Raw genomic sequence first — 72,089 nt, 5'->3', positions numbered from 1 at the left:
TTCATATCGTCGTTTTTTAAACGGAAGAGAGATTCTGCGTTGTTGTTTTTAATCGCATGAAAGATTCAGTACCGTCGTTTCTTAAACGTAAGAGAGATTCGGTATCGTCGTTTTCTAAACAAAAATAGAGTCAGTGTCATCGGTTCAAAGCAAATCATTGCTTTCATTGTTTTCTGACTTAAGAAATCATCCGTTTCGTCACTATATAACTTAAGAAATAGGCGTTACTGTCCGAAATAAATCATCATGGTTTTTCCGTGGAGAAAATGAAAATTTTTTTGCTTAACTTTGAGTGAAAAGACGTTTTTGTGTCAAAGAATATGATGTAAACAAATATTCTTTCTATTTTATTTAGAGCCCAAATCTCAAATCACAATAGCCGACAATATAAAAAATTATATATATATATATATATATATATATATATATATATAAATATACACAAATATATATATATATATATATATATATATATATATATATATATATATATATTTATATATATATGTGTGTGTGTGTGTGTATTGATATATCTCTGTGTGTGTATTTTTTCTATATATCAACATGTTTTAAAAACCCTCATGTTTACATTTTAGAGAGGAGAAAAGTGTACCCAGCAACCTAGAACCTACATATCCAGGCGTTGCTTAAATCGGAAAAACTTTCGAATCATGCGCAAATCTACGAGAGATATAGATAGAGAGAGAGTTATATATATTTCAAATTTAGCTATCAGTTTCGATTAGTCTACTTTTTCTTTTATTTTTCTATAAAGTATTGAAGCAGTGCTACATACAAAACAAAACAACTCAATCATTTTTAATGCTACCTAATGCAATCCTACTGTGCTATTGCTGTAGTCTATGTTGACATACTGAATCAACCAATCAGACTATGCCAGCTGGCAAAAAGTATAAAACACCACTATAAAAATCAGTGAATTTGTAGTAGAAGCACTTTTTTCAACTCTGAGAGGATTCAATCCACTGGCTGGCAATTCAAGCCCAGCAGCACAGCAGCAGAGGAATAGCCGCAAACAACAACAAGCTCAGCTGAGCGCGGCGGCTAAATGCTTAGCGATATAGCTCGAGCATTAAGAGCTAATGCTTAGATTATTGCCTCACATTTGTAGTACATAAAATTATTCGCTATATTAGATAGTGATGACTGTATCTAAGTACGTATTTCCAATTCAACATCTCATTATCAACGCATATTTCTTACTCTAATATCTGGAGTGCCAAGCAGCAAAAAATTCACACCTTAAGAATGTGAGACTTTCTTCCTTTCGTTAACTGTTATCACTGTTTTCTTTTTCTTTTTGTCCCCGGAGGGATGAATTTCTTGCTTTGTTTTTGTTGTTATCAATTGTTATTATTCTGATTTCGGACTGCGATGTTCAATTTATTTGTCAGTTACATTCGTTTATCATTGAAAACGCCAAAAAGAGCGTTGCCTTTATTTGTTTGCCTAAATTGGCTCTTTGGTGAGGCAGATTTTGCCCACACATTGGTACCCGAAGATTATTGAATTATTGCTGTAGCAGATGTGTCAACAAAACACAATAACTGGATGCAACGAAGCAATACAAGAAGAGAAAGTAATTCGGATCAACCAGAGAAGAAGTCATATTCACAAAGTGAAAAAACTTTTTCAATTTTCTTAACTGGGGTGAGATTTAGCAGTTCTACATACAAAACAAAACAACTCAATCATTTTTAGTGCTATCTGATGCTATCCTACTGTGCTATTGCTGTAGTCTATGTCGACATACTGAATCAACCAATCAGGCTATGCCAGCTGGCAAAAAGTATAAACCACCACTATAAAAAGCAGTGAATTTGTAGTAGAAGCACTTTTTCCAACTCTGCGAGGATTCAATCCACTGGCTGGCAATTCAAGCCCAGCAGCAGAGGAATAGCCGCAAACAACAACAAGCTCAGCTGAGCGCGGCGGCTAAATGCTTAGCGATATAGCTCGAGCATTAAGAGCTAATGCTTAGCTTATTCCCTCACATTTGTAGTATATACAATTATGCGCTATATTAGATAGTGATGACTGTATCTAAGTACGTTTTTACAATTCAACATCTCATTATCAACGCATATTTCTTACTCTAAAAGTATGCGGGATCTGGCGATCAGTTTTTAAACTCGCAACAAGGAATTGTTATTTTTTCTGAACCTGAACAAAAATTCAGTTATTGAGAAAAATTTATAAATTGCTGTATTCATTTACTTTTAAACCAATAGCAGTTATTATAAATTCAAAAATTGAAGATAACACGTACACAGGGAAGAAATTCTAGCAACAAAGAAAATTAGGGAATTACAAAGTCACAAAATCTGTATTTATTCGTTTGTAAATGTTTAATATCTTTTGAGCAGCGAGCAGAACAGATTACAGGGCCAATCCAAAAACAGCTTATTTTTGTTAAGTATCAGCGAAAATAATTGATTTTCAATAAGGAGCCAACTATCGAAAACATATTTTAAAATACCAAATTTTAAATTTCTTAGCATTACAGCATTATAATCTTTTGGAACCTTTGAGAGAAATAGCTAAAGATATGTCAGCCATTGGAAGATGAATCGCATCGTCATTACAATTATGAATCGTATCTTGATAAATTATGCTCACCATTGATGTTCTAATTATTTTTTTAAAGTTTTTAGATGAGATTAAAACTTCGTTCCATTCGTCAGATTTTTAGATATTTGAAGACAGTTGAGCAACAAGCAATTTGGTGAGCGATGGTACTAATTGTCAATTTGCTTACATTCCTCCAGTCTTTTGATTGACCAAAATAGGTCTAGTTAACCCTAATTAAAAATCCCAGCTTTGCCTTGCATTTGCGGATATTTATTTAACTTCGATTCACGCAATTATTTATTAAAAAATAATATTAAATTAGTAACCATTGAGCGCCACTGGCTCTCCTATGACAGTCTTTTGTAGTTTCGAAATGAGCAATGCAAAGAAAACTAGTGAAAACAAAAACAGCAATTAGTCAGAAGCAAATCAAACAAAAACAAAAGACATTTAAAAAAGCAGAATCGTGACATAATAAATAAGAGTAATGCTCCAAATTGCTAATGAAGGCTTCGCTCTATTTTGTTTTGAAGCCCTTAAAAGTGCCTTGAGAAAATTTTGTCTTTTTGTCAATCTGAAATATTCACTAAACAGAGTTGAAAATTCACTCTTGAAAAATGACAAACATCATGACAATCTCTGACAAAAATAGTAAACTTCTGCAAACAATTTCTTATTTTTTTAAATGAAACTACTAGATAATCTTAGTTTCTCTGAAGACTTTAAAAAACTTTTTGGGTGCCTATTTTGTGATTACTTTTATCCTACCAGTAACTTTGTGAAAAATGTGTTGATAAGTCAATTCGTTGTATCTTTTGATCCCCCAATTAGGTCCGTTTTTTCTAGCACTAGCTCTAAAACCAGAATTAATCAACTCCAATGAATTGGTCATAAACTCAGAGCAACAAAATGAAGAAATTCAAAAATTTTCTAAATTTTCATATGATATTCGAGAAATTTTCTCTGCATGCTTTTCTTCAAATATTAGCTATCCAATCGGTTCCGTATTGTTTGCTTGGGTGAATTTATCGTTAAATTGGTTTCAAAATTTTTTATCAACGTAAAGGGGAGGGCAGAAAAACAATTTCACAGATGATTTTTTTTTCTAAAGTCATTGTCTGTGTCCATTTTTCAAAACATCTAACAAACTAGAAACGCGTTAAAAGTAAATATAATGGAATAAAAATAACACTTGTAATTTTAACAGTTTTTTTTCGGGTGCCTAATTTCTGACTTCTTTTCGTTTTCCTTCGTATGATCTTTTGTTCCCTGTCTCAATTTAAAATTTTTACAACGCAAAAAAATTAAATTACAGTAATCTATAAAGACTCCGCAGTTTTAAATTCCCCTTAGCCCTCTCCCTCCGCCTATCTCAAAGAGATTTTATTTTTCCGTTCCAGGTTTTGCTTCTATGTTCCAATAAAACAAAAATTTTTAAAAAATTGAAATCAAAATTAAAATTAGACTCCAGAAGCTACAAAATGATGCTATTAATTTTCTCTACGACATGACACAAACGAAAAGTAAAAATTTGACTGAAGACAAAGAAACCGGCCTCGTGCATATATTCCTTCACTTTGAAAATTGAAACAATTAGGTGTCTTTCTTGGGGCGCATTTTTTGAAACGCATTTTTTTCAACTTTTTTCATCGTTTTTAATTGTGGATAAGAATGAATTAGGACACCACAATGCTCAATTTTAAGTCCACTTGAAGTTTTTTATCTTAATTTAACAACTTCTGATTTCACCACCATTGGTTCTGACCGTTTTTTTTTCAATTATGACAAATAAATTTTTTGACAAGTATGATACGAAAGAACCAAAACTGTTTAAAAATGACTTTTCTTAAATTTTTGTTCAGCTCGAAAAGATCTTTCTCTTTTCTGTTGTACTGTAAAAGCAACTTCGCCTTTTCAGGAGACGTGGAACCTCTGATCGAGAACGCAACAGTGAATGAAACTTCTGAAAATGTGTTTGCTTTCTCGTGGCAAACTGATACTCCTGGTTCCGACACGAAGCTATCTCTCGTCCCAAATGACGTCACTGCACGAGATCACTCGTATTCTCGTCTGTTTACTGACGAATTGAAAATCACAGACGGGCTTTTATTTGGTACAAAATATTTGGCGCGAATTACTGCAGTTAGAGACGGGGTTTATGGCAAGTCTGTTTTTCTCAGCTTCACTACTCGACCTGGAGGACTGGGTTTGCTAAATGCGACCCCAGAGGTCACATCATTATCTGGACCGATAAGTTTCAACGGAAATTTTGAGAACATTTCAGTTCAAATTACCCCTGGTGGTGAAATTCATTGGATTTATCCGGGCGACATTTTGTCGTGGACTTTTTCTGGGTTAAATCCTGGGACCGCTTACATGATAGCAGCTACCATAAATGTGGACATCTATTCCCGACAAACAACTGAACAATTTGCCACAAAATGCGCTGAAGTCGAGATTGTTACTCAAACAAGTAACGGCGATGATTCGACAACAATTGTGTTCTCAGTTCCTGGATCTGGTAATACCATTTGGTACAGAGTTCTCGACCACTCGAATACCCAAGCTGAGACCGGAAATTGGGCATTTAAAAATGATTTTGATGTTACCTTCCCAGATTCTCAATTGACCTTCTTGCTCGAGGTTCAAGTTCAAGGTGCCGTTAATGGGGAAGTAACTCTTACTGGTATAGGTGGCGGCACCTTGATCAACGTCGGAATGTCGCAAGCGCAATCGGGGGATCCTATAGTTATCACATACGAAGTTATACCTCCGGTGGACGGATTTGTTTTTGACCCGATAAGTCCAGGAAATTTTGATCATTTGCCACCAACTGGGATCCCGATAACGCCGGATAACACTTATGAGTTGATAGGCGCTGCAGATGGCTCTACAATCTCAATGACCATCAAGACTTTCGTAGGAATGGAACTGTCAGATCGGCCAATCACGAAACAATTCGTCACTCTTCCCAGAGCCAGGTTTGAAGAGGTCGAGGAACTGATTGAGTTTGAAGTGACAAAGTCTAAGAGCAAGTTCGTGGTGACGCTTCCCTTTTATGGAAACTTGGAGAAGTTTCATATAAAATTTGAGCAGGGCAGTGGTATGGATCTGCAACAAAGTAAGTGCAACTAAAAAAAAGATATGGAAATAAGCTATCACACGAGACGGATGAGCAAAAATGGTTCAGAAATCAAGAAAATTAGTGGAATTTGTTTAGTAGCAACCGTCAGCCTCTCAAAGGCTATTATTTTACAATCCAAAAAATTGGATTGCACTGGTGCTCTCTTTTACACATTTTTTACACAAGATGCTTTTACACATTTTTTCATGACTTTGAGTTTTCAAAACTGTATGAATTGGTAAAGACCAAGTGGGTTTTAAGTTTCATTATAGGCCTGGAGATGTCTTTAGTAGTCTTTCAAATGCTTAGTGAGCCAAAGTTGCCGGAAAGGCCTAAATTCAAATTTCAAGAAGAATTTCAAAATTTCATTTCAAAAAAATTTGAATAAAATAAAATGTTTTTTAAGTGGCTTTCTTGAGCTCCAAGTAAAGGAAATGCCAAAAATTCCAACTTAAAAGCAAAAAATTGCAAAGAACTTTGCATTCATTTCATGTTTTTCAAAAATTTAGTCATTTCTCATTTTTTCAATTGCCGGCGTCCAATGAAGTTTTGTCAAAAATTAAAAATAGTGTCAATTTTATCCGCAATTTTTTGTTTTTTGAGAATATTGATTTTGGGAATTTTTCATTAAACTTGGCTTGTTTTTTCAATTTTTTAAAATTTTGTCATTTTTCCATTCTTGGTCTCTTATTTGTAGAACCAGATTATGGCCCCGATAATTTTTCTTTAAATTCGCAATAAAACATTTTGGGGTGACGTCATCATAACTATGAGGAAATTGTTAGAACTTAAATTAATTCTTTAAATTTTGTTTAAGCATTCTAAATTTTTTCATTTTTTGTTTTTTAAGTGCTTCAGTTCTCTGTAAAACCTTTTCTGTGTACTTGCTGCTGCTTTTTTTGCTTAGATTTATTTGAAGCAGTTTCTTTGTTTGATTTTGGAGACAATGATGGCGCTATTTGCCATTTTTTGCAGCTATAAATTAGGTGGGGTGAAAAATGCGGTTTGATGGTTTTTGGTACGGAAACTTTTTGGGCTTCTTTTTATTTTTTTTAGTATGCCTCTTTCTGGGTGGTATCAAATAAAAATAATTTTTTTCATGGCGCCTATTTGCAGTTGTTTGAATTATTTAAGGGCAGCTAACGCACTTCATGACTCCGTCACTATTTGCTGTCATAAAATCTTTTTGAGTTTCTGATTTAGCCTGTTATATATAGTATTTCTGTTGTCTTATCACTTAAAGTCTTCAAGACAAGTCTAATTTACTGCCATTGAGGCTTTATTGACTTTATACCCATACGTGAATAAAATTATTGTTTTGGTTTCACAGCTAAGTATTTCTATGACTGTAGCATTTTTGTTTTAAAAAGGTACTCGAGAACTTTATGCATTTTTACTATATGCATTGCCCATTATCGCCTCTTCACATACTCTCGTTAAATCCAAGTTTTTTCTATTGCAGTAAGAAGTAAAAAAGTTGAAATAATACTTTGAATAATATCTGTTTTTCAAAATTATTAGTTAAACTTTGATTTTTCGATTGTCTGTTGTAGTTTTTTGTCCTATCATCTAATTTTTCTCTAAAAAATCTCAAAAATTTCTGATGAGAATTAGAATAAGCAAGGTGTTTCATTTCAACGCTCTTGTTTTTGTGACTACGAGGCCAATCGTGTATTGTCGAACATTTCAAAGTTTTCTGAACTTTTCCAATTTGCGACTTTTTGTTGTTCTTTTTGTCTTTCTATCTCTTAGTCTCATTCATTACAGGTGATGTCGTTAAATGAAGTGTTTTTTTTAATCGGATAAATAGCTTCAGTCCTTAGCTACTGCAATTTGTTATTTATATGCTCATAGTCTTAGTAAAATATTTGCATTTTTTTAAAATTCGCTGGTGTTTGTTGCACTTAAGGCATTATTCACTTAAACAAATTTCTGACTGTTTCTATCAAAGATTTACTGATGGAAACAAATCTTTCAGTGAATTTCTAGTGCTCTCTAACTTTTCAGCGACTTGTTTCAAAACAAATTGAGATTTTTTTTCAAAAAAGGGATGCAAGGTTTATTGTCTTATCTCCTGATGTCATTAATGACAGTTTAATTATGTTGTCATTGAGACCTAATTGAATCTAATTCGTTCCATGAATTCACATCAATCGTTTTGTTTAAAAGTGTTACAGAAAGTTTTCGAAAAATAATTGTTGATTTATGAAATTTCCATGCCTTTGTTGCTTTGATGCTTCTATTGCGCTCTTATCGCTTAGTTTGAAAAAAATGCTCCAAATCACCCTCTAGTGCAACATTGTTGATTTCAATCATTGACTTCAATTCAAGTTAACTTTTTAACGAGTGAGTTATTGTTTGCTTTCAAAAAATTATTTGAACTTGTTCACCTTGCCTCCATTTTGTAGTTCTTTTTATGATTTTTAAGACATTGCTTTAAAATTTTTTATTAGCAGTCCAGACTTGAGTTCTGACTTAAATTCTGACTCACTCTCTGTTTAATCTGAATGCCAAATTACGCAATTAGCTTTTTAGTCAAAAACAGATATCGCAAGATAGGGAATGATCCAATAAAGTGTTGGCACTAAGGTTTCATGTTTTATTTCGCGTTAAATTTTTACTGTACCTTGAGGTGTACTACTACTAATTGGTATTAGTATTGCGCTCAATTTAGAGGCTGAATTAGTCATAATTATTGTACCTATTGAAGCTGCAGATCAATGTAGAACAGTTTTTGAAACATAGAAGAATTGGCTGTCCTCAATTTTTCTCATTATTTTTTTCTCTTATTGTTTCAATCCCAATTTCCCGACAATTTGCGGGCGGTTTTTTATTCATTTCAACTCCAACTCAGGTCGTTCCACTGCTAAGAGTCTAAATAAGAGCAATTCTTTGAAGTTCTGTTTTTCGCATCTGCTAAGGATGGACAATTCAGTTTTCTTCTGTGATCATGATCTAACCTATTGAACGAAATTGGCGAGAATTGAACTCAGTTCAAACAAGATTGGTTTGCTCAAATCCTCGATTATTTTTTTGTCGACACTCTTCATTGGGGAAATTTATTATATCTAAAGATAAGTTCTGTTCATGTTAAAATCGGTAATAAATATTTGAATTTTAGCGGGTTACAACAACCTTTGTCAGGTTCCAAACAACAACGACTTTGTGAACCGCTACTGCAAATTTGAGTTCTCAACCCCCATCCCAGACCTTCAAAGACACTACATCACCCAAATCGACGCCACGGGTGCTGGAGGCAATGTAATAAGCCACATCTTCCCTGGAAATGGGTTACTGGTCGTGTACCCCTGGCATGTGCCTGCGTCACAATGCAATGTGGATTCAGTCCCCGGAGGGGGATTGCCTGGGCCATATGTTTACGCGTGCCCCTTCCATATTTCCAGCTTTGACCCATTGACTTTCGTTAAAGTGCAGCTGTTGGAAAATGGCGTGGAGCATTCCGTCAAGACAAGTAAATTTATTTTTCAAGTACATCTTGGACATTTGCATGAAAATCGCACTTCTGACGCAAGTTCTTGATTAAACGCTCTCTTTTTTCCAATAAAGAAGCTGCCTGCTGTTTTCATCATTTTTAACCAGTTTTTGAAGCAGGTACAGATATCTAACAGAAATGAAGTCTGTTCATAATAATATTTGTTCCGATTTGATGTAGCCTGTGGAGCTTTTAATTGTTTTGTTAGAATTTTTTTTAAAATCAGTAGAAGAAATTTCTAAAAAACAATTTTCGAAACCTTCAATTTTCCAAATCTATCATAAATATCAAAGTAGCGCCGTTAAACAGAATAATTTCAGGGAATTCAAGCACTCACCAAAAAACATTTGCTAGTTGACATGTATCAATCATTCTGATCAGACTATCGTGCGTTCTAAACCGCCTCTGATCAGACTAAAATGAGCTCGAAGCTACCTCAGCATACCATACCAGACCCAATTGACCTTTGATAAGACAGGTTTTTGTGCACAAAGATTTTTTAGACCAAGTAATTCGTAGTGAAACCTGCATTATTTTGTGTTAGTGGAAAGTTAGAATGATCACTGTGCAAGGAAAGTCGTGTGATTATCCCTTACGGTCAAAAAAATCAGGACTAATCCTGACACAAATCAAAGTTTTTTAATTGAATAAACAAACAAACTAGACATAGAATGGACTGTGAATGGATTAGGAAAACCATTTAGAAAAAAAACACCAAATCCAAAAAATATTGAAAAACAGTAAAAAAGAAATCAAGGTCAAAATGCCGCATGTGAACAAAAAACCACTAAAGACAAAGCAAACTAATGCACAAACACCATTTTCTGACTCTAATTAAAATTAGAGCAAAAAGGTTTTACGCCGCAAAACCACTTACTTCTTCGTTCCACTTCGGTTTTGGCTTGACCAAAATCAAGAGTTCAATTTGACTTCAAAAATCATTGAGAAAAGAGATCTTGAAAAGAAACAAAGCCGAAAACATTCCGCAAACGACTCGAAGAAAACAAAACGAAACAATCCATTCAAAAAACTAGTACGTACCTTAACTATCCATGCGAATTAAGAAATTATTTGAGCTAAATCAAAATAAAATTTTCTTAAAAAGAAAATGAACTAAAAAACTGGATAAATTTAAGCAATTTTTGAAATTACAAGGGCACATAAGGTCGAACAAAAGAATTATTTGGTCAAATGGGAGTATGAAAAGCAGCCAAAACAATAGGGAAATCATAATAGGCTAACAGACGTGTCTAAGATTTTGAAAAACACGAAAAACTGCAAAAAGTTAAGAAAAATAGTTCAAAAGTTCCGAATTTTTTGTCATATTTCTCAACGAGGGTCATATTGTTTTACAACAATACTCTACTCATTTCGTATCAAAAACTGCGCATATGATTGACCTCGTTTAGGATTCTACTTGAAACAGTAAAACAATCAACGAAAAATGACGAAAATTTCACCTAAAATTTAGCAAAATAGCTTGAAAACCTGCAAATTGGCATAAAAATTATATTAATTACCAGAAACCTCCAAACCACTATAGAACAACCCTAAAAGTATTAGAATATCATAATCAAACTTCTAAACAAAAAATGTTTTAAAAAGCCGCACGTGAACAACAATTTTCGCTCGATAACAGAATTTCTTCACACCTCAATTTCTCGCTCTCTCGAAAACAGTGGTATGAACAAAGAATCACTCTCTTTTTGCTTCACTCTCCAATTTTGTTTAGCACCCAAAGCACTCCAAATTTTATAGCGCGTATCAATACCTGTTTTAAAATTCACTCTAGCTAAAAATGATTTAGAAAAAGGACTTCTGCAATACTCCTCTTCGATTCGTAAAAATGGCAGCGCCCCCAAAACAATTCAAATTCTTTTAAAAATATGTTTTGTTTGATTTTTCCTTCTAATGACGATGTTGTATTCAATTTTATTTCAACTCTAAGTGGAACCCATTGCTTGCAACCCATTTGTATAGTAAAGGCTTTTTTTGGGCCATGTGCCTTGATTGAGTCAAATTTTGTAGTCATGAATCTTAACGATTAAATGTATTCTCATTTTTGCATTACTGCATTAGAACTGCTTCCGGTCAATAAACAATTTTGTCTAATGTTGTTTTTCAAAAAAATTTGTGATATTTAGTTGACATTGAGGCCGGCAAATCAACTTACCAAGTCAGGTTTGAACAAGTACAAGTAACTGTCGAGAACGTCAAAGTCTACATATGGCGCGAAGGCGTGGTCGATTTCGAATCTGAAATGGAGAATTCGAAAACCAATTTTACTTTCCTGAAGAGAGCAGCAACATTTTGCAGTCTTGATTCCACAATTCTAAGTGGGATAGGAAGTGAAAGAACTGTGAACGACTTGACATACAAGATATACGGTTTGCACAGCGCCAAAAGTTTTACTATAAATGAAGTTTACGACGAAACGAAAGGATTCACAATGTGGAAACTTAACCAACAGTATACTGGGGTGCGAATTAATGCAGACAGCATAGTTGAAGTGTTTCGGGTCTTGGATGATGGTTCTGTAAGTGATCGAATTATTTATTGCGTTATTCCTCATTTCAGTATTTTGCCAATAAGAGTTATGGAAATAAATATAGGCATATTTAAACCACGGTCGAGAAGTTACATCTGGGTATATGAAGACTCTAAAAATGAGGCGAGGGAGGTAAACAATAACTCAATTTGCAGGGTCACTTAACTGGTAAAAAATTGGGATCTTTTCCGTTTGTGCCCCACCCAGTACGTTCTGTTACGTTGATGGCTACGCTCCTAATGAGATAAGATCGCAAAAATAATTTTTGTCCCAGCGAAATGAAATTTGGAGTAACTTGAGAGGATCTTGAAAGTATTCTTGGTCGGATAAAAAATTTCAAAAATGTCAAAGACTCCCAGGTTGAGGTGTCAGAGTGGATATAAGCAGATAACTCTGTAAAAATGGACTAAATGGGTCGAAACTGTATGAACTGTGTTTAATGTCATTAATGTTTAGTTGTATGTTCTTAAAGAGCTAAGAATTACTTCCAACCATTGAAGCAACTTTAAAAATCAATGAATTTACCAAAATCAGCACGCCTCATATATAAAATCACCACTAAAGAAAAAGTAAAATCAACGCGTTCAACACTTTTATGACATAAAAACAGCGCAATTCATCCAAAAATTTATCACTGTCCAAACACGATCCTCACATAAATTTGACAATTAACTAAATCAACGCATTCAACCAGTTTTTACTGAATTCTTGCACAACTTATATCAAAACATACCTTCAAATTTTTTTTAAATACCTTGAACAATTTCAACCCTTCGAATATTTGCTAAAAATCTCTGCATTCAACAATTTCTCGCCTCAATTCAGCACAATTTTAACGAAACGCTAGCACTGGCTCAACACAACCTTCAGAAATTTATTGTACTTTACGAAATTAGCACAATTAGCGCACTTTTTAAATGTTGTTCAAGCAAATTTTCCAAACGTTCTCTACACAGTCATGGAAATTCCAGTCACTTTTAAACTGGAAGCTGAAAATAGAAAACTGCTTTCCATCGCAAAGTATGACTAATGGACGTGCCATCCTCGAAAATTTGCGTGATTACATTTCACATAACTTAGGACTACTTTTCGCGCTTTCATGAACTGGAAGCAGAAATCACTTTTATAAATGTCAGCCACTTTTTTTCGGTACCAGTAGACGCTTGTAATGATTTACACACGCTTTATACACGCTTGATAAAAAAACTTATCTAAAGATTTACAAAAATTTAGCTGTGTCAGCTAAATTTACAAAAATTTAGCTGCGACAACAAACCCTACATAAATTCCACCGCATAAGATACGAGCAGTTTGAGCACATAATTTGAGCACTTTACAAACAGACGAATTGCATCAATTTCAGCACACTAATTTCCTGGCACGAATCTTTTGAAATACTGAAAATATGAAATTTGTACTCGAAAAGCAAGTAAAAATCAAAACGAAGGCTGATTTTGTCAAAAATTTGAAAAAAATCAAAATGGTCGAATTTTTCTCAGAAAAGTACTAAAAACATTGTGCAATTAGCCAATTGTGCATTTTTCTACAGATTATGGAATTTGTGCCTAATTGGTGGACATGTGGCGCAATGAAGAAACTTGAAGGAATTGTTCTTGAAATCGAGGTTCGAGGTTGAACTGTTGTAAAGAATGTTATGTTAGAAATGTGCTGGAGATTTAAAACAAAAAAGAAGCTGTGACAATAGCAAGTTTTAGAGCAAAAGTTTTGTCAGAATTTCGACTGAAATTGCTAAAAATTATAAGAAGGGCACTGAATATCCCAGCGCCAAAATCTTGCATAATAATACACTTTCTTTTTTATAAAGGCAGATTTTTTTTAAAAAGAATGCTTTGACAGTTTAGCACATAGAGGGAGACAAAACATCAATCCGGGTACCAAAAGGTTTGCATTGACTCTAGTTTTTTTCATTGGTAGTATCAATTTCTGGCATCTTCAAAGGCATTTGAAGATCTGCCATTGAAATTTCTTGAAGGTTTTGCATGTCTTGGCAATATACATCGATTTTGGTTCAATCGGCTGCCGGAAACTTTTCTAGAAGTTCGTCAAAACCCACGAAATCAGACCCACTTTAGTGGGGGGAGGAACTCTATACTCAAATGGGTTTTTTAATCAGTCAATTTCAGGGAAATGAAAAGATTTTTTTGGTTTTTTTATTGTACAGGGAGTTATCGAGTTTTGAAGTTTTGTGAATAATGGACGGATTTCCGTTGTTTTCATCTACATTTTCTGGACTTTTTTTATATTTTGTCAGTTTAGCTAAAATACGCTAAAAATGTTTTAAAAATGTTTGGTTTGTTTGCTAAAAATTTTATTGTTGGTTTGTTTTCTAAGGATAGAAGGTTGTTGATGAAATTTTTTGGCTCAAATTGTTGCTACATTTTTCAAAAGTCAGCTTTTTTTTCAAAAATTTCAAATAAAAAACTTCTTTAGTCGACTTTGCTTTCTGATTTTTTCTATTTTTGTCTACATTTGACGTTTTTTTTAAACGAAGGACATATTGTGATCAAAAGAGGTCTCCGTGGTTCCGTTTAAAGGAATAAAGAAGCCTGTTTTTAGTGCAAATTTTTGCTTAAGGTTTCTCATGACCTTTAAATTAATTGTTGTCGAAAAACACGAACTTTCTTTTTAACTTTTGTTTTTTTCTTCTCTACTTGTTACCTAGTCTAATTAATGAGTGGATGAGTGGTCACTAAAAACAGGCTTTAAACCTGGTTTCTTTCTGTATGTTAAACTGTTGTATTTGTTTCTATTGTCAAAAGAAAGATAAACTTTCTCCGGTAAATGTCTCTGGTTCAGTTCTTTTATAGTAAATTTAAAATAGGTTGCTTTGTACCCGGGATGACCACAATAAACATTCATTGGCGACCACATCCAATCCATATATGGAGTCTCTGGTAACTTGTCACCAGACCTCAAAAAATCAACTTGCTCAAAAGACTGTCGAAACGCTCAGTGCATTCTCGGTGGAGAAACAAAGCTCGAAACAATAAACAAAAGATTCGTATATCTCATACTCTATCCAAGACTATAGATATTTATGGCGCCTTGTAAAACCATGAAATTAAAACTTCCAAAGAATAGAAGAAAAACACAAATGCAAGCCTAATTAATGAGTGGATGAGTGGTCACTAAAAACAGGCTTTCTCGTTTGCTAGATATTTAAGCTTAAAAAGGGGATGAGCGGGGTCGGAACTTTATGTGCGAACGCACTTTACCGAACCTCCTTGTCTATATTATAATTTCAAATGTTCCCGAAGTTCTTGTTAATTAATTTGCAGCCATCTCTCTTCCTTGAAAAACAGATTTTTTTCTCAGACCATGATGAACATCATGAAAGGTCACGATGAACAATGATAGTTCAGATTTATAGTACACATGACGAACTGGCATTATTTTGGGATTAAATTGCCTGGTTTGTTCGATGTTACAGGAATTTGTGTTGAAACTGACAAGCACACCTGGTCTGCTGTTGCTGGTGATCTACGGAGGGACAGTGAGGTGGTTTCCTCTTCAGTGTGACAGGACGTCAGGAACTGATCTCGGAGGTTTAGTAGGTAACTGAGCACGCATCAAATCCTGCTCGTTTGGAACTCACCGGACCTGAGTTACAGTGGAACTGTTCTAATAGCATAAAAACAAGCCCATTTGGTTTAAACTTGGTTTCTATCTGTATGTTAAACCGTTGTATTTGTTTCTATTGTCAAAAGAAAGATAAACTTTCTCCGGTAAATGTCTCTGGTTCAGTTCTTTTATAGTAAATTTAAAATAGGTTGCTTTGTACCCGGGATGACCACAATAAACATTCATTGGCGACCACATCCAATCCATATATGGAGTCTCTTATAGCTTGTCACCAGACCTCAAAAAATCAACTTGCTCAAAAGACTGTCGAAACGCTCAGTGCATTCTCGCTGGAGAAACAAACCTCGAAACAATAAACAAAAGATTCATATATCTCATACTCTATCCAAGACTAAAGATATTTATGGCGCCTTGTAAGACCATGAAATTAAAACTTCCAAAGAATAGAAGAAAAACACAAATAGCAAGATCTCCCCAAGATAACTGAGAATTCATTCTGAAATCATCCCGAGAGGTAGGAATCAGAGACAATAATTTACTTTTCAGTGGTTTCGGAAAAAAACCATGGAAAAACCATACTTAATTTTAGATAGGAAATAAACCCCACGGAAATAAACCCACGATTGACTAAAGAGCTGCATATATAGCGCATTTGAGGCCATGGCGTATTCGCGGCTCGTATAGGATGTGATATTAAACTATCACAGTGTTAAAATGTGTATCACAACTGAGGAAGTTATCACGACCAAAATTCAAAATTTAAAATCGGGTTTATTTCCTTTGGGGGTGTGTTTCCTGTCTAAAATTAAGTGGTTTTATTTTACGTGGGGGATTTATTTCCTAGACCCGCTTCTCAGTGTTCTTGTTGCTGTGATATTAGTTGTGTAGAGACATATTTCAACCTTTTGTTTTTTAAGGTTCTGAAGCGCATACTTCTGTTTGTTCATACTCAAATGGAGATCTAGTTCTGACAGGACCCGAACACAAAGGAAGCTTCCAAACTGCTGAGTCATTCACTCCAGTCACCTCGCCAAGCGCGTGTGCAGCTAAGGTTTTGGAATATGACCCACAAGCTGAAGGGTATTTCATTGACACAAATGACAACTGTATGATCTATTCTGGACACAGGTCAACTCATGGCAAACGAATAGACTGTTCTGACGGACTGGATTGCAGTGGAACAGTTTCTCAACCTCTGTCTTGCATGTTTGGTAAGGTCTTCTTTTAAAAACACGAATGTCAAAATGTTGATCTTTCACATCAAAATTTTATCAATAAAAAACCCATAACCATTCTCACATCATTTAAACCCCCATACTTAACACCTAACCCGTTCTGCTTAACACCGAGTACTGCCGCTTTTCTTTGGAGAGTTTTTCTGAAATGAGTGTTGCAATGTTGGCTTCAAAAATACGGGGGGGGGGGTGTGGGTATTTTCAAAATATTGAATAAAAGTTGAAAAAAAAAGGAGAGAATCGGTTCTGCAGTTAGCGGTTTTGCAATGCAGTTTGATTACCAATTGAAAACCCTTTAATTGTCTCATTAGATCAACTGGGCTGTAACTGTTTCAGACACACCCTGTATCTATGGCTATTTCGAAGACGTCTCTTTTGTCAGTGACATTTTCGATAACAAAGTCAAACTCACAGGATCATATCCCCACATGGTCAAATGTGCCAGAGATGTTTTTGACAAGCATCCTACAGGCCTTTGTTTCCTTCTCAGTGTTAATACCTCTTCTCGAACAAATGTGGGGCTTTTTCTAATGAAAAAATTCAACTCATAACCTGTGTTGGGGTGTCAGTGGGCGTAAGCCGACAATTTTGTAAGAAATCCATTGAATGTTTCGAATTATGAAACAAGTGTTCTAAATGTATTGATAGTTTAGTTTCAGGTATATAAATTTTAAATCAATTTTTTTGCACTTGTCAATGCATTTCGTACAAAAACTCGTACGCACATTTTTCTGCGCACCTTTTACATAATTCTAGCAAAATTACTCAATTCAACCCGCTGAGCACATAATTTAAGCACATTTCTCACAAAAATGAAGCACATTTTGATGCTCTCTTTTACATAAATTCAACACTCCAAACATTCATCAAATTTCTTAAATAACTTCAGCACTTCAGAAAAAAAACAGAACTTTTACAAAAATGTGCTAAAGTTGTCGAAATTTTGTAAGAAATGCGATAAAAAAATTATAGAAAAAAGTCATGAATGTCTTTACACTACGACCGCATTTTAAACGGTGAATTATCCAAGGACAGGTGGAGCAATAGAAAAAGCGGAACCTCTCAATCTAGAGGTTGGCAAGCAAGACTGATCTGGACCATTCAGCGCCACAGATCTGTCTCGCTCGCCAACCTCTAGATTGAGAGTTTCTTGCTCCACTCAAGGTGCAGAACGGGTCGAAAAAATACCAAATAATGTTGACAAAGATGTAAGACTCTGAGAGACTCTCCAAAATCTATTTTCAACTGTTAGGTCTTACTACGTAATTATCCACTTTACTATTTGAAATTTTATCACAATTACAAAAAAAAAAACAAATAAAAGCAAGAAAAACAGATAAAATAGTTGTAGACAAATGAAAATACGCAAAAGTTTTGGAGGACTATAACAATAACTCCACTGTGCATTTCTGAACATTACAGAATTTACTGTGCAAAGTATAATTCATTTGTCTCATAAATGAACAGAAAAAAATATTTCGTTGAAAAAATGTTTTTTTTTCAAAATTGATTTGTTTTAAAAAGAATCCAATGATGAGCATCGTTATTGGTTGTTCTGTTTTATTTTGCGTCAATATAATCAAATCTTTGAAGTTTTGTACATTATTTTTTGTTTCGATATGACCCTGGTTGCAATTTAAGCATCATTGAACAATACGCAAAAACTAGTTTTTGGAAAAAAATTTTTTGCGAAAAATGTTTACAAAAATTTTAGTGCCTTTTCACAATAATTCGAGGTTGGTTTCACTACTATTTGGCAAAAAATAATTATTTCTACATGTAATTATTTGTGCGTAAATTTTTTCCGTCCAGTTGGGTTTTCGATTGCAGTATTGAATGCTTATGGCTTTGTGCAAAAAAACTTCAAACTGGATTAATCTTTTTCGGTTTAGTTGAATCATTTTTTCCCTCAAGCGAGTCTTTATTAGTGAAAAGAGCTTAAAGTGGATTACACAAAAAACATCTGAATAAGGTTTCGGCCTGTGTGGATGAACTGTTAGAAAAGCACTTTAAGGTTTCGTAATGTTTTTTGTATACCTTCACAAAAAAAGAATTCTGTGAGAAAATAGAAATCTTTCTTGGGTACTGTCTAAAGGCCAAATTTAGTGAGTAAATTTTCTAAACATTGAACATTTTTCTGATGTTATAATCTCTCGTCATCACACATGGTCTTGTTCACTTCTGGTTTCAATACTTCATAACACAAATAAATTTCATTAACCGGCAATGAATAAACTGAAAATGACAAAGTATTCAAAAACTATAGAAAATTTTAAGGACAAAACTTTATCTTAAGCGCCAATAAGGAATCAATAAGGCTATCATAAGTTTGAAATTTGTGTAATAAAAATTTTTTCTATTGTTTTATTTTTCAATTCAACCAGAGTTTTTTAATTGGAATTGATTGTTAATTATAATAATGTAGATCGATCTTTTGGCATCATAAAATTTTGATTGTTTTTTTTGTCATTTATCGCTGAAAATTAATTTTTTTTCCACAATTGCTTATTTCGCCCTTTCACTGTGAAGTTTTTCTTGCCTAAAGAAACCACGGAAAACTTAAAATGCTTGAAAAGAATTGTAAAAAAAAAACAAAAAATCATGGTGTAAATTGATGCATTTGATGAAAGCAGAGGCGTGTTGATCAAATTGAACGTCAATTTTGAAGAAAAGAAGGTGAATGCTAAAATTCTGCCACCTAAATTCCCAGCCCGAAGCAATTTCGGGATAACAATTAACAGTGATCAGAGCCAAAAATTTTTGTTGAGCCTATTTGAAAGCATAAGTGAATTGCTAGAGTAAGTTGGTTCTCCAAAGTGTTGAAAGGGAGTCACCGGAAAAAAATTAATTAAAAAATCAGAAGTAATTGCCGCTCAATTTCACTTAAAAATCAACTCATTTTTCATGCACAATTGATGATAGAACTTAATTTGAACTTTTATTTTTCTTGCCCTCGCTTTTGTCTTTTGCTTTATAATTTCTTTCTGCTGGGTATTTTAATTGATCACATTATTTCAATTGAGCTATTCCAAAAAACAAGTATGAATTCTAATGTCAACTATGCACCGCAGTTTAGTTTTTTTTTTAAATTTTTTCCACTTAAATAAATATACCCCACCTTATTAAAGGAAGCAAATGACTTATCACACATAGCGTGGGCCGCTGTGATGGATTCACCCTACAACAATGCAGCCTCGGAAATAATTCCTGGTCCGTTCAACTGTTACGCCATCACTACCAAGCCAGACTTCACTAAGATCATGCTTGAAGTTGATGCCAGTTTCATGACCTGTTTTCTCAAAGGTAAACCGCATTTAAACAAAAACTTTGACAAGCGTTCTCTGGCGAACTAACTGCAAAAATAAATACCGACAATAGTGATCAGAGTTTGTATACTGTTTAGAGCTTCTAACCCAGCGAGAGGGGAGATGAATTATAAGCTAAAAGATCATATTACCAATTAAGTCAATATTAGGCAATCGATATATTTCTTGATTTCCCGTGGAATAATTTTAGACGATAAAAAATGCGTAAATACTTCAGGCTGCCAAGTTAAATCTTCGACGAAATCGCCCATCAAGCGATTATAAATAACAACAATTATTTTGTTTTCTGCCTGATCAAAGGAAAACAGCATTAGGAAACAGCGGTTTGTTCTCAACTACCGATTTCTATTATCCATGTCCCTTGATTTCATAGCGTGCTGTTATGGACAGCATTGCTCTTTTTCGTGACTAATGTCATTATTCGCGTCTGAAACTTTTAAATGGTAAGTGTTGTTTGAGTGAGAGCTCATCAACACACAGAGAGAGCTACACGGAGGCAAGGGATTGAATTCTCAATTAATGATTGGTGTGCGTGTGAATGGCAAACCTGATCTCTCGACTATCGCAACCCTAATTCAATACTTCAATTAGGTTTCAAATTTTCATAGCAACAAGTTAATATAGACATTTAAAAAATTAACATCATCCGCAACTTTGTACCCATTTTGTGGCTCCAACAAAAGCCAATATTCTAATTTCTGTGTGTTTATGTACAATCCTTTAAAAAATATTTTGATTTCTCAGGCCCACAAATTAGTTTTCCATTTACGCCTCCCATGGAAACCGTACGCTAAACTATTGTATTTCTGTCGTTGTTGTTATGAACTATTACAATTTTTCAACCCAAAAATATTTTGTTTTTAGAGATACAAAACAGCCCAGATAATTTTTGTAGCCAAAGAAGGTGTTTAATTGGTTTAATGCAAGCATCTACATTGGTTGATTGATCGCTGTTTGCGAGATTGATATTTTTTGGTTAACCATATCAAACCTAGGAAAGTGTCCCTCATAAACAAGAACTGTTGAAAAGATTTCTTCACTGGACATCTGTCTTGCTAGCTCACCGAAATTTTGATGATTTAAGTGCAGGTGTTCATGATATATCAAGAAATTCCTAATCTATGCTTTTATGCTAGTAGCACATATAAATCGAAGTTTTATGAATATTGGACGTAATTCAGCTGTTTATTCAAATTTTCCGTATTTTTGACCCAAATTTTGTCAGTTTTACTAAAATATGTTAATATTATTAACTGTAGTGTTAACTATTTTCTCTTTGCAGATAGAAGAGGGTTGCTGAATTGTTCGATCCTATTTTTCTGGCTAGAAACTAAGCTGAATTTTTTAAAATTTAGACTTTTTCGTCCAAAGTGAGACCAAATTTTAAATTTTAGCCCATTTGCTTTAAATTTGCTGGAAATAGACACCCTAAAACTGCGGTCATTTTCTTCTAAGGCTTTAATAGGAGCTAGTTGTTCTCCCTCTAGATTTATGGTTCTTCTGGATTTACAATTTTGCCGTTTTTTGGAAAATTAATCTCGATAATTATACAAAATGCATTATTTATTATTAACAAAATGAAAAATATTAATTCAAAATTAATCGATTCTGCAACCATTTGAACAAAGTTGCGCCTTGTTAGACCCGCAACTTTTTTTGAGCTGATCTTGCCTTCACCGGGGATCCTTACTATAAAAATTTATTTAATGGGGCTCGACCTTTTTTTTTCAAAATATTTTGGCTATGTTTTTTATGTAAATTACTGGCAAAATAACAAATCAGGGCTAACTTTAACACCGATACTCTTTACAATAAACGAGGCCCATCGAGAATATTTTTTGGTTTCAGAGTTAAGCTCAAGATTTTTCTGCCTCCGACCAATTGATTTCGTAAAAAGTTTTATGGACTTCTTGAGTTTTGCTTTCATTTGTTTTAATTTTGTAGCCCAGAGATTTATTGTCCCTAATCAAAGAACCTGTTATTCTTAGGAGGTATAAACTAACCTATACAGTTCTTTCAGTCTTTATCTAATGTCTCTTATGGCTTTGAAAATATCCGCTTTAAGAAAAAATCGGTGAATTTTTTTGCCATTATTTTATCTTTGCCATTTTTTTATCTTACTTCTCTCAAGTTCGGGCGCAGTCTCAGTAAAAACAGCAGATAAGAGTTTTTTTTGAGTTATAAATCACTTCTGACAACGGTTTTAAATTCAACTAATGGTTTGTTTGTTTTGATACTACACATTTTCATTTTTTTTATTTTTAAGCATAATTGCATATTTTATGAGTTCATTTTGTGTCCTTTTCAAATTATCACGTTACTCACAAGTCAAATTGAAACAAGCCTAATTAAAGAATATGCACAGCGGTGGAAAAGGCTTATCTATATTGGTTAATTGTTTTTGTTGAATAGTTGGTGCTTTTTGGCTGAGATAAATTTATTTCGCAAAATTTGTGGTTTTCTTTTTGTTTTTGCCTATGTTTGTTTTTCTTTTTGTTGTTGTACGCCATAAAACTGACAGCGATGGGTCTCAATAACTTCCCCAGGACGTATATTTCAACCTAATTAAAGATTTCAGTTCATAGCTGTTTGTTTTAATAACTTTCAGATTAAAATAAAAAGAGACTTTTTTTCAACTGTCTCCTTTTTGCATTAATTTTTGTCACCGTGCGACTCAATCTCTCGCATTAGAAAACTAATTTTTTTTGTTGATTAAACATTTTTTTGCGCTTAGTTATACTTGGTGACTGATTACTTCGACCATTTAGTTTCATAAAAGTTTTCGAGATTTCTTTACTGTTCAGTTTTTTTGTCACTTTTGTTGTCATGTCTAAAGAGTCCTTATATAATGAAGATTCGACTATGTTAAGATGAGTGGAAATGGACGATTTACAGTTCTTCCAGGTAACATCTGAGAATTATATAATCTGGAACAGTATGATGACGTAAAATTGTTTGAAGTTTTGGCTTCTTTATATTTTTGTTGTTATTTTGTGAGGTCGTGAATTAGAATGAATATTAACAAGCCCAAGTGGCTTTCTGGGCTGCTGCAACGTAATACATGGTTTTTTGTTGAAATCTTAAGTCTGTTATGACTTTTGGAAATATTTGTTTTCAAAAACAGTTGGGTTTTTGAGCTTCGTCATTTTTTAAAATGTTTTTCTGTTGATTTGTAGCTCAGTCGCTGTAAGCACAGGTCAAAACCCGTTTCCAGTGAGCTATAATTTCATCTTTATAGCAATTTTTGCTTTAAATATTTGTTTCTTGGCTTTGTTACTACTGTTACTACGAGATTTTATAAAATGTTTGAGATTTTTTAATATTTACACTTTTTACAAGTTTTTCGTTTTTTTTTAATTTACAAACCTATTCATAGGTCCCTTTGTTTTTGAATTTTTGCGCAATTGAACTTTGGATAATGTCATCATGTCTTAATTGATTTCTATGGAGATATAGTGAACATATTAGTGGTTTCTTTTCTTATCTAATGACATTAGTAACTGTGAAATTAATTGTTTTCAGAAATAGAAACGTATTTTTGAACTTCGCACCTCTTTGCTCTTTTTGTTGACCTGTTAACAATTCGCATTAAAGACAGGTCCCATATCTTGTCTATTGAAGTATAGGTTAAAATATTTTCTTTCGTTTTATCTGATGCGAATATGATTTTTTTTAATTTTTTTTTGGTCGTAAATAATGTCTGTTATTTGATTTTTATTACGGTCCTTTCTATTAGTCTTATTATCAAAAACTTTTTTAGCCCCTAGTGTGGCATTATTGTACGCGATTGGTTGTTTTTTGAATGATATGTATGTTTTTGAAAGTTTTCTATCTCTTCATCATCTGGTGGCCAATTAAGTAAAGAATGTGGATGAGCGGGGTCGGAACATTATGTGCATACGCACATTACTGAGCCTCCTTGTTTGTTTCTAATTTTCTCTCCAGGAGGCCTAATTTATAGGAGAGTTTACAGTATGCCGTAAGGTATTGCAAAACATCAGAAGCTACGAATATCTGATTGTTCAAACTTTAAGATTTTATACTTATTTATGAAGAATTAAGTGTATGAAATCATCAAACATTTTTTAAATATTTTGCGTCATAAACCTATGCTATAGGAATCTGTTTCTTGAGAAATTATTGTTGCAGAAACTTCATTCTAAATTTTACATAAAGGTTTGCGAAAATCAAGACCTGGCTATTAAGGAGTATTTTTCAAAACACTTCAAAAAAAGACAAGATTACGAGCTAGAAAGTGAGTAACAAATTTACTTTAGATAAGGCCTTTTTCCAACCATTTAGTTTTTGCTGCAAAACCATTCCATTCGTGTTCTTCAACGTTGAAACATTATTTATAGTATAATTTCTGCAACATTTGTTGTAAAACAATATAATCTGCAAAATTTGTCGTTTGGGTTTAAATAACGACCGAAGTTATACCCGTGATTACTTTAAAGCATATTTTTGGTGCTCAAGTTTGAATAATCCGGCTCCAACTTTCTCCCTGATAGAATTCGTTCTGCTTACAGGACGCAATAGGTGTCCAGCGTCAAATTTTGCACAGGAAGTGTTCGGAGTCCTTCTCAATGGAATGACACCCAACTACGATTGGAGTCGTAAGTCTGACCAAATAAAGTTCTTGTTATGTTCTGAAAAGAGCTACAAGACTCATATAGAAATTGAAAGAATTTCTAAACTACAAAGAAAGTTCTCTTATTCAAAACTATTTACTTGTACACTGTTAAAATTTTATTCTAGGTTTCAATCAAGCATTTATAGATTAATAAACAAGCGAGCTACATGTTTCCCACAGTTCGGTTTCCCAATAATCGAGCAACTTCGATTTTTTTAAAACGTGCAATACTATTGCGTGCTTTGAAGCATCTTAAAACAATACGACTGAGTGTGAACGAGTAGCCTAAGCAAGTATAATTTTGACCATCTATTTAGACACAACTGCAACAGTGAGCTCAAACTGTGTACAACTGGCATTTGATGAAGCCAGACGCAATGCTCTGGGTTACGTAGCTTACCAAGCATCCAGTTCTAGTGACGTCAGATGTGCCGCTCATACTGCTGATAAAGGCGGACTTGGATTCACAATCAGCGACGCTTTGGTACTATCTCGAAATAGGGCTATTTCCCACTATTATGTACCGTTATGACCGTACACTCCATAAATTACAATTTAGGACGAAGATCGCCCGCACCAATATTAGAAATATATTAGAATTATAAAATCTAAATAGCCCACCCAGGCTGAGGTGCTATCCAGAAGTGACCTCTGATCAGACCAATTCCAACGCACACGGTGTGTTCACAGACCAAAATTACAGGGTCTAGGATTTGGTTCGAGCGCACAATAGTATGACCAGAGGTCAGTTCAGGTCTGGGGATGGTATGATCAGAGGTCACTTCGGTCTGGGGATGGTATTATCAGAGGTCACTTCGGTCTGGGGATGGTATGAACAGAGGTCACTTCAGTCTGGGGATGGTATGATCAGAGGTCACTTCGGTCTGGGTATGGTATGATCAGAGGTCACTTCAAGATTAGAATGGTCTGATCAGAGGCGGATTCAAGCACACATTAGTCTGATCAGAGACCATTTCGAGATGAAATTTTGTTTTGATTTTTTGTTTTTTTTAACGAGAGACGTTGGCTCTGCCAAGAGGCAACAAAAAGCAGCATTCTGATCACAGACACATCTAGAGTCTGATGGCCTTGATCAGAACCAAAGAAGTTCAGCTGATAGAACATGCCAGTCCCCTTACAAGGAAATTTTATTTAACTGTAGAATACGACGTTTTATATGGAAAGTGGTCTAAATTCATCCATTGAGTTCGAAAAATGCACTAATGTATACTTAATAAATTTTTTCTCAGCAGATGGGTTTTCTTTTCTTTAGCAATAATACTTTTAGAACGGTATTTTCTTTAAATGAATTCAATAATGCAAACATCAATTTTTGTGAATTGAATATATTATAACAAAGATCGTTCATAGTGAAAACCATTCATTGATCAGACTATTTTGAGCGCAATTGACTCTGATCAGAAGTGATTTTGAGCGCACAATCGTCTGGAGGATGGTCTGGGTTCGGTCTGGGCCATGGTAGCACTATCGTCTAGATAATGGTCTGATTTTGGTCTGATCAGAGGTCCTTTCCGCCTGAAAAAGTCTGATCAGAGACAGTTTCGAGCGCACTTCGAGCGCACACGGTGTTTCGAGCTAACTTTAGTCTGATCAGAGGATACTTTGCTATGAGATGGTCTGATCACATGTTAATTTCGTCTGGCACCTCAACCTGGGCGATACCCATAACAATCGAATGATAATTAATTAATCTCAGTGACCTTTGTTTACAAAGTTTAAGACTGCTTGTGGCATAAACATGATGGTTTACATTTACAAACTTAATCAGGATTTAATCAACGGTCTAATTTGAGCGGTGTCATGAAAAAAAATCCTAAGCAAAAATGCCCAATTTGCTAAAATATCCGAAATGTACCCAATTATTTTCCCTACTGTTAAATTTACCAGAACGACTTTTTAGAACGTTAATGTCAAGTGAGATAACTAAGAGCGTAATGAACTATACACTCTTTTACTCATTCGTGTGAGATCACATGAAAAATCGTTTGTCAACACACAATTTTTCGGTAAAAGGTGACCAACGATAAATATGGCTGTTACATGATATTTCATGTAAATTTACATGAATTTCTAGGAATGAGCATTACAATTTTTCGTGTGATTTAAATGAAATTTCATTTTATTTCTCATATAAAACCACACAAAATGTCATGTGTTAATCACATGAAAACTCATGTGACATAGCACAAAAATCAAGTACAAACAAACAAAATTTCGTGTGATTTCACATGAAAATGTAAACGAAACTTCATGTAAATCAGACCAAAAATTCTGATGCACATCACAAAAAATTCATGTAAATTTACATAAAAAATCATGTAACAGCCAGATTTATTGTGTGTCAGATTTTTTCTGAAACATCGTGTGTCGATAGACGATTTTTCATGTGATCTCACACTAAAAATCATGTGCACAGAAAATATAACCTAGTTCCTCAGCACACCTTACGCTGGTTTCTGACCAAACATTTCATAGATATTTGATCACACGAGATAAAATCGTATGATTTTGTATGAGTGCAGTTATCAAGCTCTTAACGCAAGATGAGTTCAGTTTGTCATACGACGGGGCAGTGCCTCAGCAGTCTCTATATGAAACTATCACAACCAATCGTGGATTCACAACCAAACAATGCGCTTAAGTGCGATAAAACACTCTGGTAACACCCAGTGCTAATTTGCAATCGGATTATTGAAAGAAAAGATCAAAAGGAAAAAAATGGGTATTATTATCATTGGGTATTTTTTTCTTATAACCAGGTTGAGGCATTTAAAAAATCACTTGCGCATTTACGCATCTCTTCAAATAATTTCATAGGATTTTGGATTTTGTTTCAGAAACACCCTACTTGCGTGTTTGGTACGTATATTTCAATTGTAGTGAACAACCCTAGTGATCAGTGAGTTTAAAGCTTGCAAGACTCTTGCAAGAATCTTGCAAGAAATTAATCCAGTCAAAAAATAAATTAGTGTACTATTGGTTTTGAAAACAACGTTCAATTATGTATTGAACAAGTTACAAAACTGAAATCCTTGGCAAAATTTAGTCGCAAAAAAAATAAAACGACCCATGCAAAAACGTATAAAAATTGTTTGCTGCCAAATCCTCACCCCTCGAGCCCCCTTTCCTTAGCATATGAATCGGAAAAACTTTTAAGATTCTTACGAGCTTTTTGATCCATCTTCCAAGTAATCTTGCCAGATGAATGAAAAAACTTTCAAGAATCTTGCAATTGAATTCAAAAGCTTGGAAGATTCTTGCATGTGAATCAAACGAAAATCTTGCTTGCAACTTGATACCCGTATGCACTCACTTGCAAGATTCCTTCCAAGATGCTTGCAAGCTTTAAATTTCGTCGATCACTAGGGAAGAGATCATAAAGCACAATTTTGGGAATTCTGTTTTTTAGACGGACCTCTATACTTCTGAACCGATCTCTTTACAGTATACTACAACGTAGAGACTTTTCGAAGAACTATAATTTTAGTTACTTTGATGATTTGAAAATTTAATTGTTTTTTCCATAATCAAGTTTTTTTTATAAGGAGGTAAACAAATAATGTATCAGATACCACCAGTGCAGAAAACTGTTCTGCTGCATTTGTATGTTCTAAAAGAAATCGTTCGCAAGGTGGGAAAAAAGCTTATATTATTAACCTTTTTTCTATAAGAGCGCGGATAATAATAATACTAGAGACAACTAATTACTACGGGAATCACGGATACCTTAACTTTTCCCGGAAGAGTTACCAGGAAATTCGGGAAAATTCGTCGCATTGAATTGTGAATTAATTAACGTTATCAACAAATTATTGTGATTTCGTTCAAAACAAATATACAGAACTCATCGCGAACCAAGTAAACAACCGTGGGTTTTGATCAAAGCATTTGTTTGAAAAACGTAAGGACTCTTAGGCCGTCGTTTTGACAAAAGCCAGAAGAATCAAAGTGTTGAATACTCCTTGAAGTGGTACTTTCATTGACTTGCAGAGTCTGAGAAAAGTCGACATGTTTACAATAAAAAGTTCAATTTTTGGTCTGTTGGCTTTTGTTAGTTTCAGCCGTTCTGTTTGCATGAGGTGTCTTTTATTGCCGCTTTTTGTCCACACCACAGTTTTCATCAGTTGTTGTCGTCCACAGTTTTCATTCTCTTAGAAATAAATAAATCTTTCCAGAAAACATTTTTTCAATTCAACTGCAGCTGTCCCCCATCCGAATGAGAAAGGGGATTAACTCAGAAAGATACGGAGAAGTCTCAAAGGTTACTTTTTAATTCAAATTGAGAAAATTTTTGGCATCAAATCATCTGACAAATGTGTCTTTGTTTTTATCGTCGTCAGTTTTGACTTCCTTTTGGAGAGGGTGTATATATGCCATGTTTTTCATAAGCATATCTAATGCCCACTGGAAGAAATTTTTTCTAAGGAATTTAATTAAATATAAATTAATTGTCTAGAATCATAAAATGAGGTTTTCAGCTAAAGATTCAGATATTTAATGTTTGTTTTCTTTTGTCCTCCATAGAGAGATAGCCAGTTTATTAGGCTTGACAAAACAGAAGAAAAATTTTGGGCAGACGTGGCAAAATTTCTAAGCTGTTTTAATTTTTGCTTTTCTTACCTTGTGATAACGAATTTTTGAATCAGAACTAAAACAACAATAAACAATATTTTTCCAGAACAAGTTTTTCCGGCAATAGCAACGCATTATTTTCAACAGTGATATAAACCTTTAGGCAATTTTTTTGGAATTCTCCGACTTTTACATATATTTTTCTAACAATTACCTCTTTTTTGTTCAGAGTGGTTCAAACTACTTTAAGATAAAAATTTGAATAAGATCACAACGCAAATTTTATAATAACTTAGACCTTGATATCTTTTGTTTAACCAGCACAATCAGGACACCTTTTCCTATATCGAATTCGGTTGTTTTTCTAGACCTTAGAAGTAAATCTTCAAAATTTGTAAGCAAAGTTGTTGTGCCAGATTATCTGGAACTTGAGAACCCAAACGTTTTTTTTGTGTACACTTGACTGATTTTCCTATGCAACAACTAGTTTTCTGTTCAAAATTAACCAAAGCCTCCAATAATCTTGCTGAACAATCAAAAGTAAAAAAAAAACTCGATTTGAAACCTCAATTAAAAACGGCATGGAAATAAAACAAAATAAAGCACATCATTGAATGGTTGCAATGTACTTCTTTATTTGGGTACAAAAAGCCCAAAAGTCAGTAGTTTTTTAAAGTTGATTAAAACAAAAGTCAAGAGTAGGTAAAATTTAAGCTACTCATTGAACGGACTATTTATACTTTTATTACAGTACAAAAACAACAAAAGTGTCCATAATTTTAAAAACCTCTAATTAAAAGGCCGGGAATTGGTAAAATTTATGCAAGCTATTGAACGGTTGTCCCTACTATTTCATTAAGGTAAAAAATGACAAAAAGTCAAAAGGGGAACATGTTAAGGGGAACATGTCAAAAGGGGAACAAATATTTTAAAAAATTCTATTATGATTGTTCCGGCCCCACTTGTGGGGGGAGAAACTATATACTCAAATGTGTTTTTTGTTCAGACAATTTTGGCCTATCGATATATTGATTGTAGAGAAATGTGAGTAGTATCATTAAAAAGCTCGTCTAGCGTAGAATTTGAAACTATAAAGATTTTTTTGAATTTCGTTTTTTTCGAGGAGTTATCGAGGCTGGAAGTTTTGTGTGAACACGAGATATTTGGCATGATTGTTCACTTTTAGTGTAATTTTTTTTTTCAAATTAAGATAATTTTTTATTTAAATACTAATTCAAAATTACATTTCAGGCCACAGAATGAAACAATTTGGAGTTTTTAATAAACAAAAGGCGATAAAAAGAATAGTTCGAGTCTCATAGGGAACCTTACTATCAAAAAAAATTGAATTCTCTTTCAGAGCTCTTTTTTAGAAACCTTTTCATATTTTTTTTGTTTTCGTGGGTCACCTAGCGACTAGTCACTTTTCATATCTAGTTTCCATTAATCAAAAAGCTGATTCACAGTCAAATGAAGCCGAATGAAAAAAAATTCCTTTTCAAATAATTGTTCGTGTTTTTTTTGGCTTCGACTCTGAGTTTTCGTAATATTTAGTGAAATTTTGATTTTCTTTTTGAAGTTTCACAAATTTTCTGGAGTTCTATGCCATTGTCTTGTTCTTTAAAAGCGCAATAGATTTTGTAATAAGCATTAAGTGAACCTATCTATCGCTCTCAGTCAACAGCTAATAGCTGTTAAGCCGCTAAAAATGATTTTTCGGGACAATTTTTTTTAACTTTAACAGATCGTAAACTTAATTGTAGGTCAGTCTCAGTAAACATGCACCCCCTCTTTTTTACGCAACAAAAATCAAACTGGTTAGCAGTTTTATTTTCTAACTATTTGTTTTATGACTTCAATGCGACAAGTTGTCAAAAAAAATTGACAAATTTTTTGGATATTTTCTTATTATTGGTTCCTCTTGAAATCTTATCACATTATCTTGATATTGGTATCTCCCATTGGCTTAGAGAAGACGTCCTCTGGATAATTGATGATGGATAAGGTTTTCAGAGAAAAGCTTTTGGATTAAATGGCTTCGATACTTTCTTCTCGCACTTTTCTACTGAGTTTTTGGTTTTTGCCTATATTTGTTGTTGTTTCCATAGTCATTAGACTTATTGTGACGTCTTATTGGTTACCTATGCATGATAAGTATTCTTGTCCTCAAATCGAGGCAAATGCTTTAATTGAGTGTATTTAGTTACTTCTGTTAAAAGCTATTAGTTTTAATGGCTGTTTAGACTTTTAAAAAAAACTCAAATTTTTTTTTGAAAATTAACCAATCTTAACCTTTTTTATCGTGGACCGCAAGCCAGTCTCAGTAATGATCGGACCCTCTTCTGATTCAACCAAATTCAATCTATTTAACGGTTTCATCTTCTTACTATTGGTATTATGGCTTCGACGCATGACTGTTCACATTTTTCTTAAGTTTTTGGAATTTTTTTCCTAATTTTGTTTCTTTTTGGAATTTTAAGATATTATCTTTATATTGATAGTTGCATTGGCTTACAGCTGAATTTCATTGGATCATATATAAAGTTTGTGGTTTAAATGGCTTCGACATTTTCTTCTCGCACTTTTCTACTTAATTTTAGGATTTTGCTTGTATTTCTTGTTGTTTCCATTATCTATGACATATTGTAATGTCTCAGTGATTACTTATTAATGAAAAATATCCTTGTCGTCTTATCGAGGCATGACTTAGCGTATTTATTAGCTTCCGTTGAAAGCTATTGAATTTAATGGCGTTGATACTAATGGTTTTCTCAAACAATTCGTGGTTTTAATGTAGTTGTTCGTGTTTGTTGATCTTTTGGAGTCAAATTGTTAAAAAAATAATTCCATTGCTATGAAAACATAATTTGAAAGTAGAAAAGTTCCTTAAAAAAACATGTTTTAATGGCTTCGAATTTTTTTCTCGCTCATTTTTTTTAATTTGCCGTTTTTTGCTTTTTTTCATTCTTTAGGTAACAATAAAAAGCTGACCGGTCCCATTAGGTCGTGTAGAATTGAATGAACAATTTTACCCAGAGCAGTTCTTTTACTGCGAATAGTCTTAATGTTTATGATATTTTACTTTTTCAAGATTTCTAAAGATTTTTAATTTTCAGTTTTTGTTGTTCTTTTCGTCTACTTGTAACTTAATCTCATCATCGAGAGGTCACATACATATTGCTTGTATTTTAAAAATTAACGTGTTTGCTGATATTATGACGTAACTGATATTTTGTTTGTTGGCTAATATGCGTTTTTATAAAGTTTATGTGAAAGGTGTGTTTTTGTTTCTTTTTCTCTTCCTTTAGCACAATCGATTAATAACAGATCTCAATGACTTTCAAATGTGGCTCAATAGAATTTATTTACTCATTCAACATAATGATAGCTGTAATATTATAATAGAATTGGAAAAAATACATGATGTTCAGATAATAGCTAATGATTTTAATGATTTCACTAATTTGTGTTTTCGCAAATATTGTAATTTTTTGTTCGTATTTTTTTTTGAGTTTTTTGTCTTTTTAGTCCGTTCCTATGGCTCTGTCTAACCAGAGACAAGTGTTACTGGTTTCATTATGACTTTTTAGTAAACTTATCCAAAACTATTTCGTTAAAAGCTAATTATTTTTAAGACTTTTGCAATTATTTGGTTTAAAAAATGCTGATTGATTTTTGAGTTTCGCCTCATTGTTTCATCTTTTTGTCGATTTTTTTACCTAGTTTCATTAATCCAATGTGATGTGTAGTTAGGAAAAATAAATTTCTGTAGTTAGGTTTTTGTCTTATTGTAATTTGACGTTGTTATTAGGTGCCTTTAAATTAAGATATTGAGTTTTTGCCGTGAAATTTTGTTTTTGTTACTTTTTGTTGTTGTTGTTATTGTTTTTCTCGTAGTTTTTTTAGTGGCAGATCTTGTTCTAATGAGGCATGGCATTATTTAATTCAATTATCATCTTGGTTGTGTAACGACTTTGAAAAACTCAAGCATCTATTTTTGATTATCTCTTTGTCAAAAATGTACGTCAAAAGACAGTTCAGTCAAAAATGTAGATGAGCGCGGGTCGAAACATCATGTGCGAATGCACATTAACGAGCCTCTTCGTTAAAAAACTGTAATCAAAAACTGGTAAATTAAAAACTGGGAATCGGAGCAAGTATTCCGGAAATGGGAACAAATGATCCATAAAATCTGCAACGAGAATGATGCCTTAAAATGTTCTGTGCTCAATGGGCTTTCTAATAATAACGCTCAGCTTTTTCTGTATAAAATGATCGATCGGTTCATAAAAGAGTTGATTAAATTAAAAAAGCTAAGATTGATTTTAAAAAGGCCAGATTTATTGATAAAAGTCTTTGAGGGATCCTTTCCCACTTAAGTGGGATAGAACAAGTAATGCATTGAAATCTTATATAGTAAAATCAACCAAGTTATAGACATAGGGTTCTTTGCTCGTATGCGTGGCAGAATGTGGCTGGTGTATGCAGCAGAACTTGGCTGGTCTATAATTCACAATTGGCGATGTTGCTGACTTTGGCTCAACCTTAAGTACCTGGTGCGTTTATGTTGCTCGACCTTAGGAACTTGGTGCGTTTATGTTTTTCGTTAAAAAATCCTCGCCTGTGTATGTTTTGCACGCACCTTACCCCTGTTTGCGTTCAAAGTTGGTCTGCGTCAGAAGCAAGGACAAGTGAAAACCTCGACCTGAGATTGATTGAGCTTGAAAAATTTAAATGCAAAAGTTAAGATACGAAACACATTATAAACAATACAAATAACTGGCAGACTATAGCTTAAGTTGTAATTTGGAAATTAATTTTTTTGACATAATTTTTTGTCGGCGTTTCCTAGAATCGAAGAGATTGTGGTGAAAACTTTCAAGTGCTGATTAAATTTTTTTTGTACTTATTGCTATAAACTAATCAACAGAAAGCATGAATTTTGGATTTTCACACATTTGTAAATATATGCTCAATGGAAATAGAACACGAGTCGGTGTAATTTGGTGATTGTTAGAAACGGGAGAGAAAATCAACGTGTTAGTCCCAAAGGGCACTTGCAACGGATTCAACAGTGTGCAGTGCGACATTTAATCTCCCTCTACGTCGAGAAGTGATGACACCTACTTTATGTGAACAAACAATTGTTCACAAAGAGCCCGAGATATTATTAGTAGCCCGATTGAAAAGAGCCGCATCCAAAATGTAAATAAGCCAAGGTAACATCATTTGGCTTGATTAACTAACAACTGAGCCGCAAAATGCATACAATATCTTTAAAAATCACTAAACAAGAAAAAATAAATCAAATCCCCGTTGAATTAATTATATCAACAATTCGCCTACCCCCACCCCCTCTTTTTACCCACTTTGCAAAGGAGAGCTTTATTCAACTTTTCACAGCCTCCTTTTACATTCTGTTTTTTCAACAAGTAAGACTTAAGGTAAACAAAGAACTTTTGTTTTTAGCGCCCGCCGACAAATAAAAACTGAGCATTCATTAAGGCTATTAAGTAAGGAAACAACAAAACACGGGAGAAACATTTTGTTAATTTTGAAAATTTTCCCAAATTGGGCGAAAATATCTCCCAGTGGGCCTAATTTTGAAGATGTTAACAATATACAAACGAGCAATTATCTCAATTTTGAGGGGAGCATATTTGTGATATATTTAAATGAATAGCATTTTCGGCAGAGCAATTGCGAGAGTATACCTTTAGAAGGAAAGTAACAAAACTACCTTTTAAAAACTATTGAAACTGATAGTTCTCAACTCAAAAACGCCGCCGCTTTTGTTCAAAGTTTGATGAGTATCCTTTTGTTACGTGCTAATTTCATTTCATTTAAAACTAATGATGTCAAATTATGAACGTTCACAGAGAAAATTTTATTTTCTGATATTTAATTTCTTAAATAGAGAAAACCAAAACTGATCTTTCGTTCATCCGGTTCAGGTCAATTGTTGGGTTTCAGATTAGATTAGAACTTGATTACCAGTTGGTTAACCTGCGTTAGCTGTGTAGCGAGAAATACAAAAGTAAGCAAACAATAAAAACTATATTTTTATAAAAATTTTAACAAGCTTTTATCATTTACCTGAACCCAAAAAACTAGAAATGATTAATAGAACTGTAGACATTAATTAATGAACAAACAAGGAGGCTCGGTAATGTGCGTTCGCACATTAAGTTCCGATCCCGCTCATCTACATTTTTCAATTAATTGTCTACCAGATGAGCAAGAGATAAAAAAATTTAACATATCAACATATCGTTCAACAAACTACCAAATGAATAAAACAATTTACCTTAGAGGGCCTATGAGACCTGTGAATACTATAATATGACTACCAGAAAAGACGGCAATAAAATCAAATAATTACGACTATTAATTACGACCAAAACTCGTTGTCCATTTTTTTGAAAACCATTAAAAAAAATCAAAATGACGTCAGATAAAAGTTAGAATGAAAAGATTAACCTGAACTTTATTAGAAAAAATTATGGTACATTTCCTCAATGCAACTTGGTAACAAGTGGACAAGAAATGAGCAAAAGGGCAAAGTTTAATAAAAAATTGCTTTTTTGAAAAAACTTAATTTCAAACTGATTAGAAACATTATGCACCACATGAAACCATTGAGAGATTATTTAATACATTCATAGAGAATAATTGAAATAATTGAGATCTATCTTTATCCAAAATATGTCATACGACTACAAAGGACGACAAATACAAGCAAAAAGGAAAAGTTTGCACAAAAAAATTGAACGAAAACGAGGTTCCAGGCAATTAAGCATCAAGCTGTTCACTAAAAATGTTCAAAAATATTGATTTAGTTTTTTTCAAATGACAACATTTGAGATTTACAGTACGCCAATTAGTGTTATACTGAGTAAGCAAAAAAAAACTTGCAAAAAAGGGGGCGAAAATCACAAATCTTTAATGAAAAGTGGTTCTACCAAGAACGACGACCATTTGTGGAAAAAACGGTTTAAAGAGCGAGTTCTAGTTCAATAGATAAACAGATAAGGAAAGTGACTTGTCTATAGAGATGCTAAACTACGAGTTTACAGAAATTAGTTTGGCAAATTTCAAAACTCTATTGTCTTTTTTTAAAAACCAATTTTTTTCAAACCTCATAGCCAACATAAGCTTTCGACTAAAAGAAGAGACAGTTTATCTTGCAATTTCTTACAAAACTGATTACGCCTGTTATTAGTGAGACTAAACCATGGGACTAGGAAAAAAGATTGAATACAATCTGGCCTAAAAAACTTCACAAACAACATTACGAAACCACATTATTGAAGCCAAAAAAATTCTAAAATATTAACCGCGAGAAAATAAAGTTTCCACTTGCGTCTCTTTCTGATCATCATAAATCTTTTTGTAAAACGACTAAAACAAAATGACAGCAAAAAGAACCACAATGTTGAAAGGTATCTAAATTTCACAAATTTTTTCTGAAACAAATTGTCTAAGCCCTGAAGACATCAGTCAAAACGTTCAAACAACGGTAATTAATTGTTTGTTTCAAGAAAAAATTAATGAGGTTTTTTTCTCAAAAATGAGGGTAAGTTTAGAAAAAAATACAACATTGTAAAATACAAAAAAACTCAAAGAGGATAAGTTGAACAATACTATTACTATTTTTTAGAAACTTAACTTGAAAGTCAATAAAACCATTCGCTATATACCAATGTCACTTATTAAGTAAGTTTAGTTTTCTACAGATGACAACTGAAATCTCTTACTACAGAATATTTGACACGCGACAACAAAAATAACAACAAAGGTAGGATAAAATTAAAAAATTACCAAATTCTGGAAGAGAACGGTGTCGCAGCCCTTAGAACCATATGTTATGGAAACAATAAACATGCTGAGATCCAAATGTTCTAATTTTCTTTCAGTTTTTCAGTTAGATTGTTAAATATTGCAAAATTTTACCAGAGAAACAAAAACAACCACAAAAATGGTCAAGTACGCAAAAAAATCGCAAAATTTTGTATGAAATCTCGTAATACCAAAAGCATGAAAACTTTCTCTTAAAACAATCCACAACAAAAATAGTTTCAATTCTCTAGAAGGAAAATTTGACGACCTGTTTTTACTGCGAATAAAAAATTTTAAAATGATTGACAAATTCAAAAATTCACGGAAAATTCTTTAAAACGACTACATTCAATGACATAAGAGACGATAAGTAACAACTGAATGCATTGTACAATTTTACTTAACCTTCCTGAGGAAGCTATTTAGAACAGTGAATTGTTAGATTTAGGAATCAGACTGCAAAAACAGTAACAATTGGAGGCAAAGCACAAGAATTCAGTTAAAGTTTACTGAATCTCTTCCTCAAAGCCATAAAACCCTTAGGTTCTCTGAAAATAAACTATATCTACAGTCGGCCTCATGTTTACGTAAACGGGACTTGTCATTATTGGAGCCGTGAACAAAAAATTTATCAGTAATTAACATTAGAAAAACACATGCATAGTATCTTGAAAAAGCAGTATCAAAATGAAAACTGAAAAATTTCCTATTGTAAGAAATAGTGATAATATCAAACCTATCCCTGATTCTGCAACGCGCCCAACCAACCAACCAAGTGCTCCAAGAATTTGCGAGTTAGACCAATTGTTGAGTGAAATTCTTCAAATGTTAAAAAAACAACGATGCATTTTGTATAATTATCCAGTTGAATCTGAAAAAAACGGCAAAATTTTAATTCCAGAAGACTTTCATAGGGTTGTTATTTTCAATTAGCGCTCCTTTGGAGGATACATTGTCTGTTTCAAAGTTTCTATGTCACTACGTCTGGCAAACTTTATTAAAGTGGACCAAAAAATCATACTTTGTGCCAGTTTCGATGAAAAAAATTTGAATTTTGAAAGTTTTATCATACATTTCAGCCAAAAACTTTAATCAAACAATTCAGCAACGCTCTCCTATCTATAACTGTAACAAAAACACTCTTCCTAAAATTTTTAACTTTTCTCAAATTACATTAGGGATATTGTGCACAATTTTAGCAAAAAATTACTGAAAATGTGAATAAAAACCGTCGAACATTCGCAAACTTTAAACCTCTATAGCTCCCTGTAAAAAACGAAGTTCGAAAAAAAATCATTTTAATTCCATATTCTGGAAAGTACGTGCTTCTTAATGATACCACTCACAACTCTCTACGATGAATATATCGATCGGCCAATATTGTCTAAACAAAAAATCCAGTTAAGTGTGTAGTTCCTCCCTCCCAATTAAGGTAGGGGTCGGAACAATAATTAAGACACTGTAAATAAATTTTCAAACTCTAAATCACGATTTGATTCTTTAAAAGATTTAATTCCGGATTACTCTTCATAGTTTTTTTTTAATTTTTGTACAAGATGATATCTATTCAGACTAGGTCATATCTGATTTGTATGATTTCTTCATAGTCATACAAATATAACGCAAAAATCCAAGTACATAATCCCAAAGTACATAAATTCAAAGTCGATCGATAGATTACAGAATTAATATTTTTTGGCAACACTATGAAAAATTTATGAACCTCCGAAGTAAAGACAACTTGGTGAAACTTTTTTATCAGGTCAATAACAACCATGTGCTGATCTTTTTAACCGAATCTTGTTGCAATTAAAAGAGTTGCATAACTAGTGCCACCTTGCAGCTCATTGATCTATCTTTTCCGCCACTCTTTTCTAGAAATTTTTCAGATAGCAGCAATGGCGAAAAAAGAGTATCGGAAAAATAGTCTAATATCAAAACAGTATCGACAGTGGTTCAGATTTTTGCAATTTGGTCAAAAAAAATACATGAAAACGACTAGGGGAAATTTTACTCAGAAAAACAGCTAGTGAGAATGCTTTAGCACACATTTTCGATACTTTCTTGCAATGTCCACTGTTTTAAGGGGGTCAGAACTTAAACAGAACTAAGTCATAAATTCCAATCAAACGACCGCTGAAAAACGGTTCCGAAAAAAATATTGTCATTTCTTTTATTTTAGTGTCAATTTTGAGAAAATCTTTTAGACAGAAAGACTTAAATGGTCCCGGACTCACTAGATCTTAAAAAGGTAAATCTCCATCTATGCGTATTTAGCGCATTTTCTATATAAATATGCGCTGAAAATGAGCTGACACCTAGACATGGGCAGCCTGTATCCATAATTATGACATGATAATCGCCATTGAGAGAACATGATTTGCTTTGTATTTTTATGATTCAGTGTTGTGACTGTGTTTTGGGCTTTGAAATGTGAGGTGGTGTGTTGATGGGTGATTAGTAGCTTAATCTTTGCTGCTCTACTAGTAGTAGAATAGAAGTAGTATTGTAAGTTCTAAGAGTGGGTTTAGTGGTGACTAGTGAGTCGGAAAGCAACTCCTATAAAACTCGAGTCACATTTGGCACTAATGCGATGGCTAGTCGAGTGCACAGCAATCAAACACGATCAAATAAAACACAGTCGGCCAATCAACCGCATCCCTCCCAGATGTGGCTACATAACTCATACAAGCTTTTACATCCCCCTAGTTTATTTCCACAAAAGCTATATCCACAATTACCCAATTCCCTCCTAACGCCCGCTCTTAGCATAACTGATCATTTGGCCTAATTTTTTTTTACAATTTCAAAACATCGATTTCATTACAACACCAATAATTAAAACTTTTAAGAAATTTTGTTAAATTATTTAGAAGCAATTAAGGATATGCATATTTGTGATTAATAACAAACATTATCGAATCAAATTATATGATAGACGTCTAAAAAACAAACAAGTTTTTATTTGAAAAAGAACTTACTCAACCAAAAATGTTCATTTATGGAGAAACGCAGCATGACATTTGTATCAATTTAATTTGTAATCAACATTTTGTAACAACCAATCGACTATAATCGGCTTTTGAAAATACTCCTCACTGTGACTTTTATTCAGCAATATGTTAATTCGAGTTCAGTACCTGCTAATTGAGAGGGCCCCTCCTCGTGGGTAAAGTTGGGGTAAGGGGGAGGGTGAAGGGGCATGATATTAGGCAATTTGGGATTAGTCCCTGGGGTGTGAACAAATGTTGTGATAGTTGGGGTAAGGATTGATCGATTGATGGTTTACACACTCTATTAAACTCCTGATTTTATTACTTATAACCCATTCAGTTATCACCCGTTTATGAATAAATCACTTATAAACGTGTCCAATCGCTTTCCTCCCCTCATCTGCATAATTCAGTTAGCCCACCATACACTTTCAACCTCTCATATCTCACTTGGGCAGCAAATCAGCCAGAAATTATCAAATAAATAATAAAAGTTAACCAATTTGCAACAACTGCAACAGGGGCGACTGTTGAAAGTAAATGTTAATGTTTTCTTATGAGTTTCATTATTTAACGGCATAAGTGTTGTAGGAAAAAATAAGTTAATATTTATTCGTAGTTTACGCCATGCCAAAGTAATAACCGGATGAAAACATTTTCGGGATTATTTAAAATCAAAAAATGCTATAAGGAAAATTGTTATGCTGGAAAGTTGTTATTTTGAAATCTTGTCGAACTTTCTTCCGGGTAAACTAAACAAAATCCAGTACATTTTGTTTAATTTTACCCGGGTTTAAATTTAATGCAAAAGTGCTGCGATTGTTCTGTCCATAAAAAGGAAACCTATTATATATTGGGAAAAGAGATTCCTCGTTCAGTAAATACTTATGAAAACAGTCGAACACTCCGCAAGGGTTAAGAAGATAAAATTTGCTCTTAGGTAAGTCCAAAATTCCTACTCTTTAGCGAGTGTAACTGGACCACAATTTCAGTGTTTCTAAATTTGGTGAACGTTAATGTATTGCATCTGTTCGCTTTATAATCAGTCAGATGCATTAAAATCTTTTCGATGTTTCTTTTTTCTATTACTCTTTCTCAAGCAAGCTTTATTGTTAAAACATTGACAGGTCTAAAATTTTCTGCTTGAGTTGTGCTCGGGTCTCCAATCAGGCGACTAGTTTAATCCTTTTGGCCATTTTATACTATAAAGATGCAGCATTTTAATTGAAAGCAATTCATCTTAATTTCTTTTGACAATAACTACCAAAACGTAAAATTCAATAAACTGAGCAAAATAATCGTTTAATATGATTCATTCCGCTCAAGAAAAGATCTTACAAAAATGATCAAAACAAAATTTTGGTCATCAAAAAAAAATAGTTTTCTAATGCCTCTTTAGACAACTCGCATTTAAGTGATACCCAATAAAAAATAAACATTATCATCTAAAAAAAGCTCGCAGAACAAAATTTAAGATTAAGCGCCAACACATAGATTGTAATCAAAGACCAAATTTGTGGGAAAAACAAACCCAAATGTTGCCGCCACAATCTCCTCAAACTCCAGAGAGGGCTAGTTTTTCTTCCACTTCCTATGAGAGTATTCTGGAATCTAAAATGTTTTGTCGAATTATCTAATGCGCTCAAAATTGGAGTAAACAAATGTCTTTGAAAGACGAGCAGCAATAAAAAGGCTAGTTTTAGTCGAACCAAGCATTTTTACAATCCAAAAATGATTCGGAGTGTTTTGGGGCTTTTTTCTTCATTTTTTTATAATGTTAAATACAGACAAGAACAATTTCACAATAGAACTACACAGTAAACACATTCCTTTTTTTTGGCTTGAATTAATAAATAATGGTTGCCATGAATTTGAAATTAATTATTTTCAAAAATTATAATTTTTTACTCGTCTTTTTTTGTTATTTTTGTTTTCCTTTTACCTAGTCTTATTAGGGACAGATCATATATCTTTTCTAATAAGCTACAATTTGATTTGCTTAATTTAGGTTGTATTTTGGTGCTATTGTGAGTTTGTATGTTTGAGATTTTTTTTTAAAAAAAAATAGACCATGTGTTTTGTTCTTTTATAATGCTTAATATTTTATTTGAAATTATTGTTTGGTTTTCTACTAGTCTCGATAATGACTTGTTTCAATAGTGGCTTGCTCATGCAGCATAATTATTTTCTCGCATTAATTGGCGTGTAGATTTTTTTTGTTCATATATTAATTTTTCTTGTGAACATTATCTGAATTTTTTAAAATTTTCCTAACTCTTTTCAGTTTGGTAGAAAGTTAAGGAAAAAAATGAATGAACTGGTTTGGAAACTACATAACATTATTGCCTTTTAAATGTTACATCGAACGGTCCCCTTTGTGAGGTAATTGGCTGGTTATTATCTTACAGTGAACAGTTGAAAAAAACGTTGAAATTTTCTAACTAGATTTGTCAACAGGCCCCAGAATTAGTTTCAAAAAGTTTGCACATTCACACATATTAATTTTCTAAAAAAATGATATCACATAAAATAACAGCATGATAGACATAATCGTTTTCGAGCCGGTGAAAAACAAGGTTTCTTGACTTTCATACGAAACAAACAACGAAAAATATTGTGCGTTTTGAGATTGAAATACACTAACTTTTTTATTATAAAGTTAATGATGCAAAAAAAGCAAACAATCAAGCGGATTTTAGGATTCTAACTGAAGATATTGTATTAGCGCTTGGGGTGAAAACAGTTTATACCCAAAAAGCTTGAGGAGGCGGAGTGCAGAATAGATTCCTATACATTTTTGAGAACTTCCTGAAATTTTTACATTATTTTGAGACAACATAGTATGCTCAACGGATTTTGAGAGTAGGTAGACCTCTTGGTAATGTGATCGTATTTTGCGTTTAGACTCCACTAATCGTTCAAAAAATCGTTGTTGTTGAAATAGTTGTTTAATGAGTAAAAGAAGTGCTCCTAAGGTCAAACGAACTAAACAATGCCGCATCAGAAGAACAATGGCGCCTGCCATTAACTAAAAAATGCAAGAAGTAAAACAAAAAGTCAAATAACAACAAGAAACTCAATATCTAGTTTTTTGGAACACCCTCATGAAGTCAGAATAGTATCAGATAAAGTAAAAATTAAACTTTCGAATTTCAGCTTACTAGGAAAGAGAATGGGGCATGTCTATGCTGATACTAAGAAACAAGTAGACAATGATGAACAAAAGGGCAAAGTTAACATGTAATCTGACTATCAAAATAACGACAAAAAATCAAAAAATTCAATTAAATTGTGGAAGGAAACGGTGTCGAAGCCATTAACTCAGAATCTATTCACTAGAAAAATCGGATAGATGAGTACAAAGGAAAAAAAACTCAAATATGGTGAATTATCCAATTGTCTTTTAAAAATGTGACAACTCGTAGTATCAATTCACTTGACTGGACACAGGATGGGACCTCTTTTTCTGGTGACTAAGTTATAACCTCACAAAAATTAAACGAATTGCAGCATAGCTAAGAAACACATTGTTTTTAAAAGCGAGTTCAAGAGCCCTGACCTTTAAAAAAAACTCGATACATCAATTTTCAACACCATATGAAACTAATTGGATCTTTCCTTAGTGAAACTAAGTTAAAAGTCTACAAAAAGTGAAAATAGGAAGAAATAAAATTTCAGCAATAAAATTTCAGCGTAAGCAAGTCTTTCTGGTCCACAATTTGAAGTCTTTCTGGTCTTTAATTAACATGAAAAACAACAAAAGCAAAAACGTTTAAAAAACAGGCAGCGTCCCAACACAACCTCAATAATTTTTGGATCCTAAAACGACGCGATTGGAAAAAACGAGTTTTGCTGTTGCTGCTTGTTTTTTAAACACAAAAGGGTTCCAAATACTAGCGGAACAGAGAATTTGACAAAAAATTAGTATGTCAAAATTAAATGATTAATTTTGGATAACTAACGAGTTAAGTTAGCAAAAAATCGGCTGGATTTTGATTCCAGAACACTATCATACGAAGCGGAAATTAAACATACTAGCGCTCTTTGCAGTTTGAGAAGATTTTGTTGCCAGTTTCTGGATTATGTATTTCAGGCAATTTTATTCAAAGGGGTGCTGAAGAAGCATATTTGTTGTCACTATTGTTGAAAAAAAAGCTGAGTTTTGTTAAAATTAGTCATATTTTTTGCCAAGTATAGAGATCAAACAGTTGAGACTAGCCTGTCTTCAAAAATTAAAACCCATGACACTATCATTAACATTTTTAACATACTTGTTGAAAAATTGTCGAAAACTTGTGCAAAATTAGAGGGAAATTGGAAATTGAGGCAAAATGAGAACAAAATCAACGGAAATCAGTCAAGTGTTCACAAAGCGCTAAACTGAAATAACTCCGTTGAAAAAACGAAATTCAATTATCTTGTTAATTGTATACTCTACGCTGGACGGGCTTTCTATTGATGCTAATCACAACTCTACAATGAATATATCGGCCGGCCAAAATTAACTGATCGAGAAAACCCAGTTGAGCACACTATTCCTCCCCCATTAAAAGAAGTCAGAACAAAAGAGTGACGCGATACATACTATTGACAAATGTTTTAATTCAATTACATCGAAACAATAACAAAAAGTATGAGGCATTTTCATAAAAAGTCGAGAAAATTATTGATGCTATTTTCGTATCGTAGAGTAAAGATTACAAATCGATGTTTGCATTAATTGAAAGAATAAGACATATTAATTAAATAAGCGAGTCATGTCTGTTCCCTTCAAAGGAAGGGCCTGAGAGAATATCGAGAAAATTTATGTCAAATCAGATCAGTTCCTCAGAATCGCAATGATCACTTTTCAAACAAGCGATCCCGCAAAAATAAATGAAACAACTGAAAAACTTTGGAAACCACTTTTTACTCAATTTTGTTACATAAGCCTAAAATAATTTGAAGGATCTTTCAACTATGGCGCATAGTTTTTCACGCGGCAGTATATCTTGAAACGATTTTTTTGTTTTTTCGTTGTGAATTTTTCACAAAATTTGATCGACTATTTTCTTCTGAGATTTGGAGTCTTACTTTGTGTTTATCGAAATGTGGGGTGTGTAATTGGACACATGAGTATGTATCTATGTATGGCTTGTGTGATCAGGGTGATTGTTGATATGTGGTTGGGTGGGTTGTGGGCACATATGGTGGGGGTATTTGGGGCTCTTTCTGTTTGGATTACTTTTACGAAGTGTTCTACAGAGAGGGTGGATTTGTATTTGCAGATAGACTAATTCCCATTTTGAATTGCATCACAATAAATGGATGAAAAGTTAATTTTTACATTTAGCAAATACAGTGATTTGCTCTTAAGAGGAGAAATTGTAGACTAATCCCAAATATGGACTAGTTTTACTCCCTCTCTATCTCTGTATCTATACTATCTCCTCAGTTAGGGCACTTAACTACATAAATAATACGGACAAAAAATCTGTTCTCCAAATAAATCAAAAACAGTATAAATAAACGTTCTTAAATACTCTCTTTAATTCATTGCTGAAATTTGAATACTCAATTTCTGTTCACAGAATTTTTGCATCTCAAAACTTGACCTCTGACAAAAATGAACGTGAAACATTCTTCCGCTAATCATTGTGTAATACTCCAGGCACATTTTTGATTATTTGTTTTTTTAGTTGGTTGGTTTTAATTTGACTATTTAAAATCAAGAAATATGTGAGAAAAAGCAACGACTTTTCTATGAGAACAGCTTGTTAGAAATGTTCAAAAGTTGTAAAACGTTAGAGTATATGTTCCAAGACTATCCCTATTAATCAAGAGAGTGCATGGCAAAAACAGGAGAACAAGTTTGGGAATGCCGTTTCGCAGGGAATTAGAAAATACTTTGGTGTGTTTGTATGTGTTGATAATTTATGATAAAGGTAAACAGCTGATTGTTATGGAAACAAAGCTCGCGAGAGATGTTTGATCATTAAAAGGGAATATGTTATTTTACTCTCTCCGCCTGGCAACAATAAATCAAGTTACACAACTTTTAGTATAAATTACAAGTTTACTAGGCCTGAAATTTGAAAACATTTATTCGGCCGCTTTGATCCCAAATCTTAAGTTTGATGGAAACATAAGCCCTACAGGTAAATGTTGTTGTTTCCAGAATTAACTATAAACAAAGCCGCGTGAACAAAAAGGTGATACTGTGTAAACCAGGTACTAACAAGTTAATAAAGTCAGGTTACCAAAATAAAAAGTACTAATTTGCAATCAAATTGGTTATAAAATAGTTATAGTGTCTGCGAGGGTTTAACTGCTGACCCGATTTTCCCCTTTCGCCAATTGCAGTCAGTGACAGTATTAATGTCGCTACAAATAACATTATTTCTGTTAATTCCTGGTCGCATTTATTTTAACTGTTTCACGCTTTAGAAGGCTGTTTTCAATTCTCACTGCGAGAAAGACACATTTTAGATATAATTTCAATTTATCTAAATGTGAACAATAGAAATGAGAACCAATTGATAAGCTACTTGCAAGCTAGTGTTCTAGTTAATTATAAGTTGGAGCAAATCTAGTAGTTTTCAACTTAATTATAAATTTTTGCGAGTTAAACACAATCAGCAATTATTGAAATCGTTTTCTAAGAAGGAACCATTTTTGTGCCGCGGTGCTGCTACAAGTCTCCCCCCCCCCGCCCCCACGTCCTCCTAGCCTCCCCTCTCCTTCTCTCGGGCGTGTCTTAGCGGACATTTCATCATAGCTGAAATATTTTGTATTTGTTCACGCGTACTGTATGAACTTCTTAGAGACTCCTCTTTCCAATCAATTTGCAAATTTGCAGAAAATTGTTGCTCTACTTCTGAACTCATTCTGAAATCTGTTCTTGGAAAACTGGGAATTTAACGCATGAGTGAAATATGCTCTAGAAGAGGGCAGGAAAATCACGGGCAAAATAAACAAAGGATGAAAAATAAAGTGGAGAAATAAAGGAGTTATAAACAATAACAATTATAAACTATTTGGATGGATAACTCTATAATTAGTTATCCCTCAAGAGCGAGATTGTCCGGGCTAATCTGTAATGTGTATGGAAACAAATGTCAAGCTCTAATCGCATAATTACCCCGTCTACTTTCCATCCCAACTTCAATTATTCAATTGGGCTCACAAATGCAAGTTTAAAGTCATCAAATTGCCCAGCGTACTTCACTCGGGGAGACCAAAAGTCGAGACTTTGGGCTCCATTTTGATGTAAAATGACACTGCTTCATTCATAGCCAGGCAGAACTGCAATTGGCCCGTGTTAAGTCCGGGTATTAATGGGTGATCACACGACTGAGAGGCGACTTGTGCCCGCCGTTGATCTCAATTCCATAAAATCCCAGTCAGTCGTAACAAGATTTACACTAATTACGCCGCCGATTCCGATAAGAGAGACAGGCTCATTTAGGGAATCAGTTTAATACAACTTCAACAATTGCAGCTAATTATCGGCAAGATAAATTAATATCTGGAAAAAATCCTGAACGGTTCGCTGAAAATGCTAGCACGTGCAAGACTCACTACACTCGTTTTTTGGATCTATTCTGTCCTCCTCCCCCCTATTAAGCAAATAAATTTTACGTCGCCCAAACGCACGTGCTAACTCCACGTCCTATATAATGTAGCAGCACATAGCTGGGGGTCGTAAAGGCGGTATGTGGAGCAAAACAATAAATCCCGTTTTTTTTTTCATAGAATTCACCAAAAGTGGCAAATTTCAGCCGACAAAAAAATCGAAAAACAACGAAATTGGAAAGCGGGGATAAGTGATAGAATCGCTGAGAATTGAGCTTCGCTGTATTTACTGAATTGTAAAAAGAATCTAAAACAGTTAAGAAAAAACTTTAGCCAATAGAAAACTAAGTTGCATTGTCGATGAAATTTTGGTCGTCATCAAGTTACCACAAATCAATGATGGGGTGTGACTTCTTTTAAGAAATCATATTGATCCATGAGTATGATTTTCACGTTGTCAATAAACACCCATGCAGATCCATCGATGGAAACCAATGACACCATGAACACCTTCATACTCTGTTACTGTTATAATAGTTGCTTCCTAATAGGTTAGATTAAAAAAGATTCAATTCAATATAGATTGAAAGGGAGAAAATAGTAAAGTGAAGAAACATAATTGCAAAAATCGAAATGAACGCGAATAATTTTTTTAAAAATCGAAATTCTCAACAAATTGCAGCAATTAATTAGATACATAAAACTAAGAAAAGTCATCATCTACTATTGAGTAATATTACGATCAGTTCCGATTGAGAATTAAACTTCCGCAAAATTATATCTCAGCACTTTCAGCAAAATGAAAATAAAAAAATAATTTGTGTTTATTCAATTGACGCTTAAATATCTACTAATAAACTTTTGAATTGAATGAACTGTTTCCTGAAAAAGTTTCTCGTCTAATGACATACGGGGAATTATCACTCAATAGAAAAACAATGAAATTCAAAAATTTACGAGGGATTACGAAACCATTTTTGCAGAAGTCAAAAAATGTACACTCCTCAATCGTTTCAACAACACTGCTTCATGGTAGCTCAAACTATGTCACACTATTTCAACATTTTTTTCGAGTACAGTTTTCGAAGATAAATAGCAGGCCTGTTGTTTCCTTATTGACGAGAACTGCTAGCTGATTTTTCACGGCTAGCTCTAGAGTTTTTTTAACTTAAGCAACAGACGTGAAAAAATGTCGCTCAAAATTTAATGATTGAAAAAACAAAAAATTTCTATTTTATTATCGCAGTCTGTTTGAAGTTCAATAACTTGGTATAAAAAAAATGCCCACTGAACCAAATTAATGCTTCTTGTGGCATGTTCTGTAATTCAGAGAAACAAAATGGCGCACTTTTTTAATCAACAAAACGTAAAACTATAAAGAATGAAAAATATAACAGAACAGATTGCGTATGAATACGCCGACTGGTTCACAAATAGCAGACAGATGACAATTTGCTCCGCTATTTCAATGAAAACAAGAGATAGCAGCTCATATAATAATAATTTATTAATATCTTAGTTCACTAATTGCTGCGTTTCGTAACAAGAACATTCAACTAATTCACAAAGAAAGGAAGTTCAAATTATCTTTCCTGCTCAATCCTGCTCTCTCCCTCTCTCTGTCCCTCTCTCGCTTTTTGTCTCTCCCTATCTCTCTCTCTCTCTCTCTCTCTCTTTCTCTTTCTCTCTCTCTCTCTCTGTCCGACTCTTCACATCTCTCTCTCTCTCTCTCTCTCTCTCTCTCTCTCTCTCTCTCTCTCTCTGTCTGTCTGTCTCTTACCTCTCTCCTCTCTCTCTCTCGCTCTCTCTCTCTCTCTCTCTCTCTCTCTCTCTCTCTTTCTCTTGCTTTCTCTTTTTCTCTCTCTCTCTCTCTCTTTTTCCTCTTTCCTTTTTGTTAACTACAACTCCAAGCGGGTTTCCCTTTTCTTTTGTCTATTGTTTACTATAACCAAAGCAATAGCTCAAAAAGTTTTTGCAACTTTTAGCTACTCTTAATGCAAAAGTCTCTACCTTTTCCAGAAATCGAATTGCTCTTTTTGTCAAATTTGCCATATTTATAACTGTTTTAAAGGCGTCAAACGAAAAAAAGACATGGTTAACTTCGCAGTCTGTTCATTCTTGCGTTTCTCTTGCCAGAAGCCATTTCGTATGGGGCTGGCACAAAATCAAAGACCTTGGTGATCGGTTGAATTGGGTCTAATCTAGAACTACTTACAAGACATTGGATTCGTTATCGTCACGTATGTTTGACAACTCTAAAAGTTTTTACGATTAATTTTTCTTTGTTTACAAACGAACATAGTGCGCGTTTGCAAAAATTGTTTGCTGACACGTTGTGCTAAAATCCCTTGCGGTCATGGTTATCATCAAAAAAACCATTTTCTACTAGTCTTTTTTCGAATTTTTATCTTGTTGACTTCAAATTCGCTCACATGCAACTTAGTTTCACTCGTGGTATGAGGCGTGCTTTCCTCAAAATCTAGAAGCTAACTTCATCTAAATCAAAATCCTGTGGAGAGCGTCAGATTTCAGTATTTATTTAATAATTCGCTTTAGTTGCTATTTAAACCCACACAAATAAGTCAATCAAGCAAGCAACCTTGTGGCTTGCTAGCAAACGAGATCGATCAAGAGTTTGAAGAAAAACCCATATTTACCAAATACGACATTTTTTTGATAAGGCCCATAAAGTGGTAATGAAAAATGAGCCCAAAACTGCTTCGATTCTGACGGAAAATCACGCATGTCATGGTCCTCCTCTCTATAAGAAGTTTGCGTTACTTATGAAATTGATCAGGAGTGCCAAAAAATTTCTCAAAACTTAGAGAGTTGCCATCGTTTCAACGAAAGTGAAAATCTCCCCAGAACTCGTTGTCCCATGAACTTCATTTTCGTTACAATTTGGACACAAAATCCAGTAACATTGGCCTACTATCCGAAACGACGCCTGTTGAACGCTCTATTAGACTGCAATCAGACTTCACTTCAATAATTCAGAAGAAACCCTAAATTTTGTAGACCCTTAGCCCATAAAAACTGCTAAAAAATACAAAGGCGTTAAGTTTCGATATTTAACTTTATATCTTTCAAATTAAAGCGCTCCTGAGTAACTCTGGCGTTATCATAACTTGAGCACATATACTCCTCGTGTTTGAGCACAATTTGGCGTTGTTCTGCAAAAACAATTATTGAGCTTCAAAGGACTAAAAAAAAGTTTCTGAATCGTGTTCAACTCAAGTAGAAGGAATTTGTTGTTACGTGGATAAACTTCACCCTCGTCAGTATTTTGCAATATTTCCGAATATCAACATTTGAAGTTTTTTCCTTGCCAATGAATCATAATCACAAAATTTGGAAAGCTACGGTAAAATTTAACATCGCTATGAGGAAACAACAGAAACATCAATGAAAAAACTAGTTCAGAGCAACTTTTGTATGCTATGAATCAGTTTGATTACGGGATTGTCATTGTTGATTGGTGTTGGGGAGAGATGGATAGAAAAAAACCAGTGAATTAATGCTTTCATTTTTTTTTGTTTATGACTTTTATTTCCTTCCTCCAGATGGTACAATGAGAAAGTGGTATTGTTAATGAGAGGGCGATTTTGACGCAACTTGGAGTTTGAGTGATAACCAACCTCACTTTTTCCACTAACTTTGGCTTGCGCTTTCTTTCCTTTTGGTTTTTTCAGACCCACGGCAGAATTTTGAGGCTGTATTGAATTTTCGGGGCCAAAGTAGAAACATCAACAGTCTTTTGAGCCCGCTATATAGCCAAAAAAAACAAAGGTTTGGCCGCTTGAATCGACCGCTCTTATACTATGTTGATCTTTAATTTACTCAATTTATTCCTATCTTCATCCAATGCAAAACTTGAATGCTGTTTAAATCGTATCTGTTTTTGTAAATAATTTTTGCTCTTCACCAATTAGATTTCTTTTCCTATCATTTACTTTTGTTAATTTATTTTCGTTCATTGTTCATATTGCAATCTTCAATTCATTTCAATATACTCTTAGCCGATGTCGAATCAATCCTACACAAAAAATCATAGGGACTGGTAACCGGTAACACTCAATTATTTGAATAGCGAACTTCAGGTATATTCAAAAAACAAAATGTTTTGCAGCTCTTGGGCATTTTTGATTTTTCACTCACTAAATTTTGTCGGGCTAAATTAGTACAGCAAATGCTGAAACGACTGCTGGAATATGCTTTCCGAAAAAAAAACGTGGTTTCAATTCATTTTACTTTCTTTTAACTGGTTATCTTGTTCTTATACACGTAGAAAAATCTTTCGGCTAGAGCATATTAAAATCACTTCTTTTTCTTTTGAGCTCACTAAAATTTCCAATTTTTTCCAGAGATTCTGTCAATTTTGCAAATTTTGTCTGAAAAGGCTTAACAGCTAAGCTAACAGCTCTTTTTAATCTCTTTACAAGCTGCCCAATTTCCGTCAGAGATGAGTCGTCGTGTAGATGCATTACAGCACTTAATTCGCCAGCTAGATAGAGATAGTTATAATAATAATTGAACTTATCTTATGACAAATAAAAAAACATATTTTTTGTTACAGCTTACTTATTAGGTTGAATGATAATTTCAAAGCATACAATTGTTCAAATCGCCAGGATTTTACCGTCCGCACTGCGTTGTGACTTTTGTTTTTTTTACTAGCGAAGTGGTATTGAAATTTGAAGACTGGTAAATGATGCTTTGAGAGCAAAATAATACTGATCATTCCATTTAGGCTGATTTTTCTACGGAGCCGATAATTTCCAAGCAATGCAAGCTGATTTTTCACTGCCAACTAATATGTAGCTTTTAAACCCAAACAACCCCAGTCGATTTCAAATGGTTATCTTGCAAGATTCTGGCAGATTCTGTTGGAATCTTGCAAGATTATGCATAATCTTGCAGGATTTCTGCCAGAATCTTGCAAGATAAACATTCACTCTGCCAGAAACTTGCAAGATAACCATTTCTCTGCCAGAATCTTGCAATATAACCATTTTTCTGCCAGAATCTTGCGAGATAGTAATTTTTCTGCCAGAATCTCACAAGATAATCATTTCTCTGTCAGAATATATCCACTTTTTTTGCACAAGATCCTACAAGATGAATTGATTAATGCGAGTAATTCTGACAGCAAGAGATTTGCGCGAAAGCTCTTCTAAAGTCCTTCGAAGCTGAAAAACTGGCAAGCCGTGAATAATCACGTTTTTTTGGCCATTGGCAAGAAAACTTAAGCGCAAGGAGTTGAATTAAATGAAAGAAAGCTGTTTAAGATGCAAAGAATAATATCACATAATTTTTTCATCAGAAAAAGTAATCTAGACGTGTAGTTTTGTAAATCTTGAAAAACAACAGTTTTTAATAGTAATATATTTTGTGTTAACAGTTCTCAATGGTAGATTTTAATTTGTTTTCTTCAGATAATTCATATTTCCAGATTCAAAATCTATTTAAGTTTAATATTTTTCTAAAAATCACGAAACTGATTCTGAAGTAAATTTCTGGTCAAAATGAATTGTGTTGCATGAATGAGAGCCAATAAGAGGACAGCTCGACCGGAACGAACTTGCAAGAATCTTGCAAGATAACCATTTTTCTGGCAGATCTTACAAGATACCCATTTTTCTGGCAGATCTTGCAAGATAACCATTTTTCTGCCAGATCTTGCAAGATAGACAGTTTTTGCAAGATTCTGGCAGAATCCTGCAAGATAACCATCTGGTCTCGACTGGAGAATACAGCAACACAGCACGTCTTACGTATAAAACTGAAAAACAAGACTTGCGAACCACTATGCCCGTTTTTGTATAAATTTTTCAGAGATCTTTAGTTTTTTAATGAAAATATTCAATTAACTATTTTTTATTACCTCAAATTAACCATCAGATATGTGTTGCAGGTTATATGCCCGCAATCATTAAATATCTCGCAAGAAGAGTAGCGCGATCTTGAATCATCTTGCGAGAATCATGCAAGATTTGATGCCTCTCATCACTGTAGGATTATAAGCTTAGATTGTGCTCAAATATGTTAAGCGTTGAATCTTAAAATCGCCAAATTGAACTAGCTAATTTTTTATCAACACTATTAGCATGTACCAATACCCCCCAAAGCACTAAGAGAGATTTTGATACGTAACATTGATTACGTTAAATGAACTGTTAAATGAATGTGATTCGTGCGTTATCATTGTCTAATTATGTCCTTATTGTTGTTTCCGGAGAATAAAGTTCACCCACTCACTCAAATAACGCACCCTCTTAATGTACACATGTACTATTATGATATGACACAATGAACAAACATGAAGGGCTAATTGTTATAGAAAGATGGTGATTAGTAAAGCAAACATATAATTAATCAGTTTATTTTAATCATAAACATATCATAAACAACTTTTGAGACAAACAAAGGCCGGGCACCTTTCAGACAAACAATGGAGTCAACAGGGTGGCTGAAGCCGAGCAGAAAGTAAACAATAACTATACGTTTAAATACAGCAAAGCTTTACCAAAACGACAAACTGTTGTCGCCAATCTTAAGCCCAAAAGCCGAAGAGTCGCGACTCGGTGAAGTTTGTGAGCGTCGTTAAATAACGCTTATTCTTATATCTGGCATCAAACTCATATTATTTATACAACTCAAAATGCCAAATGAAAAACTGGCTCAATTTTTTACAACCAGCCAACATGAATTTATTAACTTTTGTTGATCGTTGTAGATTTCAACTTTTGTTCACATTGATTCGAGCCGGTAGATTCCATAACTACGTGTTTATTTATAATAATTAATCATGATTAATTAGTTATTATTGTCAACAGTTTTTAATAACTTTTTCAATTTCATCAGAACAAACGAGCCATTAACAGGCGTCAGTCGGAAAATTTAGCCTGAAGGTGAATAGAAAAAATTAAATATTTTCTATGTTTTTAATCATTTGTTTTGAATTTGTAACTTTTCTGGCTCACATTTTTTCATCACAAGGAGCCAATGAGCTTGCTGTGGTTTGAGAACTAGCTCTGTTAAATGTCAATTGGTCGAAGTGCTTTCTGCCGAAAAAATCCTCGCAGTATAAAAATATGAACTTTTTGATCATTTATGGAACAAAATGTCCTAAATTAAATCGTAAATAGATATTTGCACATTTATGAATATATTCGCAAAATTTTAGTTAATGCTTGTAATTAAATCAAATACCCAGTAATCTTAGACAATTTTAATATGAATCTTCTCTTATGGTGCAAAATATATGATCTGTTTTATTAGAAACGAAAAAAAAGAGAAATGTCGGACATTTTATGTTTGGAGTTTAATGTTTTCCGGACAACTAAATCGTCTGTTTTTTATCTGAAGAATGTTCGGCTAGGTGATATTTAGGACTAGTGGCAGAGATGTTTGGTTAGTGAGAGTAAATGTTGGTTTGAGCTGTTTTGGTTGGTTGTAATGGCGGCGCGATGGTTGTAATTGAAGCCAGACAATTTGATTCCAGATAAACGGTGGTGCAGTGCTGGGGCTGTCAGAGAGATGTTAGCTGATGAGAAAGAAAACAAGGGGTGAGCGCCGTGAATTCAACAACAGCTGGTTAAATTGTTTCTGTGCTCTGAATTCAAGCAAGAGGCTTAAAGAAAAACAACAAACATAATTTTTCGCCCCGAGCTACAAAACTTCATTAAAAGCTTGTCCTGTTGTAGTAGCAGTAATGTAATGTCGCAGTGCTAAAGTTGAACAGAATTAGTTATTATGTCTTGATTTGTGTTTTTAGTTAATCTAAATTAGCCACAGGCTAAAGGCTAGTAGTTTTGGAGCCGAGTGTAAATGACAACTTTTACTTATATAAAATCATAATTGGTATAATACCACCACCACTCGATCAGAGCGGCGATTATTTGAACAAATCTGCTTCGGATGATAAAACCACTCAAGCTCAAAACTAAATTTTATACATCACTTCACATCTTAGCCACAAAAACAAACAACATTACCAGCGCATCCATAAAATATATGAACAAAGCCAATAAGATAATAAAATTGCTTAATTTCAGATAACCATCGCCTGATTAAAGCGACTAAAACAACATAATATATTGATTAATCAATTTATGGCAACTTTTACATTTTTACTTTTTTGCTAATCATCTGAAAAAGTCATAAAACTTTCTTTGATATCAAACATGATATACACAATGCCACATTCGGACATGGTAAATTGGCTACTTGCAAAAATTTGTATCTGATTTTCGATACAAATTGTACCAAATTGGTTTAAAAGCCCCCAACTGTATGTAAGTGGTTAACAATTGATTTCGGAAATAGTTAACAGGCTTTTTTGAGTTTGGAGGAAGTTTAACAGTTATACAGGAAATCATGGGTGCACAATGGGCAAAGAAATTACAGCCAAAAGTAGTCTGAAAGTGGCATTCTTTCAGTTTGAAATAAAATTTATGATAAAGAACAAGCAATTTCTTGTTTTTTTGTGGTATACGACGGTTACGCAATACGCAAAAATCGACACATTACCTTTGTATAAGTAAAGTGTCGATATCTCCGAGCTCTAATTACGGCGTCTAGAAACACACATGAGTAGAAAAATGCATGAGAAATTCTGTCAAGAAATTCGAAGGCAAAATTCCGAAATTTAACACTAGCATGGGGATAAACCTTAAAAACTTTACTGGTGAAATGGTTGGTACAACATTAATGTAATTGAATAAACCGATCGCGTCAATATCCTAACACGATTAACTGAAACCACGATGTCATTGAAACTTCACTTTAGAATAAAGAAAATCACCAGAAACTATTTTTGCTAGTATTTATCCCCGCACCTAACACCCAGAGAACATCAGTAATGATTCACAACAGTTTCAGAGAAAATTTGATTCAGTACTGATTCATAACGATTTCAGAATAATTTCTGTATCGAAGCTGAAGCCTCACTGAATCAGAGCGAAAATCGGAACCTGTGTTATCTGAATTTCTCTGAACCAGTGGAAAAGTCAGAATGCGTTTTTGAATTGAAAATCAGAAACTTTTTTCAACACAGCAGACGCACAAAAAATTTCTATTGGTTTTTAACTGTTTTTAAAAGGTTTTGAAGCAAGATGCCAACAAATCTAGTCGATAAAAGGAATCACAATTTCGATTTATTATGTTATAGTGGAACAGATTGATATTGGCTCTTTGCAGAGTTTGTAGAACAAAATGCAGCAATATCTAAAATGTACACAACTCAGATAAAAATTAGGCTATGCTTTGGAGGAGTCCTAATTCATTGAACCTGTTAAGGTGAATTTTTTTAAGAAGACTTAATAACAAGCTGTTTTGACTAAACACTTGTTATGAACCTTTTGATACTTTTAAAATCCCATTTTTCAGCTATATCACTTTTCAGTTTCTCTTTAAAGATGGTTAACCTTATTTTGCTCCAAACCGACTTAGTTTGTTAATTAATATTGTACTGTCAAATGAAGCTGAAAATGAAGTGCTTAAATTTGTTGACATTCAACATGCAACAAGTTTAATCTCCGCAAGCCAACCGTATTCTTCAGTAGTGAAACAATGATTCTCAGAGCATTTCCTCTTCACAATAACTCATAGTAGTTTTCCTTTAAGCATGTATTTCCTGCAAGCCAAACACTCGATGAACATAACAACACAACTATGCCATCGAAGTCACAGAACACTGAAACAAGAAACTATTTTGCATTTTACTTTTTCATTAATATAGAACTTCCAGAAAGGAAGTTAATTTTAAAATTAATTTTTTTATAAATGAAGTTTGATGAGTAGGAATTGTGAGCCTAATCTTATAAGATGTCTCAAGCTATTTCAGAATGACTCATTGTAGATAACAATCTGAACAACTCTAATTTTTCCACTCTGTGAAAAATTCAAAACTATGTCAATCGAAGTTGGTCTGTGTTACATAAATTAAGCAAGTTGTAAATGATTGCGAGGCTCACAGACATTAAAAGACTTTTAGTATTTGGTGTTGGTGTTTGAGCTGGGTTGATCAGAGTTGAGTAGAGTTGTGTTGTAGTGTGTGGTGTGGTGACGGAGGGGCGATTGAGAGAGAGAGAGAGGAGAGTGTAGTAAAGTATGGTGGTGGGTAGATGTGTTGTTAGGTAGTGCAAATTACAAGAAAGGCAGGGGATATTAAACATATTTGCAACTTGTTATCCTGCTAGTTAACTGACATTTATTTCCAAAACATTAAGTTTAACATCGAGGCAACTGAGTAAAATAAGCTGTCACCCCTAAACACAACAACCCGCCACCCGACACGGGCAGCCATTGGGAACAAACTTGTTATCTGCGAGTGTAAGTTATAATTTTTATTCCCAGTCGCGTGATAATTAAGCGGGATAACAGGGAACAAGTTATTTAAGCACCGGAAACAAGCGCGTCAACAAAGTTTTCTAACAAGCTTTAATGACAACTCTGCACAAAACATTGAGGGCAACTTTCTGTTGGTTTGAATTAGCCCCTACTCAATCAATTTCTGGCCTCGCCACACTTTGCTGTAAACAACAACAATAGCCCAATTTAACAACACCATTACACAACACCACCGCCACCACCACCACTTCCCACACTACTAGAGCATAGGCAACTTCTTCAGCTCCGCAACAACCCAACTTACCTGTGTGATTGGGTGCCAGCTCAAAGAAGCAAACCCGCACCATTATAACACAGTTTCTGCCATCATAACAACCAAAAACACACCAGCACCTATCAGCTTGTTACCAGATAACTGTCCCGCAAATGTTCAAGTCCGGTATCGCGTGACAGAAAACCCAAAATACTGTCCCGTTACAAGACGGAAAGTCTGGCAAAGTTTGCAAACTTGCAGCTTGACATTACGAAAAGTAAATATGTTTTACCGTTAAATACGTTGTTAAACATCAACGTGTGCACAAAATTAGCAACGAAGTGAACGAAACTGCCCAAAAACTTTTAAAAATCTCTAAAAGTAAACATCCCATTATTTTACCTCTGTATGTGTGTCTCGGTTGGTACAATTGCATTCCCAGGTTCTCTTCTAAAATATCCAACTCCAAGTTTTCAGAATTCAATTTATTATTTAGAAAAAAAAATCAAAAAGTATGTCATCTTGGTATGTGATCTATAAATATCCCTCGCATAATTTTAAGAACACAATTCGACGTTTTCGACAGGATTTGTAGATTATTTCGACTGCAGAGTCTTTCGGCTTTATAAACAAGTGTTGTCAATGTAAAAGAGAAGAAGACTTCAAGTGACAAGCAAAGTGGTTTTAACCAGCGATACGTGTTAAACAACCAGCGAGGGAGAGTTGTAGTTAGGGAGAGAGCGAGAGAGGGATCTCAAAAAAGGGAAAAGAAACAGGGAAAAGTTGGCATGTACATTACAAGGTAGTCTACCACCTGCCAACATTAATGGCCCACTTAAAACACAACATTACTGACACCCCTCCCCTACCCTTCTTTCAATTCCCCTTGAAAAGCTGTTACCTTAAGTACCTGCCTATTACACCCTAAGAACCCCCAAGTCAAACTATGTACTAATAACATTGTTATACCTCCACGCGTTAGATATGTAAAATGCTGTAATCGCTCTAGACACACAAACAACACGACCCAGGGAAAACCCATTTCCTACCTAACTAGAAGTGATCGGATACCCTTATGTTTAATATTACGCCCTCATTAATAAATATAGCCAAAATTGTAAAATTGTTGCCCCAAACAGCAACCAAGACCTACCTTCCACCCCTACCCCCTAAACCTGTAACCCTGTGTGTAACCCCCCCCCTTAACACTACTATAGTCCACGTGTACAGAAAGTGCATTAAGACTATCACCCCAATAACCAATTTCCCCCGTTAAAGACATTTTTCCCTACATACTGTTAGATCTAGAGTCCCCAAAATGTATTTGGAAGTGCGAGGACTTGAAAACAAAAACAAACACAGCGTGAGTGTTAACAGTGGAGCTGTCCGCAGGCACAATATTTTGGCAATTTGGGCAGCGGGCTCGAAGGCCAAACAAACAACAACCGGATCGGAGACAGGGGAACGCCAAATCACAACACATCACGCCATTTCACATTACAGCCACAAACATTCACACATCCAAAACATCTGGCCCACTGTAAATAAAGGACACTGTGATCGATCCAGACCCGGGCCAAGGATCCACTCTTCCAGCCATTAAACAAAAATGAGAAACTATTGTGGATAGGATTGTTTCAAACGCAAAAATAAGCGAAAAAATTGTTAAAATAGAAAACTCCGGGATCTAAAAATTTCGAGTTAAATAAGATGCGAAATCGATTAATTCGGGGGAAACCCCAAAGTTTTTTGTGGTTCCACATAAAGTTAACACTTTTGTAGCTGCTCAAAAAAAAATTTAAAAAACCCATTCAAATGTTTGAGTGCAAATCTTTTCAAATTAGACAGCTTGTATTTAGATAATTTTTCTTCGATCAAATCATATTTTGTATTTGCATTGTGGAGCAAAATTTTGGCATGAAATGTATTATTAAGTGTTATTATCAACACTTTTCATTAAAAACTATTTGTCAAATCAACAGATGCAAAACTGCTATCAAGCTTATTTTGATTCCACTAACACATGAGAGTATGCTCTAGCTCAAAACTTAAATAAATAAATTCGAAACATTTTTAAAAAAATTAAAAATTACTTTAGCGTTTTCAACTGACCAGTTGATGATTTAATGTGACATTATACGTACAGAAAACTTTTCAAAATCAAACAAAACATGCCATATTTAACACCTTAAATTAAATGATGAAACACTATTTTGTTTAACGTGGGCGAAACCATCATAAACAAGCATGAGATCAAATTAACAACATAATTATAACAAAGAGGCTCGGTAATGTGCATTTGCACATAAAGTTCTGACCCCGCTCATCTAAATTTTTCACTTGATTGTCTACCAAATGAGGAAGAGATAAAAAAAAATGAACCTATCAACATATCGTCGAACAAACTACCAAATGAATAAAACAATCTACCTCAGAGGAGCGATGAGACCTGTGACTATCATAATGTGACTACCAAAAGAGACGGCGATAACAATCAAATAATTACAAACATTAATTGCAATCAAAACTCGTTGTTCATTTTTTTGAAAGCCATTATTAACCGAAACAAAATGGCATCAGATAAAACTTATACTAGAGAAGATAAATTTTTACTTCATTAGAAAAAAAAGGGACTTTCCCTCAATGCAATTTGTTAACAAATCGACAAAAAAAGAACAAAAAGGCAAAAATTGATAAAACGTTGCTATTTTTTGAAAAGAATTAATGTCAAACTGATTAGAAATATTATACATCAAATGAAATCAATGAGAAATTCTTTCATACCTCCAGGATATGTCATACGACTACAAAAAGAACGACCAATACAGGCAAAAAATTTGCACGAAAAAGTGCACAAAAACGATGTCCCAGACAATTAAACATTAAGCTGTTCAATAAAAACTTCAAACACTTTTGAGTTCATTTTTTCCAAATGATCAGAAAACTGCGCATTATTGTGATACTTTGAAAAGAAAACAAAAACCGATTAAAATGGGCTGTTGTGCAAAAATCAAGAATAATTCATGAAAATTTTTTGTACCAGGAACAAAGACTTTTTGAGGACAAAAACTGTTGGAGATAAAATTGCAGTTTAAAAGATAAGGGATCTGATTTGTCTATGGAGATTCTAAGATACAAAATAACAGAAATAGGATTGGCAAAACCTCAGAATTCCCATCATCAAGCGTAATTGAGACTTATAATCAGTGAGATTGAATTGCATGGTGATCATATTGAAAGCAAACGAGACAGTTGAAAAAAACTTTTAAAAAATTTATTTTGAAAATCAATAAAACAAACACCTAAACTCTGAAATCTTTATCTAGATAGATTTATACGTCCTGGGGAAGCAATTGAGACCTATCGTTATCAAATATATGGCGGACAACAACAAAAGGAAAGAGAAACATTGAAGAAACAACAACAAAAATCACAACATTTTGCAAGGTTACTTGGTCTCAGCCCAAAAAACATAAACTACTCTACAAAATCAATTAATATATAGAGTCATGCAATTTTCCAACGCTTTTCAATCTTCCTACCATGCTCTCTTTCAATTAGATTTGCCAACAATGTGATAATTCGACAAGGATATGAAATGGACTAAAAAAAATGCAATTTTGCTCAAATATGAAAAAAAAAATTTGAAAACGCGTAGTATCAAAACAAGGAAAACATAAGTTGAATATAAAACCGTTTACAACAATAATGTATTACTCACGCGGAATTCTTATTTGCTTGTTTTTACTGAGTTCAAAAATTCACCTATCTTTTCTTAAAACAAGTATTTTCATAGTCATAAGAGACATTAGATAACAACTGAAAGAATTGCCTAGGCTCTCTAATACCTGCTTAAAAATTAACTGCATCCTTGATTGATGATTAAAACTAAAACGTTGGGCTACAAAATGTATAATAAATGAAAGCAAAACTCAGGAAGTCTATAAAAATTTTTACGAAAACAATTCGTCAAAACCATAAAAACCATGAGCTTAACTCTTAAACCATATTATAATTTCTTTGGACATCTTTTTTGAAAATATTATCTGACATTAATGGAGCCCTGATTTTATATCCTTGTAGAAACATTTACATGGAGGAAATGCTTTGAAAAAAGGTCGCGCCCCATTTAAATCTAAAAAATTTTTTATCGTAAGGATCCACTGTGAGATCAAGATCAACCCAGGTATTGCTTCTCGTCTAACAAAACATTCAATTGTTCAAATGTTGCGAAATAGATCAATTTTCAAAAAAATTTTCAGTTTGTCAAAATATAAATAATGTTTTTTTGTAATTGTCGAGCTTAAATTTGCAAAAAACTTGCAAAATTCTGGTCCAGAAGACTCATAAAGCCAGTGGGATTACCGTTAGCTCCCTTTTGAGCTTAAAATTTTCTGACGGCAGTTTTAAGGTGTCTAATACCAACAAATTTAAAGCAAGTGGGGTAAAACAAGCAAATACGGTCCTATTCTCGAAAAAAGTTTGATTTTTGAAAAAATTTCTAGCCAAAAAACTGGGATCGAACAACTCAGCAACTCTCTTTTATCTTTAGAGATGAAATAAAAAGCAGTACAGTTAACAATTTTTACATTTTTTTAAGCAAAAATGACAAAAATTTGTTCAAAATTACTGAAAATGTGCATAAAAACGGCAATTATTCACAAAATTTTAAACCTCGATAACTCCCTTTAAAAAGCGAAAAATGAAAAAGTCTTTTTAATTCCTTATTCCACGCTGGACTAGCTTTCTAATGATACCACTCACAACTCTCTTCGATGATTATATCGATCGGCCAAAATTGACTGAACAAAAAAACCATTTAGTATATAGTTCCTCCCTCCCCACTAAAGTGGGGGTCGGAACAATAAAACTTGTTTTTGATTAAAAAAAAACATTGTAATTGTCATATTAAACTCAACGATCAAAATATTTTTTAGTATTATAACATTTGGTATTTTGTCATGCTGGTTTACTTGGCATTGGAACAAAATTATATAACAACTCTAAGAATCTCGTTTGTTTACTATATCTCAGGCTCCAATACTGACCACTGACCGTGAAGCTACTCTAAACAAAGCATTTTTATCCACACTTTGATAACTGCTGTTTGCTCCATGCAATTATGCACAAACTGCATTTACAATTTAGTGATGTGGCGAAGTTTTGAAATTAAGACATATACGGTAATAAACTTTGCTTATAATGAAAACAGACAAAGAATAATGCGTTTACTTGGTGTCCCGCTTTTTCACCCCTATTTATTTAACCCCCTATCATTTAACCCCGATTTATTCACCCCTGTATCTTTTAACCCCTCTATCTTTTAATCCCTATTTACTTTTGCTGCACTAAATTTTTGGTAACTGGAAACAAAAATACATCCAATCGGTATAATTATTTTTGTCTAAAATAAGGGATCTGTTACGGCCAAAAGGTACCTATTTGTGGGTTGACAACAGACTTTTTATAGAAGTTTAGGGTGAGGTGCAGAAATAGGAAATATCCCCAATTGAACTGATTCTTGATCTATGTGATTTTCAAGGTTCAAAACACCCACTCAGATTGGCCGATGACAGAAACAGAAGCATTTTTTTTGCAAAAGTCACAATCAAATCAACGTCTTTGAAACTATAAAATCTATGACAAAAAATTTTGAAAAAGGTAAAATATTTTTTAGTTGAACAACATTCCAAATTTTACGTAATTTTAGAGCTGGTATCCGCTCAAATGGTTCAAATTTTGAGATACTCCTTGTGTACTACAAAAATCAGATAGAACCTTTCCTAAAAACCTCACGTTCATGAAGTTTACAAACTAAAACATAAATTTCTGTGCAGTGCCACATATTGGACTGCATTCGAATAACAAAGTTGAGGCTCTTGTCGGGATTTTAATGGAAGGCTCCCTTAAAGTTCCTTTTCAACGCTAAGGACCAAATGAGCTGCATAAAACATAGTAGATGGCATATACTGAAACCCATTTACATTTAAATTTCTCTTCTCTTATACGTTTTATTCTGTGGTCTGCTTTTGGAGTTCATTTTTTTCATTTATATGTTAACAATAAACTGTTCGAAATTTAGACACATATTTTAACTGATGCCATTTGCTTACAGACTTGATTCCTATTCAGTATATCATCCACAAAAAGGAAAACTATTGGTATGGTCATTACTTGTAGTCTAATAACTTTTTATCTCCTGGTTACTAAAATCTGCCAACAATAAAGGTTGCCTCTGAATAAATGTACTTTCTACCTCTCTACGTTTAAAGACAGCTGGCATGTGTTATTAATTCGAGAGGGATCTCGGGCCATAAAAACGAATCGGACTGTCAAAATATTTGAATTTTTAAAACAATAAAAATAAAATTTTCACCTTTATAATCTAAACACAAAGCTCTATCAATTAAAAATTATTAAAGCTCAATGCAATTGAGAAAATAATTTGCAGTTAAACGGAAAGTTTTTGTGACGGCATTATTAAATTTTTTACTCAAAAAAGGAAAAGAGTTTTAAAAGTTTTTAGGTATGACTGATTGACCGTTAAAGTTGAACATTGACACGGGTGAAGAAAATGTGGGGTGAAACCCGGCAGATATTGCAGCAGACATTGCACCTGGGTTCGAAGAAAACCCTGGAAAAAACGAGGGAGACCTCCCAAAATAGTTTTCAACCTTCAAAATGTTGGCTGAGTCTTGATTATACGATTCGCCAAAGTTCTCGAACCCAATTTTGGGCGACTTCCAAATCGGTGAGATCTGATTGGCTGGCGAAGGAAAGCTGGCAGGTGAAATTTGGCATGTGGTGCTTCGGGAGGTCGATGATTCATTGCTAACAGTCGGCGAAGTCGCCAAGTCGGCAATTGACCAAATTTTTGACTTCTTAGCCGAATTCGGCAGTTCGGAGCTTCCAGCAGATCTGTTTGAGCTAATGGCAGTGTTTGTTTTACTGTTATTTGATAAGTTAATTTGCAAAGGTCGGCTAGTTTGTTTACTGTCACTAAATGACCAACTGGCTGATGACGAGTCGTGATGGGAACTCGTGTTCAATTCTGATTCGCTACGAGAAGTTGGAGAACTCGGCAGAGCGTATGTCGGGTCGGATTGTGACGAGACGTTAGAAAGGGAAGTGGCAGAGGTGAAAAGGTCGGCACTACTGCTTCGTTTGGAGGGATTGGGAATGTTGGTTTCAATTCGAAGGCCCTCGGTCGGTTCAGATCCACCAAAATGGTGACCGAGTTGAGAGGGTTCTGAAACAATAATTTAAAAAGTTATTGACAGTTCATTTCTTATTAATAAATAAATAATGAAAAAATACATGATTTTTATAATAAGTAGCTTTATAAACTTTTTTTTCCTAGTGTCTTCACATTGTTATTGCTTAAATTATGCCAATATCAGTGCAACGTTTTTGTTCAAAAGTTGAAAAATAAAAAATTATACACCATATCTTGTTTTTGGTCATAAATGCACTTTTTGTATAATTTTTACGAGTTTTTGGACAAATTTTTTCTGTATTTTTAATTAAAAAAAAACAAGTTTGTGAATTTTACGACTTTATATGAAGAGTTGATAACGACTTTATTATTTTATGACATGAAAATTTTATGTATTTTGATGTTTGTTTTTGCTTATAATACACGCATGAAGCTGATTGCTTGAGAGAGCTTAGCTGATTAATAGCTAATTACGAGCAGTTAATAGCTTGATGAGAAAGTATTGTTTTTGTTGTAGTATAAGAAAATGAGAGCTTTATTTAAAATTTTTCTTCTGCTTCACTGCTTTTGTAAATGTAACACAAGCGAGTGATGGCTCTTTTACTCTTGGTTTTGATTAATTATGAATCGATTATAAGTATAGTAACAAGGTAAGTTAATGTAGATAGTTTATTCTGTTGATGGCTTCTTGACGCCAACCTCGCCACCTCCAGTTAATTATGATTGTAATTGTTTTTACAAACCAAACTTAATTGCAAGTCTGTTTGCTAGTCGATTACTTCATGTTTTTTCTGCCAGCGCAACTTGAATAAACATCTCTCTTCAACAACTCTCCCACTTAGCCGAAAAACTCAATTCATTCCACTTTTGGTTTTCATAGAAAAAAAAACGCCAAAAATTTTTTCGTCCACAATATCACAAAATAATATTGATTTTAATCAAAATTTTGCTTTTTATTGAAATTAAGGCTTCATTTTGTCAATTTAGGCTTACTAAACGTCGGCAAAATGTTGTGTTTTTAAGTGACGATGCTTTAGTTAGTGATGAATAAAACTCCCCTTGTTTATATGCTTTGTTCACTTAACATAAGTTTTACTCTTTTGAAAATCTCTTGAAAATTCTGAACAAGGACCAAAACACGCCATGATTGAAAAGTAGTCAGCTAAAACATGGTGAGATACTGCGGAACTCCTCTGATAAAAACAGAGATTTAAACGAAAAATTGAACAAATTTCTAATTAGAGAAATAATTAAGCGTACAAAAACACGAGTAGAACTCATGTTTAACAAAGGGGCAAAATGTAATTGTTCGAAAATTTTATCAACATTCCTTTTGTTTAATTTTCTCATTTTTTGTTCAAAAAACAAAAGAAAATGACACAATTGAGATTTTTTCGAACAAATTTGACTTACTTTGAGCAGTGTGAAGTTGGTTGGCGCCATTTGTGAAGTTTTCACGTGACATAAGCTCGTTTAGGTCGTTAACCTTTCCTTCGATTACGTCATCGTCTACGTCATCGTCTTCAGCGTCATCCTGCTCGTCGTCGTCATCATCATCATCATTCGAGCCCTGTGCCCATGTCATTTTGTTCTCTTTCTTTAGACGCCTGCGTGCGTTGGCGAACCAAGTGCTGACCTGAAAAGAAATGATTGGGGTTTTCAGATAGACAAAAAAATTACAAAGAATTTTTTGGCAATATATTATATTCCATATTTTTAACTTCACATTTTTATGAAAAAAAGTCAAAATTTAATTCCGCTGACATCCACACTTAATGTTTTTGGTGTGACCAAACATTCCAGATGTTCTGCAACCAAACTCTATAGATTACTCGACATTTATTTTTCTCAGAAAACTTTCCGCAAACATTGGATCCTTTCAGAAAGGTATTTTAGATTAAAGTTTACTTAATTTAGGTATTCTAAATTTCAATACTAAGTATTTTTGGATGAATAATTAGGCAATTCAAAAGCGGACTAAATGGGGTTTTGTTCAATGACCGATTTGATCTAAAATTTTTAAATCATTTGTAATTATCCCATTTTTGCACTTGGCTATAACTGTTCGCCTTATAAATTAACCTTTGACTTTGAAAGACTACATTAATGAGAACATTTCCATATACTATACTACTATAAAATGAGGAGAGCAAGATAATATAGGCTGCTACCTGAGTTAGGGTCATTTTGGTGATGATGGCTAGCATGATTTTCTCTCCCTTGGTGGGATAGGGGTTCTTCTTGTGTTCACTGAGCCACGCCTTCAGAGCGGAAGTTGTCTCTCTCGTCGCATTCTTACGCCTCGTGATCATATTGAAGTCCATGGGGCCAAACCTACACATGGAATAGAAATCAAGACATATTATTATATTATATTAATAATTAAGATTATTATATTCATAACAATACTGATTAATTTATTTAAAAATTGAAAGCATGTAGATATCTAACCTTAGGGTTATAATCCGAATAAATTACATGTTTCAACAAAAAATATATAAGTATAATTTTTACATATAATGCGAACATTGAAATGACGAATTCAAATATCCTCTAATATATTGAAGTATTTACAAATTTAAGTAATTTCAGTACAGTAAATTTATCGGAGAACATGTAAATGTTTAACCATCTAGTTACGTTTTCTCAATTTATGTTTGGAATCCAAAAAATGTTGCTTTCAAAAGTCAACCAAAATTCTTACTAAAATGACTGCATAGTGATATAGTTTGAAGAAACAAGGATAAAGTTCGATACAAAAGAGGCTAAAAAAAATTTAACTCCATTAAGGGCTCAGAAAACTGAACTGTAATGAACTAACTTATCATGTAATTATATATTATCTTGCGAAATAACATTATATCGAGAATCACGGCTAATGGTTGATGAATATTCCAATGATAATTTCACTTGCAAGATTTTTTTGCATCTGAATTCAACTTCTGAGGATCTTAATTCATTTCATAATTAATACAATTTTGCGAGGGAAAAAGAAGATAAAACTCACCCGTCAGGAGCGTGATATCCCGAAAAATGTCCGGAAGACGCCGCGGCTGCCAGGAGTGGATGAATTCCACCAGTTGCTGCTGCCGTAGCCGGATGTCCGGCGAAAAGTGCCGCGGCCGCTGCTGCTCCGGGATGGCCTGGTTGTCCAAACAACCCTGGACCATGTGGAGGAGGAGGGTGTGGTAACCCTGGGTGACCCGGGGTCAAACTACCGGGCGTCGGAATACCTCCAGGGCCAGGGTTCTGTTGCGCGATTGACCCAAAGGGGTGTGGTGTGTGTGGATGTGGGTGTGCGGGGTGGTGGGGGTGATGGGGTGTTGCGGCTGCTGCTGAGTTTGAGGCCTGAAGAGCTGCAGCAGCTGCTGCTACTTGAGAATTTCGTGCTGCTGATACGGCGGCTGCGAGGTCGAACCCATTCGAAGGTACAGATGTCTGAAATTTTGAACATTTTATTTATTTGCGCAAAACTGATAATCCGAAAAGACTATCAGCTCAACTTAATGATGCTTATTGATTCATGTCTGCGGAGGGTTAATTTAAATTCTCACTAAATCATTATACTATGACTGAATAGTGATCTTATTAAAAATTTCCAAACTAAGTTGGACAAAAGACAAAATGAAAAAGTTGTCTATAAAGTACACCAAGCTCTCCTTTTCTGCCCGTTTTTGAACCAAGTGAAATATGTAATCCCCGTCGCTACAATGATCTTTTTCCATTAAACAAGTGCCTACAAAATTTCATGTCAAACATGTTTCGATCAGTACTAACTTGGTTAAGGAACTTACTATCTGTCTTGGAAAATGATGCGTTGTTGCGCTTGGCTCTCCGACACTTCCCGGTACTTTGATTCCGGCGGCCACAGTTTGTTGTTTCTCAGTTGTAGCGATGGCACTAGCGGATGACGCAGCCGAACTTCCTGGTTGAGACAATTGTTGACTATTTCCATTCTGTTGTTGTTGATTTTGTTGTTGTTGTTGATGGTGTTGATGGATCATCATAGCTGCCTGATGAAGGGATGCAGGTTGGAGAGGGGCAGGGTTGCCCATTGAAGCCCCGACCACACCCGCTGGAGCGCCCAAAGTGCCGACTGTGGAACTCGGGTTGTAAAAAGAAGTCGGCGGAACAATAAGCCGATTCATTTCAGTATAACTGATTTTATTCTACTATATTATTTATTTTCAAGCTTTGAAGACTAAAATTTTGCTCAATATATCTATTTAATTTGAACTTTAAATTTTTACCGTAAATTTTTATAATTGATGGACAAAAATGAAAAGTATTGGAACTATCTGTTGAAATATTGTGAAATTATTTTGTGTTAACAGTCACGAAATAGATAAAGATTTCTGAATAAATTTTTAGAATAAAGTTGCCCAAATGAAAAGTGTCTGAAGATGATTTGATTTGATTAGACGCCTGACAGGTAAGAAAAATATCTAATATCTTAAAGATTAACTTATTATAAAAGGTCCACCTAGAAGAGACAAGTGTCCAGCCAATCAAATCGCAGTATTTTTCTGACCAATCAGATCCGAGTTTTCATACCTGGTTAGCTTGAATTTATTGAGTGGCTTCAAGTGTTTTTATTAGCCGCACCTGATACAAATATATTAAGTATAATAAGGCAAATTAGCTCGGATTTGATTTGATAACAAAAAGGCGCACTTTAAGCATTAATATGCCTCCCCTTAATAGCACTTGAGAATTTTGCACAGAAAGACAAAAAACTACTAATTGCTACGGATCTTTCGTATAATTCGTAACTACACTTAGCTCTAACATTGGTTGAATACTTTTCTAAATGAAATCAATGATTTCAATCACAGCAATCAATTTCAGCACAATTTTAAGCACTAGTGGGCAGCAAGTCGGAAAAGGTTGAGCTATCTCCGGTCCAAATTTTTATTTGAAACATTTTCATAATATTAAAAATTGTTTCAGTTGACTGAGAACAGAGAGCTCAGGTTCAAAATTACTAAAGGACTGTTTTTTAGCACAATTAGAGATACTGACTTCACGCTATAAAGTGAGAAATTATTTAAAATCCTTTTTGAAGCTCCTAGATATCATGATTATAAAGATAATTAAGCTAATAAATTTTTGTTTAAAAAATTCTCCTCATTTGAATAGGAAAAAAAGGTTTTGCTTCCGCAGTTAAGTGAAAATCGCTCTAACACCCTTTTGATAGAAAAAGTGCAGCTTTGAATCGATTCGTTTAGTTTCAACGGTTTCGTTTCGGTATAGTTTTGGTTCCAACGTAATCCCCCCTTTACGACTTTGTGACTTTATGTATCACAGCTGACGATCGCTCGCACCTCAAGTTGGGCTCAAATATAATTTTAAACTGACAGAAATATTTCGATGCAAACTTCTTTTCATGAAAAAAGAGCGCATTTTCCTCAACAAAACTCCGATTAAAACTAGTTTTCTGCTTTAACTAATATTGCCGGAATTTTAGATAATTGGGTATATAATCTAAATGAGGGGACAAAAATTGCTTGATATATTTTTCTTAAACTTTAATTAAACAATATGAGATACATATTTAACAGGTGATTACCCGGAAGGAATTTCAAGTCTTGATCAGTATTTCTCCAGTGAAATACACGTCTTGAATTGACAAATCAGTACAGATCACGTCTTATCTCAAGTCTGACTTGTGAAGGCATATCAATACTTGCTCATGGCTTGTCAAGTCTAAGTCAATCTTGGCCAAGACTTGATTTAGGACGTGACAAGTCTAAAAAGTGGCATGATCAGAGCTCTGATACAGTACTGATTCAAGACTTGGTCATTTCCCTGAATCAGTACTGATTAAGACTTGACGTTGAGTCTGGGTACGTCTCACATACAAAAACTGATATCACACATCCAGCATATTCTGCTCCCTATAGAAACAAGTTCACGATTAAAGGATTAAGAGATGAAAGCTATTAAACAAAGCACATTAGAATTACACAGAAAACGCAACCGGGAGCATGCTGAGGGCAAAAATGAATAATCATCGCAAGTCATTCTTTACTACATAACAAATAGCTTCTATTTTGAAAAAAATCAATAACTATGATATTTATGGTCTCCTGCAAAAGGAATTTTTGGGTTGAAAATGAAACAATCATAAATTGAATTTTATAAAATGGCTGAAACAGTTGCCTGTATTGAAAAATGTAAGCATTTGATACATATGGATTCTATGAACAATCAAACTTCTAACCAAAAATTTTTTTCAAAATTTTTTTTGGGAGCACAATGATCTAATTTATCTCAAAAGGGCAAAAACCTACCTCACAATTCAAAGTGTTGTAAACAAACAAAACCACAGACCGTTTAATCAAAAAGAACATTTCTAAGTCTTTGGTCAAGTTTAGGCACTGAAATGAATCAAAACACAAAATCGCAAAATCTGGCATTTTTAAAGTAACCAGTTCAGTTGTTTTTTAACTAAAAAATCATTCATTTTATATTTACTATGAACAAACGTGCGCGTAAATGCGTAATTTCTGAAAAAAATTCCAGCATGTTTTACAGCTTTCATAATTCTAAATAACGTTTTTTTTTCAAAAATTCACTGCCGGTTTTATAAAATTATTGCAATAAAAAGCAAAACACTTAATTTTCATGTTTATGTGACTTCATCGTGATAATTTCTACATTGGCAAAAAGCCATTACAAGACAAGCAAATTAATGCTGGATTCAAGACTAAAACAATGGCTTTTTGTTCTAT

General features: G+C 33.9%; 2 protein-coding genes across 2 annotated transcripts; one reads left to right on the top strand and one right to left on the bottom strand.

The window, feature by feature from the left end:
• The first annotated feature begins 19,762 nt into the window (after nucleotides 1-19,762).
• On the top strand, nucleotides 19,763-57,660 carry LOC142356574 (uncharacterized). The gene is made up of 4 exons (XM_075408445.1): nucleotides 19,763-19,898; nucleotides 24,872-25,038; nucleotides 27,413-27,474; nucleotides 57,588-57,660. Exons 1-4 carry the CDS (start codon nucleotides 19,763-19,765, stop codon nucleotides 57,658-57,660), a joined length of 438 nt encoding a protein of 145 aa, XP_075264560.1.
• A 6,806-nt stretch (nucleotides 57,661-64,466) lies between these two features.
• Nucleotides 64,467-69,792, bottom strand: LOC142356572 (uncharacterized). Its single transcript, XM_075408443.1, has 5 exons — nucleotides 69,150-69,792; nucleotides 68,363-68,793; nucleotides 67,527-67,689; nucleotides 66,769-66,991; nucleotides 64,467-65,388 (listed from the first exon to the last, which is right to left on the bottom strand). The coding sequence occupies exons 1-5, from the start codon at nucleotides 69,501-69,503 to the stop codon at nucleotides 64,652-64,654; spliced, it is 1,908 nt and encodes a 635-aa protein (XP_075264558.1). The 5' UTR covers nucleotides 69,504-69,792; the 3' UTR covers nucleotides 64,467-64,651.
• Between the last annotated feature and the right edge of the window lie 2,297 nt (nucleotides 69,793-72,089).

The sequence above is a fragment of the Convolutriloba macropyga genome, unplaced genomic scaffold (assembly GCF_964194025.1).
Source record: "Convolutriloba macropyga unplaced genomic scaffold, txConMacr16.3 SCAFFOLD_851, whole genome shotgun sequence".
Classification (NCBI taxonomy): Eukaryota; Metazoa; Xenacoelomorpha; order Acoela; family Convolutidae; genus Convolutriloba; species Convolutriloba macropyga.
This window is presented reverse-complemented; position numbering and strand designations above follow the sequence as displayed.

What these genes read in the sequence shown, in the direction of transcription:
- LOC142356574 (XM_075408445.1), top strand. Translation starts at nt 19,763, where the DNA reads ATGGATTCACCCTACAACAATGCAGCCTCGGAAATAATTCCTGGTCCG. An exon ending in CATGACCTGTTTTCTCAAAG is followed by an intron (nt 19,899 to 24,871) that starts GTAAACCGCATT and finishes CCATCTATTTAG; the next exon opens with ACACAACTGCAACAGTGAGC. An exon ending in GTGAACAACCCTAGTGATCA is followed by an intron (nt 27,475 to 57,587) that starts GTGAGTTTAAAG and finishes GTTGTGTTGTAG; the next exon opens with TGTGTGGTGTGGTGACGGAG.
- LOC142356572 (XM_075408443.1), bottom strand. Translation starts at nt 69,503, where the DNA reads ATGAATCGGCTTATTGTTCCGCCGACTTCTTTTTACAACCCGAGTTCC. An exon ending in ATCATTTTCCAAGACAGATA is followed by an intron (nt 68,794 to 69,149) that starts GTAAGTTCCTTA and finishes TCAAAATTTCAG; the next exon opens with ACATCTGTACCTTCGAATGG. An exon ending in GGATATCACGCTCCTGACGG is followed by an intron (nt 67,690 to 68,362) that starts GTGAGTTTTATC and finishes TTCCATGTGTAG; the next exon opens with GTTTGGCCCCATGGACTTCA.